The 70,232-nt window shown below is 40.3% G+C and overlaps 6 protein-coding genes and 1 pseudogene across 9 annotated transcripts in view; 3 read left to right on the forward strand and 4 right to left on the reverse strand.

Annotated features, from left to right (window-relative positions):
- Positions 1-1,551: 1,551 nt before the first annotated feature.
- nr2c2 (nuclear receptor subfamily 2, group C, member 2) lies at positions 1,552-13,194 on the reverse strand. Of its 3 annotated transcripts, none has more exons than XM_061056974.1 (15): positions 13,057-13,194; positions 11,240-11,324; positions 10,878-10,973; positions 10,461-10,661; positions 10,228-10,333; positions 9,888-10,067; positions 9,235-9,391; positions 9,056-9,146; positions 8,480-8,625; positions 7,759-7,936; positions 7,229-7,350; positions 6,866-7,005; positions 5,662-5,799; positions 5,430-5,535; positions 1,552-4,563 (listed from the first exon to the last, which is right to left on the reverse strand). In XM_061056974.1, exons 2-15 carry the CDS (start codon positions 11,291-11,293, stop codon positions 4,389-4,391), a joined length of 1,890 nt encoding a protein of 629 aa, XP_060912957.1. In that variant the 5' UTR covers positions 11,294-11,324; positions 13,057-13,194; the 3' UTR covers positions 1,552-4,388. The 3 variants fall into 3 exon arrangements, 2 of the variants coding, with proteins under 2 accessions (XP_060912957.1, XP_060912958.1); XM_061056975.1 differs by having other exon boundaries at positions 4,442-4,563; positions 5,413-5,535; XR_009675908.1 differs by lacking the exon at positions 1,552-4,563 and having other exon boundaries at positions 6,834-7,005.
- A 2,217-nt stretch (positions 13,195-15,411) lies between these two features.
- Positions 15,412-18,321, forward strand: b3galt4 (UDP-Gal:betaGlcNAc beta 1,3-galactosyltransferase, polypeptide 4). Its single transcript, XM_061056978.1, has one exon. It carries the CDS (start codon positions 15,925-15,927, stop codon positions 17,038-17,040), a length of 1,116 nt encoding a protein of 371 aa, XP_060912961.1. The 5' UTR covers positions 15,412-15,924; the 3' UTR covers positions 17,041-18,321.
- Positions 18,322-18,730: 409 nt separating this feature from the next.
- wdr46 (WD repeat domain 46) lies at positions 18,731-32,411 on the reverse strand. Its single transcript, XM_061056977.1, has 14 exons — positions 32,298-32,411; positions 31,837-32,052; positions 31,102-31,182; positions 30,894-31,006; positions 30,664-30,751; positions 29,204-29,265; positions 28,310-28,414; positions 27,935-28,085; positions 27,567-27,802; positions 25,946-26,099; positions 22,493-22,640; positions 20,964-21,154; positions 19,744-19,857; positions 18,731-19,650 (listed from the first exon to the last, which is right to left on the reverse strand). The coding sequence occupies exons 1-14, from the start codon at positions 32,349-32,351 to the stop codon at positions 19,531-19,533; spliced, it is 1,833 nt and encodes a 610-aa protein (XP_060912960.1). The 5' UTR covers positions 32,352-32,411; the 3' UTR covers positions 18,731-19,530.
- Positions 32,412-39,126: 6,715 nt separating this feature from the next.
- Positions 39,127-42,366, forward strand: LOC132989381 (cytosolic sulfotransferase 3-like). Its single transcript, XM_061056981.1, has 8 exons — positions 39,127-39,286; positions 39,544-39,679; positions 39,799-39,927; positions 40,166-40,266; positions 40,728-40,854; positions 40,937-41,034; positions 41,133-41,307; positions 41,824-42,366. The coding sequence occupies exons 2-8, from the start codon at positions 39,544-39,546 to the stop codon at positions 41,934-41,936; spliced, it is 879 nt and encodes a 292-aa protein (XP_060912964.1). The 5' UTR covers positions 39,127-39,286; the 3' UTR covers positions 41,937-42,366.
- Positions 42,367-44,104: 1,738 nt separating this feature from the next.
- Positions 44,105-44,732, forward strand: LOC132989559 (cytosolic sulfotransferase 1-like; annotated as a pseudogene).
- A 4,125-nt stretch (positions 44,733-48,857) lies between these two features.
- Positions 48,858-54,760, reverse strand: LOC132989380 (cytosolic sulfotransferase 1-like). Of its 2 annotated transcripts, none has more exons than XM_061056980.1 (8): positions 54,557-54,760; positions 52,698-52,836; positions 52,430-52,558; positions 51,965-52,065; positions 51,729-51,855; positions 50,755-50,852; positions 49,577-49,751; positions 48,858-49,475 (listed from the first exon to the last, which is right to left on the reverse strand). In XM_061056980.1, exons 2-8 carry the CDS (start codon positions 52,834-52,836, stop codon positions 49,363-49,365), a joined length of 882 nt encoding a protein of 293 aa, XP_060912963.1. In that variant the 5' UTR covers positions 54,557-54,760; the 3' UTR covers positions 48,858-49,362. The 2 variants fall into 2 exon arrangements, with proteins under 2 accessions (XP_060912963.1, XP_060912962.1); XM_061056979.1 differs by having other exon boundaries at positions 52,698-52,839.
- A 1,860-nt stretch (positions 54,761-56,620) lies between these two features.
- The window catches only part of LOC132989386 (proline-rich transmembrane protein 3), a 15,448-nt gene continuing 1,836 nt past the window's right edge, over positions 56,621-70,232 (reverse strand). Inside the window, exons 2-4 of the mRNA XM_061056987.1 lie at positions 64,335-65,238; positions 63,949-64,245; positions 56,621-60,929 (exon numbers count right to left, since the gene is read on the reverse strand). Of these exons, the coding sequence (XP_060912970.1) occupies positions 58,918-60,929; positions 63,949-64,245; positions 64,335-65,154 (3,129 nt within the window). The 5' untranslated portion in view covers positions 65,155-65,238 and the 3' untranslated portion in view covers positions 56,621-58,917. The remainder of the gene's footprint in view (positions 60,930-63,948; positions 64,246-64,334; positions 65,239-70,232) is intronic.

Consider the following 70,232-nt stretch of genomic DNA (forward strand, 5'->3'; position numbering starts at 1 on the left):
GGATGGCTCGTACCAACGGCCCCGGGGCCCCATATTCCCGCAGTACCCCCCACGATCCCCCGAGGGACACGGTCAAAAGCCTTCTCCAAATCCACAGAACACACGTAGACTGGATGAGCAAATTCCCATGCTCCCCCAAGAAGCCCTGCGAGGGTAAAGAGCTGGTCCACTGTCCCACGGCCGGGACGGAATCCACATTCTTCCTCCTGTATCCGAGGTTCGACAATCGGCCGGAGCCTCCTTTCCAGCACCCCTAGAGTAAGATTTCCCCGGAAGGCTGAGAAGTGTGATACTTTGTCTTACTTTTTAATAGAATATATAGAGTATATATCTGTGGTAGGAGAAATAAGACTTATATGACGCTTTCTTGCCAATGCCTTGTACATTTTGCACAGCCTTTTGTTTATATGTAAATACCAGAATCTAAAAAAAAAACGTTTTTAATTGCTATTTTACAATCGATTGAGAAAATGATCCTCATTAAAAACAAAAGACAAACAAACATGTGGCTTGTCTTCATTGGTTGTTGCAGGTCTGGACTTTCAGGACTTCTCGTTTACATTGAAGCTCAGGATTTTTTAGAAAGCACACAAGAACTGGAACTCTTTTCTTCTGAACCCTTATGATCTCTCTGACGTGTCAGGGTTATTTCTGAAGATAAACAGTCTACTTATAGAAAGTAGTGGATGGACTGTTTAAAAAAGCTAAACTGAGATACATGTGACAATGATCATTTAGATTGGATGCAAAATGATTTCATCCAACATCAGCCAACCACAGTTATAATATTTAAGTGGATGAATGACGTATATGTAATTATCTTGCACGCACGATATATTTGATTTCACTTTTTAGGACTTCAGGGGCTCCGTAGGTATCTCTCATCTATGTCGATGTCTAAACCTTTGTCTTGGTTGTTCTTGGCACAGGCACACTTCTAAGTCTTCTCCAATATGTTTTCAAGCTTGAACATTCTAGCTTTTTCCCACCAAAGTATGGGCCAAGCTTTTCAAATACGACGTCGTACAGGAAAGTAAATTAACCTAGACAAGGAAGTATGTCAGCACAGTTCATGTGGTGGTTAGCACTCTACCTTTACAGCCTGCTGGTCCAGGACTCTAACCCTGGCCAGAACCTTCCTGTGCAGGGTGCTTTTGTGGTCTGGATTCCTCCCACTGCAGCACAAGCCATGCTTTTAAATGAACAAAATGTACTGGAAAGAAGATCATCTTCAAAGAAGTTGAGTTGCTAATTCAAGTCTGGTTGATGATAGTGATGTCATCCACTTTTTAACGCTTATTATAATGATCCTGTGTTTTTTTACCCTTTGTATAAATACAAGCTGTCACATTGGTTTTATATTTATAGTGGAGACTTTGAACCAGTAAACTTTACTGCAGTTTATTACTCAATGTTTGAACTCTCACATAAACTTATTTAATATACACTGTACCTGTCAGTCCCTGCTAGACTCGCTGAGGCATGAATCCACATTACGCAGGGACACTCTTCTTACCTTGTCTTCCTAGCATTGAGAGACACAGCCGTAGAATATTTCACTATGAATTGTTTATTTCTGTCAGAATGTGTGGCTTCAGAGAAGCCCGCCTCAGAGACTAGAATGCTGATACAGAAGCTCAGTCTTTCATACATTTGTTTCATATCTTTATCACTTTGAGGTAGAAATGTAGGGTTGTGACAAACTTGAGCGGAACATGAATGTTGTTTGAATGTTGTTCAATGTTTGAAGGGTCATACTTTACATGTGCAAAAAAAAAAATGACAAGGTATATTAACATAGTATAAAATGTTAAACATAAGATACTAAATCCACAAAGCTGGAAAAATCTCATCTGATCTGCAGTTTAGGAGCTGCTCAGGGTAAATACTTAAAGCCACAACAGTTAAATTAAAATAAAATTTTTCATACATCATTTAAAATGCACTTAAGAAACGTCATGCACTGAAATGCACTACAAAAAGATAACAATGCTCCTTATAAGGGCAGACAGCAACAAGTATATAAAATGCTTAAAAACAACATGCACTCATTTTGATGAAATTACATGTACGAAGGCCATTTCATGACAGCGCCTTAAACAGTCTGTTTGGGCTGCAAACCCAAATAACACACACACCATTATTTCACAAGACACACTCCTTGCTTACTTCTTTACATCCCCCATCATTCATGTTGGTGTGGATGCTCATTTTAAACCATTCCACTAGTGGGTAGGCCGATACACATCAGTGTATGACTTCAGTCTTCAAGACATCAGTGCACCTGAGACCAGCTCCCATCATTTGTCTTTTTTTTTTTATATCAGGGAAACCTGCCCGAAAGTACTTTAAGTACACTTTGTATGTAACAAACACATTTGTTCACAACAAAATATAAATGATGAACACACAAACAGAAAGGTTTTAGTCAGCATGAACATAAAGGAATGTCAGATAAGCTGATCGATGTGCACTTAGCAAATAGCAAATACAAACACAAGTACAAAAACAGTAGCAGAGCTACACTCTAGTAACATTTTGAAAGAAAAACTTTTGAGATTACCTTATTCCTTAAAGGAAATAACTGATATTGATAACACATACAAAACAAAGGTTAAGCAGACAGTTATGACAACAATGGGACAAAAGGAAGTAACATATAATGATTGTCATACGGGGGAAAGTGATGAGGTGATTGCACTGGTGATTAGCAACTTAATGGCTATAATATCGATATATAAGAGTACCTTCACATCATAACACTCCAAGACTTAAAGATGTTTTGATGTTTCAAAAAAGGAAAAGGGTTAGCGTATTTTTTGGGTTACTTTGGCAGATATGACGTTGTGAATGTGAGTTAGAAGTTCAACTTAAAGACAGAATGACATCAGAGGCCTGTACTACGCAGAAAGTGCTTTTGTTATTCGGCTATACCAACCATAACAAAAGGAGGTCATGCTTAGAGGTAACACAAAGCTGGTTATTAATATGACAAGTCAACCCAGAGTTTCTATGAGCGAGTTCACATGTAAGGGGCAGGGTTACCAGCATGAACCAATCACAAACATGGTCAAGTCTACCGTCAACCGATAGCAATATGTTACATACTTATGAACGACGACAGAAATATGAACGACTTAGAGAGACTTAAAGGCTTATAATATCTCTCCATCATAAGTGTGTCACTATATTTTATAACCTGTTATAAGTCTCTGTTGTTATCAGTGAAGCACAATGTAAATCTTTCATGGATATCTTCAAATTAAATTGTCCAGGAAACAACAAATGGATCTCTTATCCCCAATATGACCTACAGCCTCGGTGTTTAGCACAAGTTACCGTGGCCATCTCCTCCCCAGTCAGAAGTGAGCGACCTTCGTAGTGCCCAGATTTGACCCTGAAGTGACCCCGCTGACCTCGAAGTACAGGCCTCTGAAGTTTGTCATGTTCTCATGAGCTAAGAACGGGCTTGGTGGTAGCTCAAAGCTTTGCCAATGTGACTCCATATTCAAATGGAAAGGGTTCGATAATTCAGGTTTAAATTAAGTTGTTGTATAAAATGACAGTTGTCATTCAAACCATGATTGTATTTTTATTCAAACTGAAGAACTGTAGCTCATTCGCTTTTATCTTCTAGGAAGTTCAGTCATCAGTCCTGTTCAGTTTGACAACATAAAAACAAGAAAATAATGCCAAGCAGTCTTCAATTCTTTGTAGTATGACGTTCAGAAGAGCATCAAGTGGTCTCTGTAACAGCCTCAATTGTCAACACCAAATCACTATCATTGTAATACCACTTTATACTGATGCACTCAAAATGTTCCCAAATACCAATACTAGAACATCCTTAACAGTTTAAAACACTTAAGAGTTAGTACTTTACTTTATCAGATTCTGCTTTTTAAAAAGATGCAGTTATACTTTCACTTTTTAAGATTTCTATTAGGTTTTTATTATCATTAAAATGTATCTGATATCTGAAATAAACTTAAGATCATTTATGAATGTGGTCGACATGAGAGCATGATAAGGCTTTGTAAGTGCTTTAAAAACATCAAGGGGATGAGTACAGATGCAGCTGCAGAGGATTCCTGTTTTGAATTCAGCTCAGAGTTACCCAGTTTAGGCCCAAAACACAAGATGACTGAACTGCCTGAGCATCAGAAAACATTCCAAGTGTCATACTGGATTTCAAATACCAGAATATTTTTTTCATGTAGGGATTCCTGAATGACTATGCACCATGTATTGTAGGAAAACAAGGGGTCCCCTGCAGGTATTTGGACCTGGGTTCAACAGTTAACCCTATGAGAGACATACAGCGTACCTGAAGTGGAGACTCACTCATTTGAAAGTTCTGGGTGCTGGAGTGTCGAAGTGATTGGCTGTCATTCTGAAGGGTCAGAGTCCTGGCTGTTATACTCAGCCGTCTCCATCTTGAGGATGTAGGGAATGATGCTGTCAATAGACACGTTACCGATCAAGCCAGTGAAGAAGAGCTCCTCTGTGATGCTCGAGTTCATGAGGCGAAGTGCTGGGAGACGAGTCAGAATACGAGTCAATCTGGGAAAATAAACAAATAACTATTAATGCAAAGAAATCTTGAGCTTGAAAGGCTCCAATGCTTGGAAATTATATAACTCACAAGAATGTTTATCGAGAAAGAAAGTCTGTGAAAGAGGTTAAAACTTCTGGCCACTAAGTTTTGGTGTCAGAGAGATGCTGTTCATTCAATTCAGTGATACACCTGAGGGTTGTTACCTACAGATGAACATCAGGCTTTAGGTTTAACATTTTTTTTTTTATGTCACATCAGCTCCTTGGTCCACATATGATTGCGACCCCCCTCCCCTCCCCCTCATTGGCCCGGTGGAGAGTGTGATAGCCTGTTTAGCCCTGACATGTTTGGTCTCAGTAAAATGACAATCTCCCTTTAACACATCAGAGTTTTTTGTGACTAAGAAAAGCTCTGACGTATCATGTGATGCATCCCAGTGCGCATTGTAGACTATCAATAGCATAATTAAATAAAGAAGAATGAAACAAGGTACAACAATAAGAGTTTGAATGCTGTTTCAAAGGTTATTTAAACTGTCTGGGGATTGTATTGAAAATGGCATAAATTTCTAGTGTTCAAACTTTTAAATGACAAATGTTTCTTTGAAACAAAACATAAATGTAATCCTGTTATTGGGGTGAAATTTCAAGTGATATATATTTCATGTTTGGCAGTATGGTGTTCAGGTGTTGAAGCAGTAAAGAGAATTATTTAATTTGATTTGTTTATGTCATGTCTTTATTTTAGAGTAGTATTGATAAGAGTATCTATAAGAGTATCTTTAAGTATCGGTATCGATACCATTCTTTACTGGTACATGTACTGGATTGAAGCTGGCTTTGAATCATCCACACTGGAGGTGTGAGTGCACCTGTAGGTGTCTTCTGGATAGGTTTTCTGCACATAGTCCTGCAGCTCCATCAAAGCTTTCTCCTGGAACTTCTCAATCTGCCCGCTGCCGTCCACACCTGGATGATCTGACAAGACAGACACAATCCCAAACCCCAAACCAGGTCATGTATTGCCCCCTTCAGGTGGGCTGATTTAATATTTACTGACTGATACAAGTAATTATGTCTGTTATGAACTTGAGTAGGACTCACCAGGGCTGAACAATACAATAGCTTTCAGGTAGGCATATTCGTAGCTGTCCGTGTCCAACCTCGACATGCTGTTACAGAACTCCTGGAACTTCCAAATATGCTCCATCACCTGCTTCACCCTTTCCCCCGAAAGCTTGTCTGCGAGGGATGACAAAGCCTAGTTTGATATATCGAGGATGGACCAAGTCCGGAAATTGGTCTGGTAGCTGGAGAGGTGCTTCCTGAGCACTGCCGAGGTGCCCTTGAGCAAGGCACTAGCTCAAGGGCACCCCCCCCCCCCCCCCCCCCCCACACAAGCGTGGGCAGCCCCCTCACTCTGAGACCTCTCCATTAGTGCATGTCCATAGGATCCTGTTTGTGCATGTGTGTGTATTTCAGTTCATGTTTGTGTAGCATGTTTACTAGACAGAGTGTAAAAACGAATTACAATAAAGTATAAATTCTTCTTAAATCCAATCTGTGGCATCTGTCTTCATTTATGACACAGACTTATGAACAATGGTGTGGCCACTTTGCAGCTCAACAGTCTCATACTGGGCTGCGTGACAATAATGGTAAAACACAGTGTTTCTCTTTTTTATGTCAATTTAATACATAAGAGTTAATCAAAATCTAATTTAAAAAAGTTAAAAAAAACATGTATCTATTGCTTGACACATGAATGAAGAAAGAGCCCCTTGCACACATGCACCAAACTCCAGGAAATGTCTCCACATTTTTGGGGTGAGCTGCTTTTGTGAACCCAAACAGCCATTTTTCTCACCCGAGCTTTTTCCAAAATGTTCCTACCAGCCCTCGAGTAAAATTTCCACGTGAAGTTGGAGTGAGTCGATGTGTTAAGCAGCAGGAAATTATTATGATGACATGTATACCCTGTGACCAGCAAACGACCTGTGCAATCTTTGTGCACTAAGAGACGCTGCGTTATGTTTTTTGCTGGCCCGTATGTTCTTCTTTTCTCTTTCAGTTATACTGTGAACACGTCCAATTACACCATGCAATGATATAAAGGTAGACACTGTCATGACATCGTCAGACTCAGTGGTTCATACACTGATTTCTAGAATTTTTCAGGAGGTCATTAGTGAAAACACTGAGGGTAAACGATCTTCAGTCCTGCTTAGGTGTACTCTGTTATGGAAACAACTGAAGTTTGTATGTGTGTGCCCTACTGAGGAGTGATGACGAGCTCTGTTGTCCATACCGTCCTGGATGCTGCTCTGAAGGTGGTTGATGATGGCAGTGAGGATAGTTGACAGGTTCATCACATGAGCGCACTGAGCCAGACCCAGAGTGAACAGCTCATTCCAGCAGGCTCGCACCAAACAAGTGTGTGCCTCCAGACTGACAAAGAGAAAATACAAAGAGAAGTGTGAGCACATGGATATGCGTGTTTACTGTGTGAAAGTAGGAGCTTTCATTGTTTCCTAAAGCCCTCCATGATGTTGACTATCTGAAGTTGTGGTCTGATCAGTTTTGGTTTCATCAGTCATTTGCTGATGTTTTGTCTCTTTGCGTGTGTCTTTTTTCAAGTTGACATGACTTCTTGTATCAAATGCATCCTCACCCAAGAGCTGAGAAGGCAGGGATCGATCGTGCCCAGTGCATGGAGAGAAAGAGAAGTCTGGACGCCGACTCACAGATGTAATGTACATTCAAATACTCGGGCAAAGGGCTTGGCATGGTCAGCTAGAAAAGAGAGGACAGGGCAAATTATCAATAAATAAATACATAAAAAATTTGCTAAATGACAACCACGGAATGAAGGTTAAAAAAGCACCAACAGGTCAAATCAACAGTTTCAGTATGTTTGACATTTTTTTAGCATTTAATGAGCAACCAAAACTTCGAGGGTGTAAGGTAAATATACATAAGTGTTATATGTACAGCTCGTAATACAATGTAGCCACATGAATAAAGGCTTTAAAGAGTTTCAGTCATTTGAAATCAGTGTGGTCTTTGAATTCTTTTACAAATCTCACATGTTTGTTGACCACCAAGTCAAAGCTTATTACTGAAACATGTATCTATTATTTTGGATATATGGATTATGGACATTAGCTGTTTGACTAAAATTAAATGAAAACCTTAAACTACCTTAAAACCAACATGGCTATCTGTGAGCAGTGGTCCTTCAACCTCAATGATGGGGGTCTCCTGGTCTCGGCCAATCAGCTGAATGGTTGTTCCACCCACACAATGTGACTTATCTGCCAGTCTCTGTCCGGAACCCATTTCAGTTGGGCTGAAAACTTTGGCCAGGGTGTCGAAGGCACTGTGGAAACAAAAACAAAATGTATTTCTTATTTACAACTCCTTTAAAAAAAATGTTTTTTTAATCCTCCATGACTAAAAACTGACGTGGGCTCTGTGCTTTTTTCTGACCCTGATAGGGCCTCTGTCTAAATTCTATTCCCAGTACAGTGTTTACTTCTTGTTGCGATTATGAAAAAGTTATAATTTATTACTTGGCCAAACGCCTGTTTCACTGGTTTTGCTAGGATGTTTGTGACAAATTTCGAGAGATTTTATTCCATGGCCAGAAACAACGATCTTTAGAGGCTGAAAAATAGGCTTATCTAGAGTGCTGAAAGGGAGAGGTGCTATATATATATATATATATATATATATATATATACATATATATATATATATATATATACATACATATATATATATATATATATATATATATATAATATGGTGCCAAAACTAACAAAGAAACGATGGGATCTCATCGCTGTTAGAGTGAGTAATGTGATGTTGCTGAAACCTCTCACAAACACACTTCCCTCCACTCTGAGCTCTGCAGACTGACCGTGTTATCTCGCTGGCAGACTGCTCCTCCTGTTGGCTGTCCGAGGTATCACTGTTGTTTAGATTCTCTTTCAGTGAGTCACTCAGGTTTGCCAATGATGTCACCACATTGGCCAGTGTCCCCAAGTCCCCTTGACCAGACTCCATCTGAAAACAAGTGAAACAATGCACAATGACTTCCCATTAAATGTGCCACTGTTGAAACTAAATCATCAGTATTAAACTGAGGAAAAGCACAATATTGTGTCGCCAGTAGCAGAAAGAATCGCCGAAATCTCAAAATACATTCAATGAATGGATACAGATTAAAAGACTTTATAAAGGTTTTTTGGGTACTCAGTTGGTGGCCCCAAAGTTATTTATAATAATTACAAATTCATTGCCTGATTGTTGTCAGGATTGGGGATATGAGTGTCCAGTTCATAGAGAATTATAGGAATAGTCATGAACAAAATTGACCCGGGGTTATGTGAGTGTGAGAGTCGAAAGATCATACTACTACTCCTCCTACAGGTCGTATAAGGAAACCTAACAGGCAGATGTAATATATGCACTGTAACCGCATGAACAGCTGTACCTTTGAGTCAGCTGCCAGCAGCAGAGTTCCATCACTCTGGATGATCGGCTGCTGGATATTAACCAGCATCCCCTGGTCCAGCAGGCTGGATCTGCACATGACACAAAGCATAATAAAAAAAACAGTCGTATTACAGCAACCACGCCTTAGGTTTGTCTGCAGATCTGATTCCCACTGACCTGGAGCCGTCTGTCTCTGTATCTGAGATAAAGGTTGGCGTGGCAATAAGTGGACTGTTTAGATCTTTGCGAATGTAGATCTTTTGGGTGGAGGCAGCACAGTTGGCATGCTTCTCTCTGGGCAATACATCGATGGGCTTTCTCTCACTCTGGACAGCTGAAAGTTAACAGCAATCACATAAAGTGTGTTTATTTAAAAAAAAAATGCTGAGGATGAATTGTTATTATGATAAAAGAGATACAAAACAGCTTGCTAGGAGAAATGTAGACACATCAGTGATGACATGACGCTTTGTCCTTTTGTTTTGAGCGATTACAATTATTGGAATTATTAAGGAAATGCATCCAAGGAGCTGAAGTACTCCATCAAAGGGCTTGTGCAGTGTTCAATGTGTTCATTTTCACATTATGAAACCTTTCTTTCACCACTGTTTCACAGATTCAGAGCTCAAACGACATCTCAAACCCATAAGTGATAAGAGGGGCCTGACATCTCCCTACATCCCTCAACTATGTGCAAAAGAATTATTACTTTATATGGAAGGAAATCATTTAAAACATATTAGAAATAAATATTTTATATACTTTCAAGACTACCAGCAGATACACTGACATGATACTTGATCTGAGTGGCACTGTTGATGCAAACTCACACTCAGTCTTCATCCCCATATTAAGGCATTTCCTCAACCGGCAGAACTGGCAGCGATTGCGGTGGTGTTTGTTGATGACACAGTCTTGTTTACTGCGGCAGCTGTACGTCAGGTTCTTCCTCACGCTCCGCTTGAAGAAGCCTTTACATCCCTCACAACTGACCGCTCCGTAGTGACGACCTAAACACCAAGTGAACATGTAATACAGACATCAGTGGACACCAGTCCTGTCAGATAGATATAGCCCTCTGTATCAGGCTCTACTCAAGTGTAAAAAAGAGCGTTCAGTAAGGGGAAAACATTGGTATCAGTACATCTCTGATAAATTAAGTGTTGGTACCTGAGGCCTTGTCCCCACACACCAGACAGTACTCCACTGGCTGTGCTCGCCCCAAGTCCCCTGTCTGCCCAAACAACCTCTCCATTGACACTGGGTCTGTTACAATCTGAAAATCAAAGTCAAACACAGGCCATATATCTTGTATTTCACATGAACACAACGTCAATATCATATAATTTCACCAAGACATTGCCAATGCCGTCCCAGAGGGTGACATGATGGGGGGATTGTACCTGTATCCTTCCAGGCAGCAGGCTGTCTGCAGCAGTGAAGATGAGCTGCTTAGCATTTTGGCTGTCTGATGAGGTCAGGATAACCTTGCTTGCCCCTGAACTGTCAGCCGTAGTCAGAATGAATTGTTGTTTCTGAGCACTAGGGGGCTTGATTGATGTCACTATCTGGATCTTCTGACCTGTCTGCTGGTCGGTTACAATCTGTGAAGAGATGGAGGATGGATACAGGACAAAGAAGGAGGTGTATACGCATCAATGGGGTCAAGTAAAAAAATGTTTTTAAAAAAGTAAGCGACGCTGATCTTAGGAGATCCAAGTCACATATTGTGACATCAATTTATTCAAGAAAACTTTCATAAGACAGGAAGAAGTGTCCCATTCTCTAAAGAAAGCTAAAGTTGAGAGTACAGCAATTACCTGTATTCGCTGTGGTGTTGTGGTAGGTTCAGTGGAGATGACCTGAAAGCGCTGTGGCGACTCACTCATCATCGAGTCTGAAGGAGAGCATGACCCCTAGAACCAGAAACACATTTTGACGGGATGAAACACATACATAAAAATAAACAAGTCCTTGAAAAGCGAGACTATCACAACACAACACGTGTAAGTCTGTCCCTTTGTCTACAAGAGGTCTGTAGCTGTGGTGACAATATAAAACTATCATCTGCTAACCACACGGCCAAAGATAGAAGCACTACAGTATTTTTTTTATGTAAAATCTATTTAGGCTAAAGTAGTAGAACTTAGTACATCATGGAAGTCATTCTCTGCACACTCACCTCTCCCTCGTGCTCAGAGCCCAATTTCTGCTGCGAGAGCAGATTCAGGTTCATGGTCCTGATGATGTAAGGACATTAGTGAGGTCTGTTTGGAAAGATGCCACATTCATTAATTAACCACCAACATGAAAGATGTCAGAGAACAACATGATGCATATGCAGCCTGGGATGGTTTTATCATCATAATGTAGTACTGAGTCATCATTGGAGATGTACTATGACAAAAATGGAAGTATAGGTTTTGATAAAAGTTATGAAGGTTTATCTTTTTAATGAGTTTTTTGTTTATTTCAGTAAACTTGCAGTGAAGTCATTGTCCACAGCATTATAGGTTTTTTCTCCTCTTGTTTTGATGCACTGTTAATAATAATATGTCTCAGGCTTTGACACAAAAAAAATCTCACTCAGGAGGAAAAAAAATGTAAAAAAGCATATACAATTATTTAATGCTTACTAACATTAATATTAATTATTTATAACCTAATGTGTCAAAATATAACCTGTTTGGTGCTCCGTATCTTGCCTGGCATTAACACCAGTAGTGGATTTGCTTCTAGGTCACACCTGGTGTGATATTCTTCCTGTTCAGCAATCATGAGAAAATGTGTTGTGTGACAACTCAAGCCTCAGCATGACTACGGTGATGCCACCACTAACCATGACCTCAGGGTGTGACCTCGATTTTCAATTTCTAACACTAGAGACTGCACCTCACTCCCACATGAAACTATGTCACCACCTTTTTACCTTTATTTCAACTGTCTTTCTTTACACGCAAGAAAATGATCCCACAATGCAGAAATTATTTTCTTCAGTAAAAACATGACAGGTTGTGATCCATGCACAGTTTGTTAAAAAAACAAAAAAACACACACATACACACACACACATTAAAACATCTGAGAAACACTATCATATTTCTATCCATGGATCACTGATAAGTACTTTTTAAATATAATATATAAATATTCTACTACCGATATGTAATGATACTGGTACATAGAAAACTCCCTTAAAGAGCCTATGGGCTTTTGGAAACCTGTAATGCTGTATATCGATTCCTTGTCGACTACAATGCATTTGGGCATCTTCCTTTGCAGAATAAAGTGACAGCATCCCCTTAAATCAAAACACATGTAAACATGTTATGAACACTGCACACAGACCAAAGGGAGAAGCCTCTGATTAACCATTGGTCTAACACAGTGTCCATCATTACATCCTTCCTTAAACGCATCACAACACAGAACAAAATGGAGAACCTGGCAGTCAGCCAATAAATCTACAGACAAATCCTTATGATAAATATATTTTAAAAAATCATAGTTCACATAGTACAGTGCGCGTTATGTTCAGGTAGTGTGTTAAATATAAAAAAAACACAGCTTTAAACTGTCATGTTAATTTCAACCCCATGGCTGTCACCGGGATGGCAAAGGTAAAAGGGTCGAGTTCATCTGCAGCCACTTAAAGTTAGCTTTCCTTTATTAGCTATTTAAGATATCTTAGTACAAGTTAAGTCTGCTGCAAGAGACGACTGCACCCGCGTCACTCATCTGGATGGTTATAATAGGATGCAGGGATTGGTTAAAGTTGACAGCAGTGTCATAAATTAACAATTGGTTCAAGTGTCTGTGAGGCATATCAGCGCAGCATTTCACGTTTTCTTCCCCGATCCCGGGTTGCCAGAGTCGGGCAGGCAGGAAGCTCCGCATCGGCTGGCTAACGAGCTAGCTGTGGGATTAGCTGCGCTGTTTTATCATCCGGTATCTCTTGCACAGCTTTCTGCGGTTTTCATCCCGGGCTATGAGACTTACCTCCAATCAACACTGCTCACAGATTTGGCGCTCTCGTCCTTTTTTATAAAAATGTTTGTTTTGGTTTTCTTCTGTTAAAGGTCATAGTTCGTGACCCCCACCACCAGCGCGTCGGTGATGGTTGCAGTTTTTTTTTTTCTTCTTCCCCCTCCTTCCTCTCGCGCGCACACACACACACCAACCCGCGCGCCTCCGGTAACCCTCCACCGCGAGCCAGACAGTACTGACGTCATCATGTCTGACTGTCTATAGATGCTACTGTCAAGCTATTTCTATTTGTAATAAAATTATTAAAAGAACAAAAGACAAGCTCAATGAACAGATACATATTGTGTCACTTCTAAGTGAAACAATGGAATATAAGATGCTAACTTATTCTGTGAATTGTACAGGCCTACCCAAGTCACTTTAATCACTTGTCACTTTATCTTGTCATTCTCTGCAAATACTGTCTCAATTCTCAATTCCCCCCAGTTAACTTCATCATTCATTTTGTACTGTATATACCCCCTGTTTTTATTTTTATTTTTTATTTTTATTTTTATTTGTATTTGTATTTATTTTTATTTGTATTTTTATTTGTATTTTTATTTATCTTATCTATTCTGTTCAATGTGTATTTTTGAACTTTCTTGTCTGTGCTGTTGCAACGCCCGAATTTCCCCTCTGGGGATCAATAAAGTATTATCCTATCCTATCCTAAACATTTAAAATGTTTTGTTTTTTTTAGTTAAGGAAATATATAAAAGTCTTGACACTAAGAGTAGACACTGAAGCTTTTAATTTCTGCTTCTTTTTTTTTTTTTACATTCAACACATAGTCTATATCTACCTTTGTTATTTTGCTAAGTCTTTAAAATCATCCTCATTTACATTAAAAATACATTATATTTAAGGAATGGAACTTCTTTTGACTCCATACTGCATATTGTGAGTTTGTAGCCTGCTAAAAAAATAAACTAAAAAAAACATCAATAGCCTTGCCTACAAATTTCACCTCATTGTATATCATCAAACAAGTAGTAAACATGTTACATCATGGCTCCTCGTTCTGTTATCTTAGTGTGGTTACACCGGAAGATAAATGTTGAAAATTATGCTGTTCACTTTGACTACAGCCTGCTCAGAGCATCAGGGAAACCTCACCATCAAATTTAAATAAATGCCTCAGTCAAGCCATAATAACTCCCTTACTGATCAGAAATAACTCCCTTATAATAATCAGCTTTGAAATACAATATAATCATCAACTAGTTTGAATCTATGACTCTTTTCAGTTGATTTAATTAAAGACATTGATCCGTGAAAAAGTAATATTTCTTTGTCAACAACAGGAAGTGTTACTGCCATGACAGCAGTGTATTTGCATTGATACCCGCAACGTGGTTTTACAAAACGTCTGTGTGGAAGCATTATTTGCAAATTCATAACAAATGAATGTATCTGCCTTTATCAAGAAATCAATTAGGAAAATGCCAATTAAAAATCATTTGTTGAACTCAGGTTGACAGTTCATTTAAGAGTTGAGGCTTCCCTGCAGTCAGTCATCATGTGGAAAATATCTTAACCAAAAAAGCTGGGTGAGAATAACAAGGGAATGTTGGCCACTGTGGTTTATAACACATTCAGAAAGATATCATTTGTTGGCGTCGTCTGTGCTTTACCCTGCAGTAGAATAGTGAAGAATCAGCTCATATTTGCATGAACCATTTGACTACATTTACATGAGTTCTTCTCCCACGACAAGGCTTTCATTTCAAACACAAGCTAAAGTTCAGTAACTCAGTACCTTTGAGTGAACTCTAGGTGTCGCCCTGCACCAGCAGCACACGACTGGGCTTGCAGGAGAACACTACACGCACGGCTAAGCTTCAAATCCCTTCAAATCATCCTGATTTGAAAAGAAAATCTGATATGATCTCGCTTTTCCTTATCGCTTTCTCAATCTGATATCGGATACTACGATTGTCGGCTACAATAGGCCATATAAGTTGATTATACATCTGCTTTAGATATCCTATCCATTTCGCCATTCTATGGCTATGTTACAGCTATTTTGGAATCTTATAGTCTATTAATAAACATAAACATATCAAACAGGCCTCTTTTTTTTCTTCAGTCAAAGGTTATTTAGCCTGAATCAAAATTTGGTTTATCATTTTTGAAGTCTTGATAGGTAGGCCTAATGATAAAACACAGCGATGTGTTACGTTTTGATAAATAGCCCATTCAAATAATAAACTATAGGCCTAAAAGAGAAAAAAAAACACTCTTTAAAAGGACAACATTTGTCGATTTATAGCTACCTATTAGGCCTAGGCTACATTGAAGAAAAAAAATGTAGATTTTGTTTTAGCCTGTGTAGCAGCTGGTATGTCCACAGGACAGTCGTACGCAGCCTGGTGACCGGAAAACAAAGCGGTTCTTCCGAGGCAGCCTGCATCACATCAGCAGAGCAGAGCGCATTGTGCCACACGAAAGTGAAAATCATTGAAGAGCAGCTCTTTATTACAGTAACGAGCGGCTCCGGGCTGCAGCCAGATCGATCGTCTTATTTGCGCAGCTGCATATCCTACTTTTGTTAAAGAGGACAGGGCTGCAGCATCAACACAAGAGCAGGAGAGACGCACTTTTACCGCATCCTCACCGAAACTGGCACTCTCCTCCGTCTGCAGCAGAGTGTTATTTAACATCGGAGCGGAGGAGCAACGAGGAGATCAAGAGAGGAGGAAGCGCAATGACGGTACAGTGATTTTTTTTTTTTTTTTTTTTGTCGTGAGGACTTGGGGAAAAGAACCGGGGAGAAACGTGAGAGTTGAAGAAGCTGCATCGGTGTCCGGAGCTGCGCAGTGGTAGCGGGGCTTGGTCATGGTCGGTCGGGGACTTTGGGTATGTAAGCCCCGGTTAGGAAAGCGAGGGAGCAGGCTTGGCGTTCTGCCAATTTTTTGTGCTGCGACAGCGATCCTATCCCTTCTGGCTCTGCTCTTTTTGGACTTCATCGAGTCATGGGTCACCTCCATGAGCATGAACAGGGTGTTGGAGCCGCACGCCGGCATCATTCCGCCGCAGAGTGTCCCCCCTGCAAGACCCGAGGAGTTCCTGCTCATGCCAAGTCCGCTGGTGTGCCAGAGAGCCAAGCCTTACCTCATCACCATGGTTACCTCGGCTCCTGCCAATCAGAGGGCTCGCCAAGCCATCCGGGACACCTGGGGAGGGGAGGTGGAGGTAAGGGGCCTGCGGGTCATGACCCTGTTCATGGTGGGTGTGGCGGCAGACCCTGGACTTTCCAAGCTTCTGATAGAGGAAGCCAGAGAGAAAGGAGACCTGATTCAGGGTCGTTTTGTGGACACTTACTCTAATCTTACCCTGAAGACCTTGTCCATGTTGGGATGGGCCCGCCGGTTCTGCCCTCAGGCTCACTTCATGGCCAAAGTGGACGATGACGTACTGTTTAATCCCAGTGCCCTTTTGCACTACCTCAACAAGAGCCGTAACCCCTATGAGCAAGGAGACTTGTACCTGGGCAGGGTTCATCTTCATGTGGCTCCGGACCGGGATCCAGACAGCAAGCACTACCTCCCTGCAGGGGCCTACCCCCCCTCTGTCTTTCCTGATTATTGCAGTGGTACAGCCTATGTCCTGTCCCGTGCTGCATTGCTCAAAATCTCCCTAGCAGCATCAGCATCACCTTTATCCACCCCTCTGCCCCCTGAGGATGTGTTTGTGGGTCTGTGTGCCCGGGCAGCTGGGGTCCTGCCCTCGCACTGTCCCCTCTTCTCCGGAGGCCCTGCTGTGCCATACGGGCGCTGCTGCTATAAGGCCATGGTCTCCATCCACCACATCGCACCCAGGGAGATGCTGCACTACTGGGCTGATGTCCATTTATCACAGCCCTGCTCCTGGCTGACTCTGCGCGCTTCTCTGGGAATGTGCAAAGTCCGGGCGATGATTGGGACAGTTCTGGGGCTGGAGGGGGGGTCATGAAGGTTAATTTTCGAAGAAAAGCAGGACTGATTGGGGCTGTGCCTCGCTTTAATACTGTGAACAGCACAAGTGCTCTGCTTTGAACCTATGTGTACTAGAAAAATGTCACCTTATTTTTATAGCTTTCATTTTTTTTTACACTTTAATGTATTCAAATGGCTTGGGTTTTTTTTTGCATAAAAGGGTATGATCATCTGGCAGTTATGAAGACCTCTCACAGTAGTCCTGGACTGTTAGAGCATCTGTCATCTCTACATTTACATATGGTGTAGTAGAACAAACCACCGTGGCATGCCGATAGTAGAAATGTTCTGACACCATTACTTCCTTCCCAATGCTGACTATATATTACAGAGTATTATTTAAAAGCTGCCTGTATATGTAATGCTCTGAAGCAACACTATGCTTCCCCTCCAAACGGAAATATTGCATACTGCATAGCTGCAGGCTATAACTAGAGGGATTTCTTTTTTCAGAATTAGATACTACACAATTGCAGATATTTGGCTAACTCCGACTCGTGTCACACACCACATCGTTGTCGTCTTCTGGTGTCACATAATAAATTCTCTCATCAGCTAATAATAATAATAATAATAATAATTACACCAAGTATTTCTATTAACATACTAAGTACTAAATGTTAATGCTGCTATCTTGATATATGCTACATCTGTTCTGTCACTTAGCAGGTACCGAAAATGTAGATGTTAAGACGCTTCAATGCATGATGTTCCAAACACAAGATATCAAACCACAGGATTGTCATACCTTGCAGTGAGAAAAGTAATATGTATAAGTTTAAAAGTTTGTAATGTTCCAAACAGAAAAAAAACAATTCCCTCAGTACAGGATATATCCAATTTAGGAATCATAACATACACTCAAGGAAAAATGACATGATAATTTGTGTAGCGTGCCATTTATTTGATGGTTGATATTTGAGACGTATTCCAGTTCTGAAAACCGTTTCCGGAGACAGTTTGGTTCCTTTGTCTTTGCAGGTTCAGTTATTCTACAGTGTGGATATTTCCCACCTGTTCTAGTGAGACGAAACATTAAGCAGAGAAGGCTGGCACCGGTGTGCAGGTGTGTCTTAACTAGGATTGGTCTGAAAGTATTTTCTAATAGGGAATAGGGGAAAAAAAATTAAAAAAGTGTTCAGCCTCGGTGTGTGTGTTGCCCCACCCTAATCGTAATAGAAAACATAGTGTCATAGTATTAACACTCAGGAAGTATGTGAATAGATAACAAATAAAACACTCTCTATCTTACAGCAAAGTGCCTTTTTTTCTTCTCCTGTTTCAGCACTCAACATCCGTCACATTAGGTTCCCCTTTTCCTGTAATAAAGGAAGCTACCGGCTAACTGTAAAATGTTTCACCAACACAGGCGAACAAATGTGAGCTATACACCACATCGTACAGTAAGTCAATAGATTAGTATGTCAAGAGCCTTAAGTCATCCAATCATTCTTAAATCATTAACTAAGTATGGCTTAGTGTGTGCTCAACCCTCAAGGCCATCTGATAGAGAGGTGGAGCACTTACAGCCTTAGTCATCCTGAACAAAAGACAAGCTTGATTACTTCCTTCACTAACCTCTATTTAACTCCAGCCTAATTTGTGTGGGACAAGGCTGAAAGTAAATGACCTGAACATGAACACAGCCCTAAATAAAAATACTTCACTTATTCAAACTTTACATTTTATTAAGAGAAAGGAGTATTTGTGAATTCAACACAGATCATTAGAGTAACACTCTCTTGGGTTACAGGGGCCACTTTTCAGTGCAGAGTTTAAATCACAAACACTCACATTGAAGTCAACTGAGGACGTGACAATGTAAAAACGTTTGAGACAGTGAAAAAGTTGGCGGCGCAATACTACCAGCAATCCTTGAGTGGTTGTTTAAATTCAACAGAATTTCACTTGAATAGATCATTCTAGTAGCTCTTTTACATCCCTCTGTCCAGATGTTGTCGTTTTTCCTAATCAATGGGCAACTAAATCTTTCAAAATGAATGCACTGGGTGGGATTCCAGGCTGTTACGGTAAGTATAGTTCAATTCTGACTCAACATTGTTTCTGCATATTTAGAGTAGTCTGAACATGCTTTTGGGAGCATGAATAACACTATGAATACAGTGGCTTGGCAACAATTTTTACTTCAGCATATTGATATAAATTTGACAACCACTGCGCCCACACCAGCTCAAATTGTCCACCCATGCAGACAGAAAGTGCTTCGGGCCAGAGGCATTGAACAGAACTGTCCTAGCACAGCACTCAACTCTGATTACAAATGAATGGCCGCCCCTCACAGTTAGTCCCTTTTAGCGGACTTCATCCTGGATTTGTGCAGTTGATGTTTTTTTTGTTTCCGGCAGCGGGGGAAATGTGTCTGAAAGAATGTTTGCTTTATATGAAGTTCAAAAGTCATTCTGGCAGAATGTCACTGGCTTTTAGCTGCACAAAGGATTCTCCTTTTCTACTTTTTGAATCGGTCCAAAGCAGATTTCTGGCCTGATAACACAGCCGCCTTCTTCTCCCTCTGCCTTCTCTCTTCTTCGATCTTCATTTTGTCCTCCACAGTTTCCCTAATTACATCCTGAAGGGGGGGAAAAAAGTGAAGAGAGATGAGCAAAGCACTGAAAATATCCTTAAGGGACTCTTCTTACTCTTTTTATTCTCGGGTACTTACCCTCTGGTCTTCATGAGCCACTTGTTTCTTGCGTCTTTCCACACTGCCAGCAGAACTCCTGCCTTTTTTCTTGTACTTGGGAATGAATTTCGCTTTGGCCAGTGGATCAAAGCCCTGGAATGGCAAAAAAAAAAGCGCTTAAAAAGGACTATAAAATAAAAAACAAACTAGTTAACATTTTCAAATGAGCATGCCTAAGTCTTCGTAAAACCTCTTGGTGGTCCCTTTTTAGGCCTTCTACTCTAATACCAGTCGCTTCTCTTGTCTCTCTTCTCTCTTTGAAAAACAGCATCAGTAAACGTTTGCCACTTAAAGCTGTTGTCATAAATCATAAATCAAATACTACATCCTCTTCCTTATATTGAGCTGGTTTGTGATATGACGGGGCTCGTCCAGGATGATCTTATTTCCACATTTATAAAGATGAAGTCTAGGATTTTATCTTGCTACCTTTCTTGAAAGTTTTATTCAAGTGTGAAAACACCAATTTAGATCTTTTTGTTCATTTTAAAAGCTTTTTGACTGGGGGGGGGGGTGTGGGGCGGTTTTGATAAGATATCTTTATTGTCAGTGTACAAAGTACAACAAAATACTGTTGGAGCCAGCCTGTAGATGCCTAATATCAGAAAATATACAAATACTAAAACCAAATATACAAATAAGAAATACATTTAAATAATACATTATAATATACAATGAGGTTGAAGGTTGAGGTTTTTTCCATGTTATTTATGTAAAATTAGAGAGAGTTTTGCATCTCGGTGACTTTGTTTTGTTTTCAGAGTGGCAGTACTACTCTGATCACAATCGCATCTGTGGCTGTCTCAGTAAATTACCCAGCATACCCAATATTTACAAGAAATCTGCAATTGACCTTGTTTGGTTAGTGTAATGCTTGTAAATCTACACTGGTGAGTCAAGGTTGTAATTCTAGTTATTCCTTTGCAACGATTTCCTTAGCATTAAGGCGAGGTTCCCACTTTGCTGCTATCTAACCTGTTTAGTTGTTGTGTTGTGGTTTTCTTACGTATTCCCTTTTTGGTTATGCAAGAAAAGCATTTTGGTTACACCTCAGGCTCTCTCTCCCTCGTTTGCTGAGCCTTAAGAAGGGTTGTGACAGTCCTTTTTCTATCTTAAATGAGTTGTTTTTGCCTTTGAGGGCCCCTCCTTTTGACAATCCTAAAATAAACTTTGCTCTGTGCTAACAGGATGACACTGACCAGAGCTTGGACCCTGTCTTGATGCCGCTGCTCAAAGGTGGCACTGTCGACCTGTCCCAGCTCGTGGGGGTCGAGGCTGATGAGCTCTGGTTGGATCTTCTCCAGTAGGGCTTTGACCTCCCACTCCTGCCTCTGCTTTGCACTACGGTATGGATTTGCATCCAGACCATCAAAGTTAGGCTCTCCTGCACCTGGGATTTGAAATTGAAGACGACAGAGTTAAAGAGGGAAAGAAAGAGGTGGCTAAAATGGACAGACTTTGTTGCAAAGGAGAACGGAGGACACCATCTTCTTCTGACCCTTTGGACAATGATGCACTGTTAACTGGCTATATAGGTATTCATCTTACTGTTGGTCATCCATTTTGTTTGTTTGTATAAAACAAACAAAATAAAGAATAATAAAAAAAATGAAGAAAAAGCAGATGTGCAAAAAACTGCAGTCCCTCGAGTGTCCACTTGAGGCTTGCTACAAATGCCAAGAACACTCGTAACGCCCACTTCTACAGCAGAAATAAAGCATTTTTACAGCAAGAATGTTTCCTATAGATCATGTCTTTAACTTAAAACTCTACAAAGGATATTCTGTATTGATTATATATTAATGATCTGAGTTACTCATAATAAGGCCTGAAACGGGGCGTGGCTGATTTAACTGATAAGCAAACATTTTTCACACTTCAATGTAGCAGAAATCAAATATATCCTCTGAAAAAAACTCTGTGAGTCATGACTGTCTACAATGAGTGTGACACCCGAGTCCTGCTGTCTGTGATGTTTTCCGAGCTGTAGCTACACTTTGTTTACATTGTTGGGACGGCCGGCCAGCTCATCACCTCGCGTATAAAAGTTGTTTAATTGAGGGACTCACTAGAGAAAAGACGAACAGCATATTGTACTCACTGATTATTTGAATGTGTCAACTTACATGCAGTGTGAAGATACGAGCAAACTCAATATCGCTAGCATTAGCATGCTAACACAACAATGCGGCGCAAGTTTTTTTGGTTTCATGCTGGTGCTCAAGGGCGACATCTGCTGGATCAAAAAAATCGCATATTCTTCCTTTAACCTTAAACTGTCGCCTATATACGACTTCCTCTCATTTTTTGAATTTGCAATCAGGCGAGGAGGTGGACTAGCTAGTGTGCCAGCTAGCTAGGCTCACTAGCTAGCAAGTATTCATTCAGCCTGCATCAATGTAACCTCTTTGCCTGACTCTAGATTTGTATAATTAGTCGGAGTCAGAATTTCCAATATGGCAACCGACATCGTTAGGCTTCATAGCGGCTTTTCAGGGATCAATAGGTGATGTCACTCAGCCTACATCCATGTTTTATACAGTCAACGGTGTTCTTTTGTCTTAAGCAATCAAGAACACTGCCACATGAAGGCCTGTGGAAGCACTTCTTAAATAAACCTTTTTCGCTTTTTGTTTTACCCACGAGGAAAACAACATGACTACATCAAGCTGAATCTCCCATCCAACTTTGTAAAAATGGATGTGTATAATGTGGAACTCAGTGTTACCTGGCACAAGCATGCTGGTGAAACCGTCTCCATGCCCCACCCCGAGGACATCCTCAAAGGGGCAGAAGTGTAGCCCCCAAACGGTTCCACGAACTCTGTGAGCCATGTAGGGTTTGGTCACTGTAGTGCTCCATACGTCCCTGTAAACCTGTAGACGACAGTTTACCAAGACACAGATCAGACAATATGAGGACAAACTGTTTCCAATAGAAAGGGTTTCTTATTTTCAGCTGGATTGAAAGAAAGAACACAGAACTGACAGTGACCTTTTTTTTTTTCTCTGTGTACTTTAAAGCAAACACGTTTTCTCCCAGAAGTCAAGACATTAGTTTCACAAAGGTAATATTTGATAAACTATCTTTGTAACGATTAGAAAATATAGATTAGACACACAAAAAAAAAAGTCAAATGCGCAGCGGTAAGTGGGTGAATCATTACAATCTAGGGATGTAAAGTAATATCAAGTATAGTATAGTAATATAAAAATGGATTCAAAGGTGTCAAGATTCACATCGGTACTCTGAAAGATGAATTGCAATAATATCGTGAGCGCCAGCAGCTGAAGAGCAAGAAAAAAAGCCAAACCACACTTACAAGTTTGTGGGTTTGCAGCCCCTAAAGCAGTCATCACTTGTCTACAGTCTCATTTTGTAAAATAAATCGTTACAGTATTGTGAATCCAGTATCCTGAATCGTACCGTGAGTTGAGTGAATCTTTACATCCCTACTACAATCCCAGCAATACATCATTATCAATGTACTTATAGTAGGCTATTGTCACAAGGATGAAATGTTGCTACGTATTCAGTACTGCAATAACTGGTGGTGCAAAGGATCTCAGTTGATCCATAATCCGTTTGAATCACGGCCCACGGTTCTCAACAAACGTGATCTGCAGATGGATGAAAATGTATCATCATATTTGTAAGGTAGATCTAGTGTGAATAAATATCTGTGCAGACACTCAGGGAAAAGAAAGACACGTTTACTTTATTTACTTTAGGTAGTATGGCTATGGAGATCCCACAAAAAGGAGGACAGTTTAGTCTTTTTCTAAATATTCTACACAGGTTGTGTGCAGACTGTCCCACAGAAAAGGGTCTTAAGGTGTTGATATTTCAGTGTCTAGGGTAACTTTTCATCTAATCCATGTACACACGGATAAAGGATTTTCAGAATGGCAAGTGGTCTGGTTTCTTCGTTGGAATACATTTGTAGTCCAAGCAGTTTTGACAAAAGATGTTTCAGAGTGCAGGATAACCTGTCTGTGTGGGGCAGCATAAAACAGGTGGAATGTTATCTGCACTAACGACATACTGTTCACTGTTCGTATTTATCTTCACTGCAACTCTTTTTTTGGATTTAGAGTGAGCGTTTGACGCCCAAGTTGACAACAGGAAGTTCCCGCCACACTCAAGTTCCTCTTTTCTAAGAAACCTGCACTCATCGGTACTAACTTTGCATGGCGCGGCTTCCTTACAGCATGAAGCAAATGCTGAAGCTAGGCTGAACTCTGTGTCAGCTTCAGACTACTCTGGACGAAAGCGTCGGCTAAAATTAATTGTAAATGAATGTCATTGTAGAATACTCTGTATTCTGTACAGTGCTGATAGCTTAGCAAAGCCAGGCTTGAAGAAAAACACACAAAGACAAGTCCATTGCATCATCTCTTCACACATTTTCACACAACATATGACAAACCAGATCCTATCCGCCGTTAACTGATGGCTATTTATTCATCTCTAGAAACATATCTGCATTTAAGTGCAGCCAAAAACATTTGAGAAGTTGTTTTCTTCTCCTCTTCAGAAGAAACCTGACAAAGATTATAAATCTGCAACATCATGATGTTATCCCTGCAAACTTAATTCCGGTGAATCGTGAATTAAAAAAAAGAGAAGAAAGTGGGTTTCTGTTTCGGGCTCAAACACTGAAGTGAGCCTGTGTGAAGTAAAATGTTGGCTTATTTTCAGGATATGAAGTCAACCTACTTAACGATTTTCTATGTAATAAATAACCATGCAGTACAACGACAGCAGACCAACATTCATTTTTAAAATGTATTCACTGGGCTTCGATATCTAGTGATAAACATAGAGCTAAGTATGAAGGCTCAAGGAGTAAGAACTAGGCATAACAAAGGCACAAGTAGCAGAGAGAACTTCCATGATTCTCCGCTCGCCTCGACCTAATCTTCTGTTTTGATTGAGAACCCCTGACGGCAGATTTTACATGCTGTGTGTTTAAGCATTTGAGCATTTACATCCTTATTAGCATGATAACGACTTCTTCTTCAAGTCCCCTCTATGTCTCAGTGTCTTCATCAGGTAATGTTTCTCCTTCAACTGGAAAAGATGAGGGAGGAGCTGGAAGGCAACTCAAGAGAGGTTTTTAGAAAAATGACGACCCCTCCTAATGTATTCCAACTCCTTACAGACCTTACCTACAGACTGAATATATAACATGACTTTCTTTCTTCTATCCTTTTTGTTGTATAATTGAGCACTTACTATTTAAATTCAAATTGTTTTTTTTGTCCAAAATTATTTGTATTAATATAATAATTATGGTTATTATAATGATGATGATTTTTTTTTATTTCTTAGTTTCTCTCTTGAAGTTATGTTTAATTGTTGCTCCCCCATAGTTCTGGGTATTGTTGGTATTTCTTTGTTCCTGTACTATATTGAGGCAATTGTCTTTATCAACATGACAAAATGTAAACAGAGTGAATATGGGGCGGCAGTAGCTCATTGTGTAGGAGGGGAACAGGCGGGTCCCCGGTTAAAGTCCTGGTGCGGACCAAATCTGGAAATTGGTCTGGTAGCTGGAGAGGTGCCAGTACACTTCCCAAGGTGCCCACTGCCCAGAAGTACCTTAAACCTTCTTTTTTTTATTGCAGCTATATTGGATTGTGGAGCAAATAGTCTGACTTTCACTGCCATAAAAAAACATGACAATATGAGGCCTCCATGTGACGGACTGAGACCGTATTTTATGGGTCTAAAGTCCAACTTCACTGATTATAAATGGGCGTGGACTACTGTTCTTTCAGTTATTATCAAGAATGCATCTCGACAAAACATAGTGACACACCCTCAGCAGCTGCAGGATTTTGAAAGTGAATCAACGCCTCATGACAGTTTAGAAACTTCATCTTCATAATAAACAATCCTGCCAATTGAAATGTCACATTTCTGTTTGGCCTGACTACTGATGCTTATTATGTTATATTTCTGAGTTCCTGCCTTTGCTTCGTGAGTTAAAGCACTTTGTAAACATCTGTTTCTAAAGGTGCTCGATAAATAAAGCTATTATTATTATTATTATTAGTATACAAGTTCTACTCATTGTTAAGATCCTACTCATGATAAAGCAATGCTGGAAATGCATCACTTCCTTTACTTGTCTCTTAGCGACATACCATTCATGTAGTGTGTGAGTGTTAAAGACCTGAACAATGTCTCCAGTGGCAGCTGACAGCAGCCCCTTCTGGCTCAGCGACAGACAGGAAGATCCGGCAGGCAGGAAGTAAGAATTGAGTGGCTTGAATGTTCTGATGTCGTACACTTTCAGCTTTTTATCCATTCCAGATGTCACCATGTATCTGCCAGAAGAGGAGAGCAGAATGAAAGAGTGCTCTCTGGTGGACAAAGACAAAAGTGCAGCTTATTGCTCAACAGAAAATCCACCTGATTTTACGCCTTTCTAATTAAGGATTTGTTGTACAAGTTGTTAACAAACAACCAACGCGGGGAAAGCACAATGACAAATAAATACACTCTATTATTAGAAGCGGAATTCATAGAACACACTTAACACAAAGATGGGAAATGAAGGGTAGCTCACAAAACGATACCGTACGTGATACATGGCCCAAAACAACAATATCACAATAAAATAATTCTCTATAATCAATATATTACAAGACAATTATGTAAATGATATGTGATCATCTGTGTTAAACAGAGGAATAAAAAAATGCCCCTAAAAAGGTAACGTGCAGGATTTAGCTAGATGAAATAATATTAAGGTTTTGAGTCGGTAAATTACATTTATGGAATTAGAAAATGTAACAAAAAAAAAAGAGACACAAGATAATTAGACGTTCGTTTTTTGACAGACATAACCCGCTTGTGTATGTAAACCTGTACACACGTACTGCTAAAATATCTTAAAGAATAAAAAAGGTTTCTTTGTAAACCTGAATGTATGATTGTACAGGTGACACTACTGTAAAGTGCTGTAAAGCAAATACTCTGCATGTATCTAAACATGCTTACAACAGTATATTATTGAATATTGACAGCCTGTTCTATCGTTATACGGCAGCTATTTTCAACAAGCAGCACAACCCGGCACAACTCCGGGTCTTTGTCCGTCAGCTTTCATTCCGCCTTAAAGCGTCTGCTACATGAACAGCAGTGTGAGTCTCGTGCATCACCCTAGTTTCTAACACGTAAGAATGCATTTCCCTCTCTCGTTAGAAATCACATGAGCAGTGATTGTCACGTAGAACTCAGCCACCAGTGACGTCCACCCATTACAAGTAAGTGCAACTCTCTCAGCGGACTGCAGTGCGTCCTCTAACCGAAGCTGGGAGCAGCTTTTTCCTTCTAACTTTCTTTTTTGGATCGAAAAGCAGTGAGGGCATCTCCTCACCGTTGTTTAACCTAAGCCTGCTGACTTCTTCGCCCGATTAACTTCAGCACATTCATGTTGTAAGCAACACCACAAGAAGTCGTGAAGTATTGACACAGGCTTAATTGGCATAGAAATCTGTGAAAGGCGCTGTATTTTCTATTATTAAAACATCGATGATTAGATTACAAAAGTCAGGACAGGTCAGGACTCCCTACTTGACACTCTGCAGTTTGTACTGTTATGTTCATGTCAAGGTTTGTACATAATGACGGCAAGGCTAAAGACTGAAGTAAAATATGGATAACAATTTGTAAGAAATACCGGTTACACACACAGACTATAAGTGCAGCTTTCTGCTACTTGACTAAAAGTCCAATATGTTTGTTTCACTGCATAATTAGCTGGAAGTTTTTAAAAAGGTGTGACTCACGTGCCGGTCTTGTCTACAGCGATTGATCGCACGCCACCCTGATGACAGAGCATCTTGACGAGCGCTTCCTTCTGGTTGGGTGACCAGAGAGTGACCGTGCCGTTGTGGTGGCCGAGGTGGACGACGGCGTTGTGGGGATTCTGGCACATCACGTCAAGCCGACCGGTCTTTGTGCAGATGGCTGCGACCTCCTTCCCCACGGACACGTCCAGGTACTGCAGGAAGCTCGTAGCGCTCTGACGACAAGAGGAGCATCAGGAGAGTTTGTCAGAGCTAAGCACAGGTGGTTCGTCAAAGTCAGTGTTGATAGAGTTTGGGAAGTTAAAACTGCGAAGCACTAAGGGAGAGATCCGCGCACAAGAACTCACTGCTGTGGCGAGCAAAAAATGGTACGGGAGGAACTGCATACGGAGGACGTCGTTGAATTTGCGTATGCAGTGAAGCTCTATTCCATTGGTGTCATACATATAGAGCCACTTCTTCTGAGCCACTGCATACATGGCCTCACTATGAAGCCACCTGGATCAACACAAAGAAGAGTTTTTATTGTCAGAGAGAGTTCTACATGTGTTGTTACTTTGTTGTTTTTATCTCTGCTCTGTAAGGTGACCTTGAGAGTTTTGAAAGGCGCCTTTAAATAAAATGTATTATTATTATTATTATTATTACATGGTTCAGGTAGGTCAAGCTTGATTGCACTAAACAGGAGTTTTCAATGCATGATCCCAGGCGGGACGACTTACTTCACATCATTGACGGACTCCATCACATTTATTTCACACATCAGCTGTTTGGACTGCCAGTCGACACAAGCAACGTGGCCTCTCCTCCCACCGAGCAGCAGGTGACTAAAAGTGAAGAGGAAATATCGTAAACAAGACACACATTAGACATTTTAAATCATTTTTCCGAGCAGATTCTCTTCGCTGAGGATCAGTATTATGAGCAGCATTACCTTTTTTTGTTTAAACAATAATAATGCTATGTTGGCTGTTTGCTTTGAACAACTCGGAGGAATACACTCTATACCACTCAGACTAATGTTACACAAATGCAACATCCCTCAGATGAAAACAGTGTGTAGCAGCTAGAAGAATGAATATGCATCAGGCGCGTTAATACCAGCTCTGAATGAATGATCATGTTGATGAATGGGAACGCAAAGAGCCACATTTCTCGCTCCGACGTCACCCCGAGTTTCTCCGGACAGACCCCCAGTATTTTTTTCACAGCAAGTAAGAGTGAGCTGATGTGAGAACGCCGCAAGGATATTCTCCGGAGAGTTCACCTCGAGCCAATAGGAGGGGGAATGGCGTTTCTATACTGTGACAGCTGCACGGTGCATAGAGTGTCTGCACGCGAGCATTACCATCTCTGCACGTAATTAAACGGCTGCATTATGTTTTCTGTTCGTCAGTATGTTGTTCTCTGCTCATTTGTTGATATTGTCATTCTGTTTAATTATACGCAGTATTGATATAAAGGCAAATATTGTCATTATAGCGTTGTATAGTGGACTCTGTTGCTTCGTCCGCGATTTTTGTGTATGTGTATGTGTATGTATTTTCATATATATATTTAAAAAAAAACAAAAAAAACAAGAAAGATTGTCTTTTATCAGAGAGGAGAATACTGACCGCCCGGTCTTGCTGTAATCTACTCGATATGGTCCAAACTGAGACAGCTTCAGGTTGAAATACTGAGGAGGTAGAGGAGAGGGAAAAAAGACATTATTAAAAAAACAGAAGAGTAACATACCGTAAGTCTTGTGAAGTAAGACCTGTTTGACTCAGAATCAGAGGCCAACAGCACACATGAAGTAAACAAATGTTTACTTGGGACCACACATTTGTTATTTATGATAAGGGTAAGTCAAAAACAACATGTGTTTTTTGATGCTTATGATGTTCCCAAGGTCTTTCATATTGGAACAAAAGAGCCTTGAACCAATGAACCTTGTTTTGTTCTTTCGTGGAAGTCCGCAAACCTAGGTAGAAATGTTCTGACGCTGCACATAAAACAAGTGCATACGCAAACTCACCGTCAGATTCACATGTGCACCAGCTCAGTTCTTATCACCTTGCATCAACAACCTGTAAACAGCATACTACTACACCCCCCATCTCTTAATATAAGGACGTCCGAATGTTGTATCAAGGCGAGAGTGGTGAGGCGGAGACAAGTAGAAGTTGCAATCATTTATGTACCCTGCATGTCCTGTAGTGGAAAAATACTATCTGTCTGTTGCCTTCGTTTGATCTTAAAAGATTAAGATGTTCGTGCGTCATTTAGCAATTAGAAACTGTTTCTCTGTATGGCCTTGGTCTGTATCTCCAACAGGAATACTCCTTTGTGGCCTCGGTCTGTATCTCCAACAGGGACACTCCTCAGGATCTGGGTACAGCATGACCTTAGATCAGTGCCCTCCTGACAAAGGAGTTTCTGTTGGTGTTCCTCCGAACCAGGTGCCTTATAGAAGCTTGCATAGATAAATCACCAGGCAAACTAGCAGAAGGCGTAGTCACTAGGGCAAGCTGAAACCAATGACGATATATCACTCATGTATATGCAAAATACCTACACCCTGTGAAAGTATAAATATGCTCTGCAACCTGGACTGCCCCGGGAATCTTTGATGCACTTGTGACTGATGTTACTTTTGCAGCTGATTGCCCCTTTTGCAAAATAACTTTTTACTTTATGCAATAAAATACACAAAGACAAAAGACTTTGACTTGAGATCTTTCATTACCAGCAGAAAAATCCACAACAGTCCTTTAATAGGATCCCAATTAGTCATTTAGTTTTGGCATTAGATGCTCGATTTCATGGCCCTTTTGGTGGGAGTGGATAATGATTTAATGAAAGTCTAAACTGTTACATTTTTATGTGTACATTGTCATACTCTTGATTGTGAAGTCTTTGATTTTTAAGATGAAAGATTTTCACTAAAATGAGGATGAGAAGGTGTCAGTTTCATGGTGATTTAATACATTCAGTCAATGCAAGTTTCACCACAAAAAGCTGAAAAGGGAGACTTTGTTACAACAAAGACTATAGCTTAGACATCAGGTGTGAAACGGTTCAGCAGTCTCACCTTTGCTCCAGATGTTATATCCACAGCATCTGCAATATCTTCCTGAGAGATTGTACACGTGTCCTCATCTTCATCACCTTCTAGAAACCTGACGTAGGAGAAAAGACAGTTTAACACCCAGGCTTTTAAACGACGACTTAAAGCTGCTTTCTAGATCCCCACTGTGCACTTGATGATTCAATGCGGCCGCACTGCAATCCGTAATTTTTTTTTTTTTTACAGGAAATTACCCAGCATCCTCAGGGAGTAGGAGATCAAACCGGGCAGATTGTTTCTGGGCCATCTCTGAGGTTTCTTCAGAGCGGGATATCATGTCTCTCAGCTTGTTACCTACGCTCCCAGACTACACCCAGAAACAGGAAAGACGCGTTAGCTAGTGGCAGCATCTACTGTACTAGAATTTGTATACCAAAAAAAAGGAGACTTTTGGTTGCTTACTCTTTTAGTTTTAGTTTTCCTCTTGAATTTCCGCACCCGGTCCTGTGAAATCGGAGCAGGCCCAGGGAAGGGGTCCGATTTCTGAGGGTTTCCGTAAACAAGACACACACAAAAAAAGTCAATGAATTGCCTTTACCAAACACTAAATTCATGAAGACCTGGGAGATATGTTGGCATTTTGTCATAGATGATAATCCAGGTTAGTGATTCAATACACGCCTGCAAGAAGCATTCATGTAAATTAAGTGAAGCTTTTTATTATGCAATCATTTCATTTCTCCACCAACACAACGAGTACTGGGACTTGCATGGTACTTTTGAGTATGTCTGGATTTTACCACCAACTTTATATTGTTTACATTTATCAGTTTGTTTCCATTTCACACACACACAACCAGTGAATCAAGAGACCGGTGTCCTATTGAGGAGGTCTGAGCAGTCGATTGAACCAGAAGAAGACTGTCTCCTGTAATGTGTATCTGATGGTTTCAGATTGCCTACCTGAAGCAGAGTGATATACAAAGTTTAAAAAAAAAAAAAAAAAAGTACGAGTGACATTTCTATCAGCACAAGTTGCACTGGAACACCTCTCATCCAATCAAACTGCTTGGTCTGAATTCACTGTCCTAAAAGTATCCACGGATTTGTTGATATTGCATCCAAATATGTGACACTCAGATATAAATCCACGCTGTGTTAATGACTGAATCTGAGTCAGTAACACATCAATCTCACCCCTGATATCGATTTCTCCACAAGCGTGTCTCTTTGTTTCATTTTCTTTGCTTTCTCCTTCATTTTCTCCCTCATTTTCTCCTTCTTTTTCTCCTTAATTTTCTCCTTCTTTTTCTCCTTCCGTAGCAGACGCTTCTTAATCGATTCTGCGTCTTTTCCAACTTCACCTTCATCTTTTCCCTCCTTCTGCGGCTCCAGCCAGTAACGAGCTGGGACCTGGGACGCAAAGCAGAAACGACTTTAATCAAAAGGACAGGTGAAGAAGTAGATTTGTTTTTTTGTTTCAGACATCAGTTCAACTCAAGTTTATCCAGGCGCTACTTGCGTTAGCTACAAGATGTTAAGTGAAGTAGCAAATGCTGTTTTGTGTCAGTCACAAGCGGTGAGAGTCCTTACAAACGAATTAAACCAAATGATGACAATGATACAGTGACGCTTAGTAATGATTTATTCGTATTTACCTTCTTTTTACCCACGTGTGAGGTATCCAGCGTTGCGTCGCCGGGGGACGCCATTTTCCTTGTATACGTTTTTAACTTCCGGTGACGTCACTTCTGGAACGTTACGTAGGCGTTCCATAGCACACACAAACAAAAAAAAATGTTTATAAGATTTTGTGTCCAGGTTGAAAATATGAATTCTCTGCAATAGAATGTGGTTAGAAGTTTCATCATATTTTGAAATAAAATGTAAGAACAGCTTGTCCGGCGTCATGTTTAATTTATAAGCCTTTTAAAGTTTATTTTTATTTATCTCACAACACAATAGAAGGTGCACTGTAAGAGGTTAACGTTACAATGTTACAATTCACTTAGCAGACGCTTTTATCCAAAGCGGCGTACATCAGAGAGTAATCCATTCATACACCTTACATTCCATTTCCTACTCAAATTGCTCCTTTTAATTAATGTTACAAATGTTACAAGTGTATGAATTATCATGAAACCTTATTCACTCAATAGACTGGAACAGCTACCTCCAAAGGTTCACGGAGGGAAATAGTATGTGCTCCTCATATATTCAAGTTGTTTTCAGTGGTACAAAGATTCACTGAAGTCCATGTTTCCTGAAGCAGCGGGAGCAATGCAGGGTTAAGTGTCTTGCCCAAGGACACATCGACATGTTGCCCAGCTGGGGATCGAACCCTCGACCTTCCAGTTGAGAGGTGACGACTTTACCAACTGAGCCACAGGTTAAATCAGTTGAATTCTACTGGGTTAAACTCGAAAAAAGAACTGAATTAAATCTTTGCGCCACTAGATTTACAACTTGAATCATATTGAAAATGACTGTTTTAAAGTTTCCAATTCATGTTGGAGAAGCATAAAGTATAAATTCAAGTACTGCAGCTTCAGTCCCTTTATAGGTGCAAGGTGAATGATTCAAACATGGAATAACTTATTCAACCAGCAGTTCCTCGCTAGTTCTGTCATTTGATCATTGACAAATTAAAAGTATTACAACCTCTCTCTCTCTCTCTCCTTGTCAAACATTTGCGTCAGACAATCATTCAGAAACCATGTGAGGTTTTATGACTCAGCCCTTGGGGAAATTCATCGACTCCTAAAGCCATGTCACAAGGAGTCACAAGTTACCAAAAAAACCTCAGCGTTTTTCTATGCCGTTTTTTTTATATAAACTCACAAGATTATAAATGTTTTCTTTTATGTTTAACCTTAATCTCACAATTAGCTATTGACTGTTCGGTAAATGTGACGATGAAGAAAAAAAGTGCAGTATTTCCATTTGACAAGTTCTGCAGAAGTTGAAGTGCATAAAATGGATACGCTCAATTAAAGCAACAATTAAAGCAAAACCTCTCATTTCTACTTGTTGTTCACGGGTCAATGCGGTTGTTTTTTTCACACTGGATACTTGATGTTGGCTGGACAGAAATAGTGCTCTTTGTAGATTCTCAAGTCCACCGCTGTATCCTTGTTGATATGCACTACAGTAATCTGAAGCGACATGATATCCAATGTGACCGTGTCATGATTTGGTCTTATTTAGTTTTGTATCTCAGTATTTAGGTTTCCATGTTTCTCCTGTTTATCCTTGTTGCTTGTTTCCCTTGTGTGTTTTTGTCCTAATGTTTCATAGTTTAGAGTTTTGTGTGTTATTTTGTAACTTCGTACCCTAGTGTTTCTTTATGTTCCAGTGTGTTTTTGTTACTTTCTTGAGTTCTCTGTGTATCTTAGTGTTTCTTGATTTTATGTTGTAGTTCTAGTCCTCAGTGTTTCTTGTCTTGTGTTTATTCCTGCCTCTGTGTTTTCCCTCCAGTGTGATTGCCCTCATTGTCTTCACCTGTGTCATTAGTCTCACCTGTGTCTGATTACCCCATGTCTATTTAGTCTCTGTGTTTCTGACCCTCTGTGTCAGTTCATTATTGTTTGTTGGTATATGTCAGTTTGTGCTTGTGCGCCTGTGTGGCTCCCTGTTTTTGATCCCTGTGTTTTTTTTGTTGACCCTTCGGACGCAAGTTTTTGTTTGCCTTTGGCCTTTTTGTTTATTAAATATATTTAGTTAATTCTGCACGTGGGTCCAGTTCCTTGTTTTTCCCCTGAACGTGACAGACTGAGCTTACTCAGGAGAGTATAGGTCCTTTATTAAGAATCCAAAACCCATTCAATCCTTCATTATCATCCTTGTGCTCTAGACTGGCAGTCATCTGCGGCTCTGAAGAACAAATAGAGTATTTGACTGGGGTCACCCTTAGTTAGGTGTCTTCATCTAGCTTTGAGATGTCTGCGTAGGTTTGGATGATTAAGAAACTGTTGTTTTGAATTAAACCACAGCGTTCAATTCTGCATCAAATGAACATTTATGTCTTTCTTCATCTAGATATTTGTAATTGTCACATTGGATGCATTATAATCTTTTTAAACTCAAAATCTGATCTTCAGAACAGGAATAAGAGTTATATTATGTTTAATAGGAATTTGACGTGGAGCGCTATTGCCATCTAGTGTTAGAATATCCATGAATACGTAACCTTCATAATTATACATTTAGACGTGTTATAAAGCATACTCTTTGATATTAGCTATAGAAGGTGTTATTTAAAGACACCAATTTATTTTCCTACTTTATTAATATGTCTTAATGTTGACTATATAACATGTTTTTGTTCACATACAGGCTGGGATTAACTGAGGATGTTCCCAGATGGTGCGATTTTCATCTCAACATGAATCTGATAGAAATGTTTGTCTAAATATATGACGTGAACCTACATCAACGTGGATCTGATAGAAATAATATCAAAATGAATGTATGGTGACGTATATATGTGTAGATTCTTATTCTTAATCTTATTGCGTAAACTCGGTTTAGTGTAAACAATTGTCCTCCGGTCAGAATGGGAGTAACCCTCTTCTCCTGCAGACTGAGCTCAGATCTCCAGTTTTAGTTTTTGGTTTGTTGAAGTTTAGAGCTTCAGCTCTTGCTCGCTTCTCTTCGGACTTCGGTCCGAATCACTTCTTTTAAGTTTGTGCCGTAGAGACGAGTCTCTGCCGAACTTTTATCTCCAAGGCACAATTTTTGGAAACATCAATTCTTTCTGGCTCAAGCAAGGCTTTTGAACTTTCTTCTCCAAAGTCTTTGCTCTTCAATTTTGAACGCCAATTCCTTAGTTTGGATTCATCGAGATGGCCATCCGGTTAATCTGAATTGAAAATCGACGTATCAAAAGACTTTCATATTTTTCCCTGTTGGATCCTCTTGGAGCTTCTGAGACGACGGCTCATGGACGTACAATCTCCATCCCAGCTGCACACTCCGACCAAGTTGTTAAGGCATCTAATGTGGCCCGTGGACCTCTCTGGGCCTGAAAAGAACCGCTTGCCAGAGACTGAAACACGGGACCAGCCGGCAGAATTCAACTGAACAAAACTCAGTAAGACTGCTGGTTGCTGGTGTTGGAAGATTAAGTCTTGAGTCGTGTCTATTCAGAGCCCTCCTTTAAATCCAAATAGAATCCCAAAATTTGTTTATCAACTTTTTCCCTTTGTTGATAATTAGCTGATCAAGTCATTCAAACAATACCGCGTCTTATCTCATTACTAAATATATAATGTCACCATACATTATAATCGCATTATCCTGATCATAATAATCATAGTCTTTATCTGTTTCATCTATACATTATTGTTTACCCCTTTTTGAATTAAATTTTACACATAAAATTCAGGACTTTGTGTGTTTTCTTGTTTAACATTTCCAGAACTTACTTATATCAAGATATGAAACTGACTGATTAATTAATTAACTTATACCGTTAAAGTTATTTTTCTTCCTTTAACAGGAAGTGGTGCCCCTTTCTAAATCCGAGGTTAAATAAAGCTATAACATCTTAATAAATTAATTAAGCTACACTAGCCATGACCCAAACTGTGCATTTTGACAGCACGTGCAAGTGCATCTCCACCTATGCATTTTAATAATGTATCACATCCTGACAGAACCTTGTACTACACTGGGACATTATTTGGACCAATATATTTATTTCATCAAAAAATCCAGCACATCAACTCATTCACTTTAAATTTGTACAGAAATATTATGCAACACCATATAGGGGCTTCAAAATGAGGCGTATAGACCATCCAAAGTGCACTAAATGTAATCTTGATGTTGTTGGTACATACCTCCGTGTTTTCTGGGATTGTCCTTCAGTTTCCACCCTTTGGTAACTAAATGTCTTGAAAATATCCTGAAATTCCCAGCTCCCAAACAGCCCTCCCTACTGTTATTTAATGATGACTTTGCTCTCAGGGATAACACCAGACTGGGCTTTAGGATTATAATTATCTTTGCAAGCTCAACTGCAGCAAAGAAGACGATAATACATTCTTGGTTTTCTGTTGAATCTCCATCGATAAAGGAATGGTTTAACTATTTTAGAGACATCTCTCTTATTGAAAGATTATTAGCTGTAATTCATAAGGCATGGCCATCCACTTTCCTTATTTCAACTCTTTCAGATCCACTTTTTCTTGAACAAATATAACCGGTATTATTGTCATGATTTGGTATTATTTAGTTTTGTATTTCAGTGTTTAGTGTTTCTTTATGTTCTAGTGTGTTTTGTTCATTCTTGAGTTCTGTGTGTCTTTAGTGTTTCATGATTTAGTTTTGTAGTTGTCCTCAGTGTTTCTTGTATTGTATTCCTGCCTCTGTGTGTTTTCCCTCCATGTTGTTTGCCCTGATTGTCCTCACCTGTGTCATTAGTCTCACCTGTGTCTGATGTCTATTTAGTCTCTGTGTTTCTTCCTCTCTGTGTCAATTCATTGTTGTTTGTTGGTGCGTATGTTATATGTCAGTTAACCCGTGGCTCCTTCTCTTATTGGATTTTTTGAAGTAAGTTTTTGTTTGCCTTTTTTTGTTTAAAGAATAAATAGTTTTTGTTAATTCTGCATCTGGGTCCTCCTCTAAGTTTTCTCGATCCGTAACAATTATAAACAAAATGTAAACTTACACTTTTTGTGAAATTGTTTACTTGAATTATTTTTTATTTATTTCTTATCTGTTTATTTTTTTTGTTTTATTTATTGAGCTGTGTTTATAGGATTTATTTTGTGTGTATGGGTGTGTGTGTACATGCATATCATCATTTCATTCAATATTTAGTCTTTGTTTCAAATTTTATGTATAATTTTTCCTCATCAAGGCAACGGCGATATGTAAATAGTTTGTATGTTTAATAATGCTGTCTTGGGTTTCTGTCATTGAAGCTCATGTGTATAAGCATCTTAGGTAAAATTTCAATAAAAAGTTGATCACAAAAAAAAGATATATCACATCCTTAATGTTATTCACTCTGCTTGTATAATAATGGAACATTTCCAGTGTCCTTTACATTAGGCACACCGTAACAGAATGTAGCCATGTAATGGGGCAGCACACAAAGTATAGCCTAAATCAATATATGCTACTAGCTATTTATCTGATATTTAGCATAGGAACGATATTGCACATAACATCCTGTGTGGTAAAAGTTTGTTTTATCATTAATTCTAGAGAGTATATATTGTATGGCAAGCCGTTAAGGAAATAAATATATTGAATTAAACTTGGACTATATTGAATTAAACTTTGAATATATTGAACAAAGTCTGAATATATGGAATTGAACCTGATTTCAATTATCCAAATCCACCAGTTTCATTGTTGTCATCCAAAAGACACCCTGCAGAATATGCTGGTTTTGCAAAATGACATCAGCTGAAATATACCAATACTTTCTTGAACATCAAAACTTTTTTGAGAAGTTGCTGGTCGCACTCAAAATCATACGAATAATTTGGAATGTAGGAAGCGTCACCTTGAAGATCATAGTTCAATTATTGGAACATTTTTACTGCTTATGAGTAGTAATGCTCAACAAAACATTGCTGAGCACACTTTGTGCATCCATCTTTAGGGATTTTTTTAGTCTCTTACTGAGATGGAAGCTGAAATAACACTACGGACTTCCATTCAATATATTTAAAGTTCCATTCCATATATTCAAAATTCCATTCCATATATTGAAAGTTCCATTCCATATATTCAAAGTTTCATTCCATATATTCAGACGTTGTTCAATATATTCAAAGTTTCAATATATTAATTTCCTGAACGGCTTGCCATACATTTGAATTGAATTGAATTGAGAGAGAGAGTGAGCTCCTATGGACGAGTGAGAGTAAACAAACGTGCCATTATACGCTTGTCGAGGGACAAAAAAACAAAAATGAATTTGCTAACCTGTCCTAATATAACTCAGTTTACCAGTGAAGTGTGTGTACACCAGTTCAGACTGCAGTCTCAGTTAATAGACGATGATCTCTAGAAAACAGTTTCAACGAGCGTTCAGCTCCCTGCCGTCCGTTCTTCCGCTCCTCGTCTGTAGCCTATAAAATCTGTTACTCCGTTAACTACAAACTGGTCAAATGCACGTCTGTGAGTATTCTGATAAGGTTGTTGTCTGCTGTCAAGTGCTAAATTACCGGTATGAGATCGGTATGAGTTGCAGCAGAAAGATTGACGTCATCAAAAAATAACTTGGTCCCCGATTTTCGCTCTTAACTAGTTAAATATAGAAGTTGCAGGAACTTTTAATAATGGTTATATGAGGATGACACCGAGAGTTATCTAAACAGGTTTGCTGTTAACATTCTTTGAGCAAGCCCAAGCTCGTCAGTGTATGTATTCGCTCTCAGCCTTTCACACCCTCACTTGGGGGTAATTGTATTTATTAGGACCATCTCGAGGAGCGGGGAGGAGCTGGACTTTCATATCACATGTCGAGTCAACTGTTATAATACAGGCTACACCGAGTTATGTAATCAGTAGCAGGAGAAAGGACCACAGCTTTTCCAGGAAATGTGCAGGAAAGAAGAGAAAAGAATCAGCGTCAAAACGGTGTAGGAATAAGAAGTGACCAGTCTGTTGTGTTGATCCAGATAAGGTATGTCTATAAATGATCCCTTTTGAAACGAGCTGCATGCATACTGTTTCTTATTTTCAAGTTGGGTTCATTACTCGAACTGCTAAGATAGAATGCTAAAAAGTGGAAATAAGCACAAACTCCTAAAATGACACAAGGAAGTTTGATTTAAAAAAAAAATTGAAATCACTGAGACTGAAAACGAACACTGCTGCAACTTAAAGTGTGATTGCTCTCACTTACTGATCCCATGCTCTGAATGTGACTTTTTTGAAAAGATGGATTCACTTCGACCAGAACTGATTGAATTCCATGGAGTCTTCATGTCCCACTATTTCACGGACAACTGGGACAACGTTCAAAACTTTGAGGCAAGGCCGGATGACATAGTTATTGCAACATACCCCAAAGCAGGCGAGTATACTGAACAAAAAAAAAAAAGAATCAGTTTGGGTGTTTTATAAATCAGATGATATGTATGACGTTGGGAAGGTTTAAAGTTTTATTGTCCTCTCTGTGTGTCTTTCTTCCAGGAACCACATGGGTCTCCTACATTCTTGACCTGCTGTATTTCGGTCAAACAAACCCAGAGCGTCAGTCATCCATCCCAATATATGATCGAGTGCCTTTCTTGGAGATATTCGTCCCATCGATTGATACAGGTAGAATACTTATTCCTACATACATTCATTGTCACGCTTCAGTCTTCATTGTTAGTTGTCTACCATTTATGTAAACGTCAGTGAACTTCATCATATGCAGCAGATACATATTCCTTTTATTGGTGTCATGTTTCTAACAGTACCCAGTTTTTTTTATCACACTGTAGGTCAAGAGACTTCTTAAGCACCTTAAAGGATCAGGGTTTTGCTCACTCCATTTGTGTCCTTTTTGTTACAGGAAAAGACCTAGCAGACCGGCTCCCAACCTCTCCTCGGCTCATTAAGACTCATTTCCCAGTTCAGTTTGTGCCAAAGTCCTTTTGGGAGCAGAATTGCAGGGTCGGTAAAAATCATCTTCGGCCACAAGTCATGAATTTTAAAATCACGCACAAAGTCGTTAGTCAAATATTGGAAGTATCTAACCCAGGAAATGTGTAAAAACAAGCCCACATAATCTGGCTTCAATTACAGTGCAGGATGAATTCACAGTCTTTTACACATTGCGAGTTCTATGGCGGGATGTTAACGCTCCTGCAAGGCGATGCAGTGTTTACATACAGAGGTGTAACAACTCGGCACGTTTGTGGACTTGTAATGTGTAAAGGGCTTGTGAGAGACTATTGGGCAGAGAAGCCCATTTTTGTCATCAATATGTACTAACCTGGCCTTACGAGGTTAAGCTTGTGGCTGGCTGGTACTATCAGTTACTAAAAGAAAACGCTTGCTTAAAAAAAAAAAAAAAAAAGTGTCCTGCTCAGTGTTAAGCCCTCAGATAATTGAAGTGTTTTCTCTTGCTACAGATAGTCTACGTGGCACGCAATGCCAAAGACAACATGGTCTCCTACTTTCACTTTGACCGCATGAATAATGTTCAGCCAGAGCCCGGAGACTGGAGCAGCTACTTCCACAGATTCATGGAGGGAAAGAGTATGACACATAAAACGTTTTCATAGAACAGAGATGACTTTGGATTACTTTGGTGCCTTAATGTACTGTTCTGTGGTCTTAGCTGTGTTTGGATCCTGGTATGACCATGTGAGCGGCTGGTGGGAGAAGAAGCAGTCTTATTCAAACCTCCATTACATGTTCTACGAGGATCTGATTGAGGTTATTCATTTTTTTTTTTTTCTTCAGGCTGTTTTTTTCTAAAGCTCCCCATGAGTGTGTAAAATACTGTGACCATATCTGATCATTTCCTCCCGCAGGATACTGGACGGGAAATAGACAAACTCTGCAACTTTCTGGGTATGTCTCCCTCAGCTGAGGAGATGGAAAGAGTCACAGGAAGTGTTCAGTTTGATAACATGAAAAAGAACAGCATGGCCAACTACTCTACGCTCCCTGTAATGGATTTTAAAATCTCTCCTTTCATGAGAAAAGGTAACTTCATAAATATGTAACCACATGTGGGTTACATGACACAAAAAAGGGCCCGTATTCACAAACCCCTCAGAGAGCTCCTCGCTTAAAAAATCCTAGCAAGGACTTATAGCCTAGGAGTGATTTAGGAACATTCTCAGAGCAACTCTGAGCAAGGGAGAGTCAGAAACTTTTATCTTAGTGAGGAGGCTTGGTTGACCCCGTTGCTAGGTATGACACATTTTTTTCAGAAGCTGTGATTGGTTGCTTTAGAAACTGCCTGTTAAAAGTGCTCCTAACTACTCCTACTCCTAACGTTTTTACACCTTAGGAGCTCTCTTAAGACACTTTGTGAATAACTTTTATCTTTACAAGGATCTAGTCTTAAATTTGAGGGATAATTCATAGAAAATGTCATGATTCTAACAATTTTGTCACCAGGAATAACTAGTACTCAGGAGGCTTTGTGAATACGGTCCTAGATCTTCAAAAAAAAAAAAAAAAAAAAACCCTGACAGATTCTCTGTTGTCCTGCAGGAAAAGTTGGTGACTGGAAGAACCACTTCACTGTGGCCCAGAACGAAGAGTTTGATGAAGACTACAAGAGAAAGATGAAGGACCCCTCACTGCAGTTCCGCACAGAAATTTGAAACAGGGCTGAACAGGCTGCGAGCATTGCTCTTGACTGATGGACGGATGGCATTTCTGTAAAAAAAAAAGAAAAAAGAAAAGAAGTGATAGTTACCACATGTGAAAGCAGAGGGGTGGAGTTTTTCTTTTTAATAAAAGTCTAATGTTAACCATGTTAGCCAAATATCTGATAGTCTGACTGTTTGTGTGTCATTAGAGGCAGGCTGTATGATTGTTCCATTTCTACTGAAACTCTCAAATAATGAATCAAATGGATACATAGGAGGGTATCCTATCCTGCTGTCAGCCTCATTAGCCCTCAAGAGTATATGAAGTCGTCATGATGGAGTCTGAAAAGTCCAAAGACTTTAAATTCAGGAAAGACTGCACATGTATTTCCTAAATTGTTAAATAATTGTTCATTTTTAATAAAGTCTCTGCTAATTGAAATGCCTTCATCTGGCCCCACTGCTTTGTTGCTATGAGTTGAGCTGGTCTGGGAGGGAGGTTTCCCAGACCAGACTTAATCACTAATTAAGGCTCTTTACATGCTGATATAGAAGGTGTTCTTTAAAAGTACATCTTATATCACTCAGATGTTAATTTCATAATCTTTATAATTACACAATGTCTGGCTACATTCTATGAATCACTTTTTTTTTCTGATTTTTTTTTTTAGATTAACCAATCACAGCTTCTGAAAAAAATGTTTCATAGTGTTTTCCCATCTGCTTGAGAAACTCTGAAACATGTTAAAACTCACCACTCCCTAACAGTTTCTCGCCTTAGGAGCTCTCTTAAGGGTTAAGAAGCTTTGTGAATAACTTTTATCTTTACCATGACCAAGTATTAACTTTAAGGGCAAACGCTTAGAAAATGATTCTGAGAATGTTCTTAGAATTTTGTCACAAGCAGCCACTCTTAGTGTTTCGGGGACTTTATGAGGTTCATGAGTTTCCTTTTGTTGGTTTAAAACCAAGCCAACAACTCTGGAAGATCTGTGTTTACTTAACTGTACATACATAGTCACACATATTGTATCTCTGGAAGTGTTGGTTTAATGTTTGACCAATCACACTCAAACATGATGAACTCACATCTTTTTCCTTTCACCATTTGAAGAAGTTGTGCAGGATGTCACAGTGAGTGTTTCACATCAAAACTGACTTCTTTACTGTGGACAAATACTACAGACAAATAGCTGTTTTGCAAAAATAACTACGCATAAAGGTGAGTATGGAGAAGGCTCAGTTAAAGGTAAATATTTGCAGAAGGAACATGGTTAGATTTTTTTAAATTATTGTTTTTTTAGAAGAATCTGCTATCCTTGAAACTTATGAGGTAATGATGATTAGTTGACCAAACAAAAATGTTTTTGGCTTCCTGTTTCTGAAGTTACCGGTAGTCACTTTGACTGATTTTTAGACATTTTCTGTTCCTGCTGGTATTGATGGAGTCTTTTACCTCATTCACAAGCTGGACAAAATGTCAACCTCAAAGACATTATAATACTGATTTAATGAGCCATTTTTTAAATTTCCACCAGCTACATGTACTTCAACTTGCAATGTCTAATAATTAAAACAGGCAAATATACAAATAATGCATAATTCACTCTCTAGCTTCTAATCAGTTATTTTCTCAATATTGTGAACACAACATCATGACCCCATGATTTACATGTTTTTCTCTGTAGATGGATTCATTTTCTTGACCTGAATTGTTTGATTTCCACGGAGTCTCAATGACTCGCAATTTCACTGAAAACTGGGAGAACATTCAAAATTTTCAGGCCAGGCCAGATGATGTACTTATAGCATCATATCCCAAAGCTGAAAACCATGAACTGGATATGTCGTACCTCTTATTGAGATGTGTGTTTAAAGGTTGGAGGCTGAATTGATGATTTTTTATTGTTCATCTTTCTTTTAGGGAACACTTGGCTCTGCCACATCGCTGACCTTCTGTATTTCGGTCAGACGTCTTCAGAGCGTGAAAAATCACTTCAAATCTATAGGAAAGTTCCCCACTTGGAGGCCAAATTCAGTTTTGTGATGCCAGGTTAAACAATCATCACTCAATATGCGTCTTTATACTATCTTTTTTGTCACAGTCATATACGCCATGATCAATCATTTTTGCTACCTGATGAAATACACTAACTACTTTACATGTGTTACGCCCCGCCATGAGGCGGCCCTATGGAGCTAACAACAATCCACACATTGACCCATTGAAATACTGGTATGACCATGTCACCGGCTGGTGGAAGAAGAAGCAGACTCATTCACAAATCCGTTACATGTTTCTTACATGAGGATCTGATTGAGGTAATCTTGATGTTTTTTTTTTTATTGTATAAATTGGTTGAAATTGTGTGAAAGTGTTGATTTTACCAAATGCTCACAGGATACTGGACTGGAAATCGACAAACTCTGCCACTCTCTTGGTTTGTCTCATTCGGTTGAAGAAAAGGAAAGAATAAGAGACCAAGTGCATTTTGAAGAAATGAAAACCAACAAAGCGGTCAACTATTCATCGATTCGCACAATGCACTTCAAAATTTCACAGTTCATGAGAAAAGGTACAGTCAGTCATAATATGAAAAACATGTGACATGAAGCAGAGTCACATTTTGAGCTATAAAGTATTAGACAATTCCTCTGTTGATCTGCAGGAAAGGTTGGTGACTGGAAGAACCACTTCACTGTGGCCCAGAATGAAGAGTTTGATGAAGACTACAAGAAAAAGATGAAGGACCCCTCAGTGCAGTTTTGCACTGACATTTGAAACAGGACTGTTTCAAATTTCACAGTTGACCTAGGTCAGCTCATATCAATCGAGTGTTCCAGAGTTTGGCTTTCATCAATCATATGGAAAATGTTTCTTTTACTGAGTTTAAAGAACAATAAGGACATTTATTAACTACAACCTTTAGATCATTTCTCACACTGATACAACCAGAAAGAAGAATTTAATCGTTTTAATTTTCACTCAATTACTGGTGCTGTTGCCTGCAGGGGCGTTGGACTTTGGATGTCAGGGAGATTAATCTCGCCAGCCCCTGGTTCTCGGGAGAGGGTTCTCTGTGATTGTTTGATGCCAGGGAGTGAAATTGTAAACAAGAGATTTACAAAGAGTTCAACCTGGACTCTGACAGCAGGGATGGTTAAAGCACAGTGGGCCAGGCTGTGAAAGCTCTCTCGTCCAGGTGGGACTGGCTCCAAACCTCACAGCAATTGGCTACTGAAACTTAAACATTACTCTCTGGACATAAAACATAATCACTTTCCCGTTTGAACAATACATACACTGCCTTGTCTCTCTCTGCCTCTCTCTTCATTAAATTAATGAGTAAAATTACTGAAAGCTACATAAACTGTTGCACTGAGCCCAACAGTGAGCTTCGTGTTACCAAAGCTGTCAATCAAAATTTAATGAGTCTGTTCATGTGGGTTTGATCATAAGAGGGGCAGAGCCATCCTTGGTCTCCACCCTCAAATTGTCAAAACTCTTTGCTCCGTGTGAGCAGAACTTGCTCTAAAGTGAGCAGAGCCTCATCTCAAATAAGAAGTAAGAGAGAGAGAGAGGGAGAGAGCACCTGCAATCCTGCACTCACAAAGAAGACAGTGACATTCCATTGCCCTTCCATTTTTTGGTATATTTATGTGGTCTCTCAAGATTCAAAATAAATAAATAATAATTCACAGGAACGACTGCACCTCAGGGGACCCTTCATTGGAACTCCTGATGTTTACAGACGACACCACTGTCATCGCTTTCATCCTGGACGTTGATGAGTCTGCTTACAGACAGGAGGTGGAACAGCTGGCACTCTGGTGCGGTCAGAACCCGTTCAAGGCTGTGGAGATGACACTGGACTTCAGGAGAAGACCCCCTACACTTCCCCCCTCACCATACTGAGCAGCACAGCTTCAGGTTCCTATGGATCCACAATCTCCCTGGACCTGAAGTGCACTTCCCAAATAGACAGTATCAGGAAAAAGGCAGAGCAGAGGACATACTTTCTGTGCTACCTCAGGAAGTTCAAGGGAGCTGACAATCATGTTTTACACCGTCAGCAGTCTGTTCACTACACCTCCATCACTGTCTGGTTTGGACCTGCCATCACACAGGACAGAAACAGACTACAATGGACAATCAGGACTGCAGAGAAAAACATCCAGGGTCAGGAAATGGGCAGGGAACATCACTACAGACCCCTATCCTCCACCTGGTAGATGATACAGTGCACTGCACACCAAAACAACCAGTAGTAAGAGGGTAGAAGTCAAACACACATAACTTGTCTGTGTGTAATATCCTGATCATGTTAAAAGACCATAGTCCTGTTAGTGGTGAAACTTTGAGAAATTGCAAACAACTGTTTGAATCTAAAATAAATGCTCTTTTTTTACTATCCAGCCTATTTATTTATTATGAAAATATTTATTTTTATTTTCTCAATATTATTTACACAGTATCACAATCCTGTTAATTGGCTTGTTTTTTTTCCCGTAGATAGATTCAGTTTGTCGACCTGAATTGTTTGATTTCCAAGGAGTCTCAATGACCCGCAATTTCACCGAAAACGGGGAGAACATTCAAAACTTTCAGGCCAGATGATGCACCTATTGTAGCAAATCCCAAAGACGGTCAGTAGAAAACCAAGAACTGGATATGTCGTACCGATGTGTGTGTTATGGTTTGGGCTGAATTTTTTTTTTTTTATTGTCGATCTTTCTTTTGAGCCACACTTGGCTCTGCCACATCTTTGACCTGCTGTATTTTGGTCAGACATCTCCAGAGCGTGCCCCACTTCAGTTTTGTGATCCCCATGTTGATGGTTTAAATAGTTGACTTTAAATTATTGTAAAAGGGTGGGCCAAGAAATTAAATTACTTTAAAGGAAAGGTTGGTAATTTACCCCAGATTCACATTTTAAGATTTGGGTTGAAATTGTCTTTAGGTCATGACAGAAATGAATAATTCATGTGCTCTGAAACAAAGGAACAAAGAAAATCTGTCATCTGTAGCAGTTGTAAGCATGTAAACACTTTGAGCAATGTCTGCCACAAGATACCAATTTGATGAACAAATCATGCCTCCCTGCTCATTCTCTACCTCTTGCGTGCACTAGCCCACACTCAATGAATGTCACTTATGACAGAGACTTTACTGTGAGTTTGTCGTTGGCCGTTGTGAGTAGTAAAATAGTCCCGTTTTTTAAAAACATGTATTATGATAAAGTTTAGTGTTTACTTATCGCTGAATGAGACACGATACGACATAGTTTTTACACAAAGCAAGCGATGAACTGAGGGCCGCTTCTGGAGCAACGGCGCTTGTGCATGTTAGAGCCAAAGACAGTGAGATATACTCGTATAGTAGTTCCCAACCATATTTCCTTGGAGCCCCACCTACTTGTCAGACAGGACTCAATGTGTTAAAATTGATGGCTGCTCCTCTGATACGTTGGCTGTCCACAAGGGGGTGCCACAAGGCTCTATATTAGGTCCCTTGTTGTTTACTCTTTATATTAATGATTTGGGGAAATATGTCCAAAATGCAAATGCCCATTTTTATGCTGACGATACTATTATTTATTGTTTTGGAGAGACTATGTTAAAGGCTGTTGATCGCTTGCAAGCTGCTTTTAAAGAAATAGAAGCCCAACTCTTGTCTTTAAGACTGGTACTTAATCCAGATAAAACTAAAATGATGATCTTCACTAAATCCAGGGACAAAATTAACTGTCGGCCCACTCTATTTACATTTCAAGGTACTCTTATTGAGACCGTTTCCACTTTTAAATACCTTGGTATCATCCTTGATGACAATTTGTCTTTTAAACCCCATATCGAGAACCTGACAAAGAAACTAAAGGTGAGATTGGGCTTTTATTTCAGACATAAATCTTGTTTTTCTTTTGTTTCTAAAAAGAGGCTTATTGCTGCTACTTTTATTCCATTATTAGATTATGGTGACGTACTGTACATGACTGCCTGCTCTACCTCACTGCACATGCTGGATGCTACTTATCATTGTGCGTTAAGATTCATTACCGGCTGTAAATCACTCACCCATCATTGCACCCTGTACTCTAAAGTAGGCTGGCTGTCCCTGTCAGCTTGTAGGCCTCTTCACTGGTACACCTTCATTTATAAAGCTATTACTGGACTACTCCCTTCATACCTCTGCACCTACCTCACTTTTAAATCAAATCCATCATACAGTTTGCGCTCTCTGGACTTTCTATCTACGTCAGTCCCCAGAACTCGTACTGAGTTTGGGAAGAGGGCCTTCGTGTACTCTGCTCCCTCCGCATGGAACAGTCTTAAAAAAACACTCAAATTGCAGGAACTCATCACTATTAATGATTTTAAAACTCGGCTCACAAGTTTTTTAAAAGCTAATTTTGGAGTGTGTTAATGTTTCACTGCATAGTATTTTATCATCATCACATAATTTTTCTTTTAGTGTGTATTGTGGTGTTGTGCTTTGTTTTTGTTTAACATGATCTTGTCCTCCTTCTCCTCCTCCTCCTTCTCCTTCACCTTCTGGACTGTATTTGTCTCTTTTTCTCATGTCTGTGCTTTCTTTTTGGGTTTGTCTTATATTTATTTTTTGCTGCTGCCATTTTGGCCAGGCCTTGCTCGAAAAAGAGGTCATTTGATCTCAAGCAATTCTGCCTGGTAAAATAAAGGTTAAATAAAAAAAAATAAAAAAAATTGTCCCTAAGAAAAGCTGATGACTGGATGTACTATATTTTAGGGCACACTTACTCTAAGCATGGTTGCCTTGTACCGTGCTGAAGCACGATTGTCTCCATTCCAAAGTCCACAGGGGCAATTCTAGGATCTCTAGGGGATCTCAGTTCAAAGAAATCGCGACATCTAGAGTTGAATCCTGCTGCGAAAGCACTCACTTCATAAACAAGAAATATTCTCCTACATGTGAGACTTTTCTTAACAACAATAGAAAAAATCAAGTTACGTAAGTTTTACACCACAAAATAGTTTGTAAGGAGATGGAAGATGGAATATGCTGTTTTTGAAAAAGAATTCAATTTGTACAGGTATTGAAATCATTATTAAATTATTTATACCATATTTTGTAAGACATTCAGAACAATATGTAATTCTACTCATTGTTGAACCATATTGTTTAATGACAAGACCATTCCTTCTATTAAAGTGTTAAAATGCAGATTTGATGTAACAATGCATCCCAACACAATTGCACTTTTAAGTAATTTGCTTTTGTTTATTGTTTAAAATCGGTTGATGATCAGTTAAAAAAATGTCCCTTTAAAGAACATTACATGTCTTACACTGATTTCCTTGTAAATCAATTAGGACATCTGACTCCATAACATTCACACCGTATTTCAACAAGTCACAGTTCAGGAATGTTCCTCTTGCAGACTTGGAAAAAGCCAGGTCGCTACACTTCAGTGCGAAACTGCGGTGCAGGATTCCTCATTTTCTGCTTGTATACCTCATTAAACTGCTCATCCTGGGCCACAGTGAAATGGTTCTTCCAGTCACCAACTTGACCTGGAGAAGCAGACATAATCATTCAGGTACTTTTACTAAATAAAAGAAATTTCACTTGAGCAGAAAACACATTTCCAGGTAATAAGCAGTTTTAACTGTACCTTTTCTCATGAAAGGAGACACCTTCTGATTCATAATTGTGGTAGTGGAGTAGTTGGTCATTTTGTTTTGTTTCATACTGTCAAACTTGACCTCAGTTACAACACTCTGCTTCTCCTCAGCGGAGAAAGACAAACCAAGGAAGGAACAGAGTTGATCTATCTCTCGTCCAGCGTCCTAAAGAAAATGGAAATATCTCAGAGTTAGCCACGTAACACATACAGTACAGTAAATCAAAGATATGGTGATCATATTTTTCAACAACAGTTTAAAAATATATATTTTTTCATACTACACTGATTTCTGTCCCAACTTCGATTCACTTTTTGCTGGAGTTTTAGTGTCTTTATTTATTAAGAAATTTGACAGTTTACAAGTCCAAAAAACTCATGTTGCAGCGGTATATACCATTCTGGTCCACTCATGTGCCGCAACATGTGTGGTTCTGTTCCACTCGTGCCGCGGCATATGCCACTTGTGTTTGGCATATGCCGCGGCACGAGTGGCATATGCCGGTCTGGTCCACCCATGTACCGCTGAATATGCCGCATGAGTTGCATATGCCGTTCTGGTCCACTCATGCCGCGGCATATTGCCTTCTGGTCCACTCGTGCCAAATATTATTGGCATATGCCGCAGTACATGAGTGGCATATGAGTGGTATATAAGTGGCATATGCCGTTTTGGTCCACTCATGTGCTGTGTCAAGCCGGCAGATGCCTCGGCACATGAGTGGCATATGAGTTGCACGAGTGGCATATGAGTTGCATATGAGTGGTACATAAGTGGCATATGCCGTTGTAGTCCACCCATGTACCGAGGCATATGCTGCATATGAGTTGCATATGCCGTGGCATGAGTGGCATATGCCTTTCTGGTTCACTCATGTGCCGTGGCATATGAGTGGCATTTGCCATTCAGGTCCACTCAAGTGCTGCAGCATATGCCGCACTCATAAGCACTTCATTGTGGCGAGGGAGACTAATAACTCCTTCAGTTTAAATAGGGTCCTCGCTCCGAGGTCGGTGCTTGGGCCCTCATAATAATTCCTTGCATTCCAATAGGGTTCTTGCACCTTGTGAGTGCTCGGGCCTTAATATCCGAGTTTTGATTATCTTCAAAGATCAGTATGAGGATAAGATTGATAACACATACTTGTTTGGAGGTCACCTGAGCTCACCTCAATCAGATCTTCATAGAACAGGTAGAGAAGTTTTGAGTGAGTCTGTTTCTTCTCCCACCAGCCGTTCACATGGTCAAACCACGATCCAAACACCACTGAGAGCACAGAATATGTATTGGAGGATGTTTAGGTCACGAGAGGATTGTGAACCTCTTTTACACAAAAGGCATATAGATGGATTTTTTTCAAGTGGTGTTGTACGAGTTTATTTGTCAATAGAACCTCAGCCTACATGCCAGCTCTCTGACCGGTTTCTCAATAAAGGGGCCATCCATGCTGACCGATATCTCCTGTGGCTTACTATTGATTAGTGATGCACTGATCCAACTTTCTGAATTCTGATAAGCAGAACCAATCTTAAACCAGTGTTAAATGAATAACCTTCACCCCCCACAGTGAGGATAAGACTGGGAATAATTAATTTGCAATGTAGCATAGAGTTTTACCAACTTTGTCAACTAAAATTAATAAAATCACACGCTAACAAATGGACTTACACTGTAGGCACAATGTGGCCAACAATCTGGTTACCACTTTCAATGGCATCACTCCCCTTCTGCCGTCAGTGAGGCCTCCTTGACTACGACCTGAATTCTACTATGTGTGCAAAGCAGCCAAAGCTGTGCACTCCTTTGTTATCCATTGTTTTTACATGTAGCATTGTCTTTGCAAAGAGCCAACAAAGGTAACTTCTTCCTTTCATCTGCTTCTTGGTTTGTTTGAACTCTATCTTCCAACCCTTCAAATCAAGCAGATATTGCAAGTTGCTGTAGAAGTTGTTTGCCTGAACAAGTGTGAAAAACCTACAAATCCTGCCTTTGTTTTTCGCTCCCTTCATGATAACAATAAAGGCATAGATGTATTACATGCACTTGCTTTCCGGCAGATTGGTGCAGCCCTACTATTGACAAGTACTTCATACAAACCCACTTTAAAAAATCTTAACTATCCCTTTTACCAACTGAACTCACCCTTTCCATCTATAAAATCCTGCAGAAAGCTGCTCCAGTCCCCTGGTTCTGGCTGGAGGCTGTTCATACGGCCAAAGTGGAAATAGGACACTGCACTGTCCTTTGCATTGCGAGCCACATAGACGATCTACATAAAGAAAAAGTCAAAAAATTATAGTCTATTTGAACATAATTTGGTGAGGTCCAAAATTCCCACATTTCACATCTTTTAATACAGCGTGCAATATTTGCTTTACCCTGCTGTTTTGTTCCCAGAAAGACTTTGGTATGAACTGGACAGGAAGATGAGTTTTAATGAGACGAGGAGTGGTAGGAAGCTGGTCTGCCATGTCTTTACCTTTGTAAACAGAAACAGTAGTCATCAACTGTCTGCACACATAATTTCACCTGTTTGCGTACTAGAATAATCTGCATTTGTTTTGAACAGAGAAGGTAGGTTTACATTATCCCCACACTGCCATTTTGGACACCCCTTGGTTTGCCAGATATGAGACCAGCTATCACGTTAAACCCACAGACATACAGCGATAGAAGTTCAATGTGGCACAACTAGGATAAATATATAATATTTTTTTTTTTTTTTAGAAATAGAGAGAGGTGAGAACTCAGAATGCTTTCAAGACCGATGCATAGCTGGCAACCATATAAGCCCCTTTCTCTTATAGTAGGTGTTTAATATATTATTCAATTGATAGATCAACCTGTGAAAACCGATGGTATAATGATCTCCAGAAAGGGCACTCTCTCTTGAATAGGAACGGTCTCCTGACGCTCTGGACATGTCTTCCCAAAATAAAGAAGATCCAGGATGTAAGAGACCCACGTGGTTCCTGAGAATAAATGAATGTAGCTGTTCAGCGGCCTGAATATGGGAAACACTTGATCAATTGAAGGTAATCATCAGCATAAAATGATTTAAAGTAAACTAGGATGCAACAAGTTACATTCTCTGTCACACAAAACCCGCACCTGCTTTAGGATACGTAGCTATAAGGATATCATCTGGTCTTGCTTGGAAGTTCTGTATGTTGTCCCAGTTGTCAGTGAAGTATTTGGTCATGGAAACTCCATGAAAGTCAAACACTGTTGGCCTAGGTATCTGCTCCATCTGCTGGAATTATTATGCAAATATCAGTTACCCATAATACAATTTAAACATGAACAAATCTACCAAGAAAGACAATCACATAGTAAATCAGAAATGAAAAGGCTTAAAAAATGAATTCCAATGCTTCTTTTAGCTAAACCAAGGTACACAGAATACATTCTGTCACAAACATGGTAACAATCACATACCACGAAACTTCAATTAAAAGCCCAGCCTTTTATTGACTTCAGCCTGTGAAATTACCCCGGCTTTTTTTAGAACAGGCGTCAATACAAGACAGGCCTTTCATTATATCCAATCAGAAGTCATGCACAGCAAAGGTGGGAAAGACATAAAATTGTTAATTTGCGAATAATAGTTAACTTAAACAAATATTTTGTCTATTTAGGACAGATGTTGAGGTTCATCTTTATCTTGTTTTGTCTTGCTGCTTTTATATTCGCAAACTAAACAACACTAAATGCATCAGGGCCTCTAATCGAGACATGCCTTTATTTGTCAAAATGTGCAACAACACCACTAGTGAAAGGGACTGGGCCTTACATTTGGGATGGGCTTTTATTAGAAGTTTTACGGTAACTCCAATAAGAAATGTAAAATACATCAATCTTTAGTCTTGTTTTTAAGTAAACATAATGCAGATTTAATGTTGACATTGGCAATGCATGATTAACTGGATTCTCCTCTTACATATGACACTAACAAGTTAACAGACACGGCTTTGTTGTGTCTCTAGGACAACTTAAATATTCCTGAGATTCTAAATGAGATGTGTGCCTCTGCAGTTTAAGTTTTATGTTAAATGTTTGATGACCACCCCCAGATAGACTGCACTATGCGAAACCTGGACGTCCAGTGCTGGATACTATCCAGTCACTGTTTCATGGACTAAGTACAGCGTTTTCGTATGCTTTGAGAGACCCTGAACGTTCCCCCACTGTCACACCGCACCCACCAGTTAGTACCCAACCACTTGCATGTAACGGGACGTACATGAGATCAGAGGGGGGAAGTGTAACCCAGGTTAATTGAATTTGATTTAGCCCTCTATTTTTTTTTCTTTGAGAGGGGAGTGACCTCTGTGAACCTCCATAATTTATGATTAATCGTTTTTCATTTTATTTTGTATTTATTTATTTCCCTATTTTTTACCCAACGGGTACATGAATTTACACAGCGGTCAGGTTTTTTGAATGCAACTACTCTGTGAAGATGGCGAGCTAACCACTGAGATCTACTTACCCCCTGCTACAAGTTGGTAGGATTTAGCAAAAAAAAAGACATTCTGGAATACGGGAAAATATATTGACTTTTTTTTTTAATGGACCCAAGGAGAGCCTTTCCGATTAGGAAAGAGGACATTTATCTTGTTTGTCTTTGAACTTCTTGTTTTGTTATATTGAAAGTATTTTTGTGAAATACAATAATTATTATTTAAACTTACCTGGGTTTGGATTTTGTTGATATACACACACCTGAGCTCCCAGAGACCTGCCTTATTTCTTCTTTAGTTGAATTTGGCTTAAATGCAAAGGCCTATAACTTTAAGCACAAAGCAGGAAAAAAAATCACAGCTCTTGTTCTCCAGTAGGCTAATCTGCTAACTAAAAAACTCTTTGGGGTAGTATATTTCAAAACCAAACGTATGTTGTTGAACTTTAAATACTTCTATTTTTCCTTTTTTGAACATTCAAGAGAGAAAAAGTCTTTCTACACTCACCCTGCTGCGTACTGATTTCCCTCGACAGTGGTGGCTGGATCGTCCACACGCAAGAAGTCAGTTTGTTGTGAAATACTCAAGGTCACATCCTACACAACTTCCTGAAATGACTGTGTTTATGCTTTAAGTGATTTTTGTCAACGTTAAGCTTAGAGAAACTTTTGCTCGAGAGCTTCACTACAGAACAAGTTCGACATACCCAGACTTTCTCAGCTCAGTGTTTTCACACAATTAATCTAAACACAGTGATATTTTATTTTAGGGAACTTTCTTTTATGTTAGTTATGCACATACCACACAAATAATTACAGAACCACCTTCATTCCCACTACAAGCACAGTGTTTGTATTTGCCCTATGACCTGTATTTATTGTTCATTTAAAAGAAAGTTTATACATCATACTTTTATATTGCGATTTAATATTTAAACATTTCTTTGTAATTGTTTGTGCAGTATAGGGTGCTTTTAACTGCATGTAATTGTACAATCCTGTTCTGTATAATGAGGTTAAAGCTCAACCATTTTTCTGAATATTTAAGCATATTGGTCTCTCCAGTTCCATTGGATCATTTTAAGATATACACTACCCTTTTTTATGAATTCAAAATGTAAGTGAGGGGTCCCATATCATTTTCTTATAGTCTTCATTCTTAGCCTATAAGTGAAATGAATCTTTTGGTCACCAACCTCTCCTGCTGAACCACTGAAAATATGTCAGTTATAAGCAAGACATCTGGATTTTAATATATTATTTTTTCAAGTAATAGTTTGTCGCCCTATATACGCACCTACCTTATGAGATAGTTGGATACCTCCTTAAAAAAATAAATAATTTTTGCCAGTTATCATACCTTTTCTCAAAAGAGATGCCATTCTGAAGTTCATTGAGTATAGTGCTGAATGGTTGACCATTCATTTTAACAAGCTGAGCCCTGCCTGCAATTTTTTCATTTTCCCCAGCTGAAGGAGGCAAACCAAGGAAGCTGCAGACATCTATGTCTATTCCCCGTCCAGTATCCAGGAAACATAAGTACATGTTACATAAATGCAAACAAGAAATGCAATTACAGCGCTCTTATGAATTCTTTGAATTCTATGAGTTCTTTGGTGGTGCTAAAGATGGCAGAATCAGTGTTCACATAAAACTTAGATTGTCCTTTTAAACATCTATAAACCAACTAGTATTAAATGGTGCTCTTGTTATATATTTATGCATGAGTTTGGTCTTCAATTCTGAGATCATGACTTACTCACTTTAGTTCAGATATTATAATACTTTTCTTCAAAAGCCTGTTTGGCACTTAAATTGTCACTGCTTGCACTTAGATATTCCCTGCTCATGCTCAAACTGTATGCTTACACTCAAATATTGAAGATGGATGTCTATGAAAATCTGGATACAGATTTTCATAGACATCCCTTATGCTGCCTCAACAAACTGTGAAACATTTGCTCAAAGAATTTAGTTCTGCTCTCAATTTTTACAGCTCTTTCAAAACCCCCCAACCCCTCGAATACAGTGGAAGATCTCTGCCGCATTAAGGGAACTCTTATTTTGCTTTTCGACTGTCCTGTTACTCCATGCAGTAATTCTTATTAGTGCCTGTCTTCTCTCACACTATAAAACTTGTATTTATACTTCCTTGGCTTTTTTTCAAAGACGTTTGAAATAAAAAGGTATGCTTTATGAAAAGCCTGATACTCAGATAAAGAAAGCTCTTTCCTTAATTTTGACCAAATATGTATCTCTTCTGATATATGTAGTAACTCAGGGCTCTGTTCTTGACCCACTTTTAATTTCCCCTTTTTGCTAAATTTTACACTTATGGAGATCATTTCGATTTATGTTTAACCTCTGTTGTGTGCTTTTCAAGGCAGATGCTTATCTTTAAATTATGAATTAGGGCCTGCCAGTCTAAATGGAAAAAAAATCTTATGAAACTAATATGCTGGTTAATACTTTAGTGTTCAGTCTTATGCTCATGCTTGAGGAAGATTACAGTCTAATGAAGTTATATGTATATATTTTTTCTTTTAAGAGAAACATAAACAAATACAGCTGAGGGGTTTCAAGTGTTGTTGTTTTTATTGGAATCCAGACATGAAAATCAGCAAGAAATACATAGCAAAAGTTGGATGAGAATAATAAACATTAATATAACACTTTACTGTTGCACTGTGATTACAGACTGGAGAGGGCACAATATTGTATTTTTCTATGGCACATTCTGCATTGCAGAGGGGGTGACAATTGTATTTGGGGTAACATATTGGCTAAAAAGGAAATGGGGTAATGGTAAATACCGATATAATGAAATCTTATGGATTCATTGGAATGCAGACAATAACATAAGGCCATTGTACTTGAAATACTAAACAAGTCAAGCATTCCACATCACTGGGGGGTACTGCAAGTCACGCCAAGGTAACTAGAAAATAACTCATGGACCTGCAGGGAAAGAGGCTCAAATTCAGTTTTATTCCAAAATGATATTAATGCATTTTAGAAAAATTACACTTCTTGGAATGTATCATTTAGTGTTTACAACAGTCACTCAGGATAACATTGCAGTAGAAAAAAAAACCTTGACAGTCCATTTAAAAAAAAAAAAAAATCGAATGTGGGAACAACACAATGCAAATGTAACAGAAATAAGAAAGCCACTGTGCTTTTGTTAAGGATCTCCAAAAAGATTCAAAGTTAATCAATAGACTTTATATTGATTTAGATGAAATGCTGTCTGTATTTCCAATACATTTGTCATTATTTAATGAAAAATAAAGTGATCAAATATCCTTTTGAACTACTACATTGTTTTTAGTTTTGCACAACCTGCATCATAAAATACTTTGAATAGCCAAACCAAAGTCCTCGAAATAACCTCTTGAGTCAAGTATTAACGTTCACAGCTCTGCCTGTGCTGAACAGGCCACAATCTGATGTCAAAACAGCAAAGTTTCTGCACAGTTCAGACCTAAAAGCAAGACCTCTTTAGATTGTCTTTCACAGTAGGAACTACTACTATGATTCAAATACACCTTTATTCATAAACATCAAAAATAAACATATTTACATTGTTGCTTATACATCATATCATTGAAATATATTTTCCTCTTAAGTAGTAAAATACTTCGGTCTAGTGCTCAGGCTTAACTGTTAAGTGCTCTGTTATTGAGTAACGTCTAGTACTGTATATCTGAGGTTCATGCCAAGCCTGTCCTGTGAGGTGCAGCCCTGCAAAGCTGTGCAGCATTTCAATAGTTAACATATTCAAAAGTTAAAATTGAGTCAATGCAACTGATAGGATCATGATTATGTTTCATATTCTTAGTCACATTCTATGCAGTGCAGTCAGAGGCTTTTATGGTGCATTATTGTTGTTTGCAAAAGCTTTGTCGTACATCCAAAAACACGTTGGGATGCAATAATCTCATAGGTGAAGCTCATTTCTAAGACAATTTCAGCAACGGCTTAAAGCCTCAGAAACACTTTCATATATTACCATATTTCTGCCTCTTCCAGTTGTTTACTGCGTCTCTATTTCTGTAACCAGTTTGACATTAGCATACAATGCAGACTGGACACAAACAACAGAACAGCATGTTAGGAGCTTAGGAGTAATCTTATGCTGAGTCACTATGATACTGGTAAGACGCTATAGAGGGTTCATCCCAGTAAAAGGGTTTATAGAATCATACAAATAGCACAGAACCAACCAAGTACATGTATTGCACATCTCTACATCACCAACCAAATTGAAATGTGGGAGACAGCAAATGAACACTAAAAATAACCCATGATATTCACACATGCAAACATTTTTTTCACAGAAACAAAAGAAATACTGACACTTAAGACTAATGTTTGTCTTTAAGCCATCATACACGTTGAAACTATGAGTAATGTTGATACCAGACAGGGAGTTTTGGAGCTAATATGTAAAGACAGCATGATACTAGTATACATGAAGTCCGACGGGTCTAAAGGATTTGTATGCATTTGAGAGAAAATCAGGAGAAAAAAAATTGAAGGATATAATGTGTGCATGAGAGAGAGATGGGGGCAGTTCTGAGAATTCTGTTTTGTTACATCACCTAGCCTTACTCTCAGAGTAAAAGTATACAAAATCTGTTCCACAACCATAGTTTTTTAACCCTTTAACAAAGTAAAAGGCACCTAAGTGATATCCTTTAGGGTCATCACCCAGAGACACTTTAAAGTATATTCCTCTTCTAAAAATAACACATTTTTAGACAATTGACTGGAAGAATAATCACAATATTTGTCGAAGGAAGTCTTTGTGAGGAACAGTATTTGTTAAATGGGTGCAGTCCTTGGTCCTCTTGTCCAAGGTTTGGTTCATAGATCAATAATTTCACTGCTGACACTGGCAGAGTCGTCCTGCCTGCTGACCTCCAGGTAACTCCGTGACCCAGCAGGCCTCCCGGCCCTCCCTCGCACCCTCTCTGAGTCTGGGGTGATGAAAGGCCGCGTGTCATCCACTCCATCCTCCCCCAGATTACCTGTTGATGTTCTGGAGGGATGAAGTGACACGGGGCAGGATACTGATGAAGGGACACTTCCTACAGCGTTCCCTGCCCACCTGTGACCCTGGTGAGAGGGTGTTGGGGGAGCAGTCACCTGTCTGCTGGGCACACTGCTAAGAATGCTGCCACCCAGTGGCATGGAAGACTCTGTTGGTGCATCACTGCTCTCTGACAGCATCTGAGGATCACTGTTCCTGCGGAGCCAGGGTCCCTGGCTGACCCCTGAGCCTGGGGAGGGGCACTGTGAGGTGTGGTTCAAAGGATGGAACAAGCTCCCTCCTTCCAGCAGGTGCTCCCGGTGCAGTGCTTCGTCAATGCTGCGGGTCAGGTCAATAGGAGATGGGGGCCTCAGATCAAACTCATAAAAGGACAGTGAAGTGTCCCGGTCCTGATCCAGACTGCCACTGACTGAGCGCTGTGGGGGCGGTCCAATGGGCTGCAGTCTCAGCAGGGAGCCTGAGGAGCCATCAGATACGCCTCGTTCTGCAGAGTGGCCCCGATGGTTGCGTCCCCTGTTGCTGTCTTTGATGCAGCGTGCCTGGACAGAGGGCTGCTCGGGGTTCTGATTCCTGATCAGACTCTTGCTGATGTCAGCTCCAGGACGCTCTTGGCCAGCCCAGTTGTTAGGAACCTCCCCAGTTCCGCCTCCTCCCACCCCATTACTGTCAGACTTTCTACAGGGCTTCCCCCTCAGGCTCTGGACGATCTTGGACCAGCAAGTATGTCTTTGATTGGAGCCAACAGATTGACCGGGGGATGGCAGGTCTCCTGTGGCTCTTCCATCTTGTCCAGCCTCCTCTCTTCTGCCACATCCTTCAGGCCTCCAGAATACCCATGAACCCAAGACAAGGAGGGAGAAACCCCAGGCAAGCTCAAGGAGACGAGCCCAGAAGTGTACCAGCCACCATCCCCAGTTGAAGCTTGTCCAGTTACCTAACAGTCCATAGAGCCACAGGGTGGCATGAACATGCAGCCCACAGCACAGTGCACCCAGAACTGCACACACGGCAAGCACTCTCCCCAGGCTTGCCCCCATCCTCCTTCTCCCTGTCCAAGCCTTCCTCTGAGCCTCTTCAGGGGCTCCGGGGTAGGGATTCGGAGGGCAGCGTAAACGTGGAAAAACATAGCAGAAGAAGCCCAGGCAGATAATCAAACCCCAGCATAGTGACAGCACCTGAAGTGTGACAGGCACCAAAGGGGAGAGGGCTGGGGAAAGTAGATCCGCTGCCAGGAGCAGGGTACACTGCAACACGGCTAACACAGCCACAAGAGGAGGACGCTCCAAAGTGGAAGGTAACACACTGACTCCTTTCACCCGCATGGCAAGCAGCGCCAGGGCAGCCTGTGCCCACACAAGCAGGTGTAAAGGCAAGTTGTAGAGGGCTGTAACTGCAGGACGAGGAAGGAAATTTCTTGTGCCATAGGGGTCAATCAGAAACAAAGTTGCCCGAAGGCCTCCGACCAGAAACAACAGAGCGTTGGCCAGTCCAAGAGCCCCCCGATGTGGACAGTTTGCACCAGGAGACAGGGTGAGGCCGAGAGCAGCTCCAGCAAACAGGAGGAGGAAGAGGCTCGCTGAGCCATAAACATGCAGCTCCCAGGCAAAAGCCAGTGTTCGACTCAGGTCACCCCAGTATAGAAGTGTTGCATTGGGTGAGGGACTGGTACCTGGTGTGGGCGCTGGATTTAAAGTGGAGTGGGGAGCTTGGTGAGGATGTCCTAAATGTATGGAGCGGTTCCTCTGAACAATACCAGTCTGGTATGTGGGACTTAACCTTGTTCGGACAACAGGTACAACACCAGTGGCAAGGAATGAAGAGGTCCCTGGAACAAGAGAAAAAGAGTTTAATTCATTTTTTCTTCATATTAAACTCCAATGTTAGTAGTAAACTTGCAGGATAATTGAATATACGTTATTGTAATTGTATGCAATACAACAAAATGTCTTTAGTTTATTTCCTAATGCCATTATTTTAAATAGCTGAGTTCAGATAAAGGGTACATGTAATTCTATTTTAGAGCCACTAGAGGGGGGGAGCTCACCATCAGAGGGGCTCAGTTCAACATTTAAAGTTAATCAGTTCCACAGAGACACATTGTCTCAGGTGTTTGTAAACCAAATAAATATGAAGACAGTGTCCAATAAAAAATCTCACTTTTAGAGTGTCATTGACCTGTCCTTTTAAAATTCAAATTACATTTGAATCAGTTCATCTCTCTGGCTTTCCTCTTTTGCCTGGTTAGTTTAGATATGTGCATGAGCGGCAACATTACATCCCAACATATGGCTTGTTATGGAAATAACCTGAAACACAGCCAGTGCCCCTTTGTGCAAAAATAGTTGTACAGAACACACATCATGTATATTTACTCGTAAAGGCACACGACTGCACATGCAACCAAATAAAGGCACAATATCTCAGCTGACAACGTGTGGATAATGTTTTACATATTCACTGAAAGTGTAACAAGGTATCGCTTTCATTTACATTAAATTTACATTTTAAAAAGATCCTTATTTTTTAGGAAAGTGTACTCACTCTCATTATGATTGGAATACCCAGCTACCAAATGTTTCACACTGGATAAAACTCATCATCATTTACTGAGTGGCAATTGTGTAGCCTAATTAGATTATGTCATCAAAAAAGGAACATCTAAATTACATAACACCAAACAGTGTCACAACACAGCCATGAACAAGGAGACGCTCAAACTATTCGGATCTTCATTTTACAATAAAACACAACCTCGTCAAAAAATACAGTTGGTTTAATAAGCTTCCTCATGGCACTAAAGGTCACCTTACATTATAAACAAATCAGTAATTAAACAGACCATAAACAAGATGGATCATGGGACAATAGAACACCTTGACACGCTCTCATCCTCCTTCTCTCCCTTTTCTTTCTTTCTTTCTCTCTCCCTCTCATTCTTTCTCTCTTGGTTTCTTAAGCTCACACATACTTCTGTTTGTTTAAGGCACTCCACCTTATCCGCCTGCAATACCCTGGAAACACCCAACACCATTATAATCATGACGTCATTCATCACCAAGGGCTTTGTTAACTAATAGTATAGAAATGACAAATCTTTAATAAAAAAGATACAATAACTGACTGAGCACAAGGGAATGGTGTAAATTATTATGAACTTTATGTTAAAACAGCAAACACAAAAATATGACTGTGACTGATGGGTCACTCAGAGAAAGTGGTCTTGAAACACATCTTAAGAGTTGTTTTAAACAAACGAGTGTTAACTTGATTGATGGTGGAACAACATAATTTGTGTTCAAATGCCTGAAGGGATAGTTCAGATTTTTTAAAAGGGGGTTGAAGAGGCGATGTATGAAGTCTTCATTCTTCTTCTTCAGTCTTCTAGGCAAAATTCATATTGACTTGTACAGTATAGATCCAGTGAGCAGCAGGCGGAGGAAGACAGATGTGGTGTGTGTTTTTTTTAATAAATTAGGTAAATTATGTGGTACAAATGGCCCCCCATCTGCTACAATGTTTAGCCTCGCTTCCGTGCCAGCATTCAGGCTGGTTTCTAAATAAAGGAGGGGTCGAGCTGACCGGGATCTCCTGTGGCTTATACATTTACTATCGACTAGTCCTTTATACAACCTCACAAATAAAGGAACTATCCCTTTAAACAATCAGCCTTCTAGAGGACTTAAAGCCCATCCTCACAGAGGACATCTATAAAGCCGACACACTGACTAATGACTCACTCCAACATGTGTTCTGCTTCCTGGCACCCCCCCTCTCTCCAACCCTCCTATCACTCAAACACCCACACACAAGTTTAACTTTCAGACTCACATAGGCGAATACTTAGCCTGAAGATCACAGACACACTTCTTTATTTATAAAGGTATGTTTTACTTCCTTTCCCTCAAACTTTTTTTTTCCTCTACAGGAGCAAGGTCCAGACACATTCCAGATGTTCTGATCAAATTTCACAGCTGCATACACTTAAGACTACCCAAACTCTTGAGTTTTTCACTTTAACACACCTACACACTGCTTTCACTGCCTTATATGTCCACGAGTTGCAAAGGATTACAAAAATAAATATCCCGTTCCTTCTCAAAGGACATACATTCATTTATGACCCAGATCCAAATGTGGACACATACATGCATACAGTACAACCTAGTAGCAATAGGCTGTGAATGAAATTGTCCTTTTGGGATAATTAATGTCTGACATCGATGCAGGCTGTTAGTTCTTCCCACGGCTAGCCAAGAAAATGACTTAAAGACTTGTGCTCGTGGAACAAGAGAGCCTGAACAACATTAAGATGTTTTTCTCATGGTATCGTAGTGACTGCCTCATATACTCCATGTGTCATGCTTTTCCTCTTTCCTTTCCTTTTTCCTCAAGTCCCCTCCCTTCATCCCTTTCTCCTTGCATCTGGATTGAATTACCATTCCTCCTCTCTGCATTTCTGTGCTTATACCTTTTCTTCTACCACACTTTCACCCACCCCATCTCGTCTCTCATCTGTATTCCCAGCATTCTCTTTTCAGACCCTACTTTCCTCTTGTCTTTCTCTCTTTGCCTGGCTGTGATTCTACCCGCCCCCCTCTTGAACCCTCCCTCTCACCTCCTGCTCATACTTTCTTCCCTCGCTTAGTCTACCCCACACAGATACCACCCCACTTTCCATGGAATTTTTTTTTTTTTCTGTTTCTTTCCCCCCTTTGAAGCCGATTCCAGATTCTTCCAGTAAAAAAAGTTGCAGCTGCACAAACATTTCCTTTTTTTTCTTAATCGAAGGATAAAGGACAGTCAAATTCTAGACAAATACAAAGCACAGGGCCCTCCTTTCTTACCTGCCCTTGACAGCTGTATAGTTGTGCTGGCTGTATTTCTTCCATGTTGTGCTGTTTTGTTGGGTTGATTTGTTTTTTTGGCTGATGTTATTTCAGCCTCTTGAGTAGTAGTAAGCTTCGTGGTTGTAGATGTGGTCGTTGACTGCTGTGTTGTGGCAGTGACTGGTTGTCCTGCAGTCTGTGTCGGTTTGTCGATAGAGCCAGTGGTGTCATTTGCCGTCTGGGGCGATGTCTCTTCAGAAGATTCCCGCTTCGGAGTATCTCTGGCAGCGGAAGGAGTGCTCGCTGTCAGCGCACCTTAAAAAACATAGGAAAAGACTCATTTGTGTCATGGTGTAAAGAATTTTTTTTACGCTGCATTTATTCTAGTAGGTTAGAATCCTCACCTGTTAACACAACTGTCCGAGGTGTCGCCTGTGTCACCACAGGGGAAAGTGTGGCCCTGGTTTCAGTCTGTGGCGTGGTAGAGATTTTACTGGCTGTTGTAAGCCCAAACAGGCGAGGCTTTGCACTGTGACTGTCCGTTGGTGGTATTTCCACATCAGAAACTTCAGATACGGCAGTCTGTGTGTGAGTCCGATACTGTGCCATTTCATCAGCCATTTCATCAGCAACTGTTGGCGCAGGGACAGGTGACTCCTGACTACTACCTGACCCCAACTCCAGCAACTCATCCTCCTCATTATCTTTAACAGATTCCGTCTGTGGATTTTCTGCTGTCACAGGTTTAACACCTGCAGACTCAAGGACAGCAGAGGAGGGCAGAGTGGGCAAAGGTGGAGGTGAGCCTTTTGTAGGCACATCTCCTTTTGCTAACGAAGTGCTCATTGCTAAACTAGCCATATCAGTCCTGGGCCTGGAGGCAGTTGGCCGAGTTAAAACCGGCCCTCTGCTGAGGTTCTGTGTAGAAAGGGCAGATATAAAAGAAGAAGACGACTGTGCAGGAGGACGGGATGTTCTTTGACCCTGTGTCACTGCAGCCGTAGTTGTCACTCTATCCCGGGCTGTCGCTCTGACGGGCACATCACTACGCCCTCTGGGAGGCAAAGAAGGCCAAAATCTCGGACTCTGCATGGTTGGCTGAGATGACGAGTTAATAGGGGGGTTTGAAAGAGGGAAGGAAGGGGAAGGGCCAACGATGGTCTGGGCATCTGAAGGATAAAGGAGGGAGAGAAGGAAGCCGAGGAGAAGGAGAGACGTGGCCATGTTCTGCCTTTGACTGGTCAGCAGCGACTGGTCCCTCAGCTCTCTAGCTGTCCCTCTGTATCACACCATTCTTCCACTGTGGTACTGTTGACAGAAAAACAGGACATTTTTACAATACGGGATTATAAGGAGACTTAAAAAACATGTGTATAAATTGCACAAACAGAGCTAAAATCCTATTTCAGCTCAAACCTCATTGCAGATTTCTAACAATGTTCAGGTAGAGCTAACTACATTCATAAAACTGTGAAAATCTGTCGAACTTATAATGTCTTATATGAGTGTGTGTGGTAGCCCTGTTATACTGATGCAGGAGGCAGGTCAATGAAACTGCCACAGGGTTTTAGCCGCATGACATCAGCAGACACACAGGTTGAGTTAAGGTGTCTGCTTTCAGAATGCACGGCACATACAACGTCGCACACTGACGCTCATAAAGACAGGAGTTCAGCATGTTAGTTATATAACACGCAGAACAAACTAAATCAACAAGACAAAAAAGGGAATCGCAGATGGTTTTCTTCAGCGGCTGTTCACTATTTCTGCCTTTAAATATGTTCTTTGGACTCCTCTCAGGTTTCCTCTCGAGACTTTTGTTCCAATCCTCACTTTTCTGCCACTTTTGTTTTGAGTCATGGATGCCAGTGGCCGACAGCTGGAACACACCGAGTGGTGAAGCGCCAAGAGCCCATAGAACCCCCCCCCCCCCCCCCCCCAGCCCTTGAGGATTATGCAATACCTACGAGTCATCCATCTAAACAGCTGCCAGTCATGTCCCTTCTTTAAAAACATTCACCTCTTATCAAAAAACATCCCCTTTCTTTCACTATTTCAGCCTCTGACTAACATGAGCCTCTCTTGTTCATACCAGTATCTACATATGACTCACAGTGGGAGATAACCTTGAGGAGCGGCAGTCACGATCATGCTGAAACTTCAGCTGAAATAGGAGGAGGGAATGTACGGAAAATAGAAATCTATGGGAGAATTCATTGTGCAGCTTATGACTCATCGAGGGTCCATTCAAAGAGGCAATAGCTCACTGAGACACTGTGGCTGCACACCGCTGTTGGCATGTATATATCGTGCTCTTGGACCCAAGTCGGATGTGAGTATTTCTTGTGAGCGTATGTACAGAACACGTTTAAGTATGTGTGTAAGCACAAGGGGTCAGTCACCAAGCAAGAAGTCACAAGTCATACTATTTGAAGACATTAGTGCACACAAATACGATCTTGTCTCGCTTACTGGCTCGTCTTGTACTCAGCTGTGTTTTGTTTTCCTTTTTGATTGTGTTGATATTGTTACACAAGAGCAACTGGAGAGAAAAAACTGAGTACAGCAATAGAGGCGGGAGTCTATCTCAATCTCCACCTACTCACAGGAGCTTCAGTGTTTTCTTTTTCTGCCTGAGCCACTTCTTCTACTCCAAGTCTGATCGGCCAATCCAGCTTCTGATTAATGGCTTTTCCTTTCTGTTCCTCTTGTTGAGTTATTTCAACACAGCCTAACAGCATGGCCCCTATGTGTAGGTCGAAAGAGAGCTCGGAGATATTGAGATAAGGCGGATAGGGAACGTCGAAATAAGAAAGATAAGCAGGAAAGACGGGGGAGATAAAGATGGACGGTTGGAGAAGATGGAGGAGGCTCGATGATGGTATTGAAGCTGACAACGGAGGGAAGTGCGTAGGGAGGGGAGCAGGAATCAAAGCAATCAGTGACAGAATTAAGACTGAGAGGAGTGTTGGAGGAGGCTGTAAATTTAGAGGATGTGGAGATGGCTCTTGGATAGGAACTGACAGAAAGTAAGAAGCAGAACATTTGAGCAAAATAAGAGTCACAAGAAAGCTGTATTTCAGGATAAGCAGGTTTGTTGTGGTCAAAGCAAAGACATGGTGGTCTGTCGGGGAAGGCATGCGGAGAAACTGAGCCTGCTTCACCTTTCCTCTGAGGTCAAGAGGCAGGTGAGAAGTCTCGAGCAGTCATGGACAAACAACCTAAATAGTGAGAAATTGCTCTTAGTCAACAGACCACTATCTGTATCCAATGGGATCCAGCATGCCTCAGCCTATGTATTAGTATTAAGAAAGAGATTAATGTGTTCAATAAGATTTCCAGAGAGGATAGAAACAAGCTGCTGCTGTTTTGGAAACGCTGTCATCATTAATCTCATCTCCACACACGGGCCATAGGCGCAAACACGCAGCCACACACATGCTGGCCGTTAACCAAAATTTGGACTGGATTTACACAACCTGATTTTCCATTATGCTAATACGAATGGAGTAAATTTAAGCTGATTGGTGACTCCCTAAGCAGTCTGAACAACATGCCGGGAACTGGCAACCATGCATGACAAAGACTAGATCAGTGTAATCAGCTTGTTTAGAGTTTCCCCTGAATAGAAACCGGCATGCTTGTAGTCGACCAACGTGCACCGTTTCATTTCTACATCCATTGCGACAGAAAAATACAGACACACATGCTCATGAGTAAGACGGCATGATTGTCCCAGAGGGAGAAGGCAGATGGGTGCCGGGTCAGTGAGACTATTTTTATCGTGTTCAGCTCCTCGGGGTGGAGAGGCACTCACTCTGTATTATATTTGCAGTGGGGTTTGCATGTTGTGTAGATGTCGTCACTCTCCCTAGCACAATACGTTCTTTATCCAGAGCAGGAAATGCCAACGGATAATAGCTAATATTGCAGCTGCAAGCAACAATCTGAAGATTACTACAAACTCCTTGCCCACAGTATAGACCTGCTGGTTATACAATAACATGACTCAGTACAGCACAGCTAATCTATTTATCAGTGCAGTAGTGATGTCATGTCTACACTAATGCAAATGCAAATGTCTGTATTTTACATAGGAAAGTGTGCTGAGGGAGACAGATGGGTGGTGAAGTTTTTTTGTTTTTTTCAAATGATCTCCCTCTTCTCTGCCAGATTCCGAAAAAAAAAGTCTGGCAGTGAACATTTTCCATCAATTTGTGTGAATGTTTCCAGTGGCAAGCATGAGTCTGTAGTGGACAGAAGGACCTGTGTCTTTCACACAGGTCCTACATGAGGACTGGATATCCAACCTAAAACAGCTAAATGTATCTTAAGCATAGAGAAGGGAACATTTTCAAAGACTGAAAGATAACATTCTGTGTCTGGTCACACTTTAAAGGTAATTGATTTCATGTTTCACCAAAAAGGTATTGGACATTAGATTGTTGAGGGACATGAATGAATGTACCTAATCTTGGAGGAATTAAATCACAAGTTGTTAAGTTATAACAATAAATGCCAACCTAATGGACTGCAAAACAACGCTTGTACCAATTTCCAAGGTATCCATCCAATACTTGTTGAGAAAGTGTGAACCGAAGTGGTTGCTAGTTCGGCTGAAAATGCCACAGTCCTAGTCTTTATCTGTGTATGTGAATATCTGTGGACACAAACTTCTTTCTATGCCAGTGTGTGAGATTTAGACAACGTCTGGAGTGGAGAGTAACCATCATCACCTGAGTTGATTCGTAGCATCCCATTATCCCTCTAATTAGCGGAATTTAACCGTCAAATTCACTCGTGACCAGAGGGGCTCTCATTCGAGAAGAAAAGGCCACAAGGAAGATCAGAAGTGGGTCAGTGGAATGTAAAAGAAGGGCGATGGCGAGAAGTTGACGTCAAAATGCGATTGCAACGCGAGAGAGGTAGTAGCGGTATTTTTGCAGGGTGAGCACATAATGGAAAGACACAGATGGCAAAGACAGAGGACTAGTAAAGATTGACAGAGAAAACGAGGCTGTGTGTCACCGAGGTCTGCTGCACTGCAACGTTTTCCTCAGTCCAAAAACAGGCAGTTAAGTATTACTCGCCATGCAGATGTGTAACTTGTTTGTACTGCACTATGCAAGGGGGAGAGGTGAGACTGAGAAGCCGTCTATGTATGTGAATCTGTGAATACGTGAGACACATAGAGAAACAGAGAAGGGGGGGGGGGGGGGGGGGAAATGGGAGTATGTGTGGTTAACTTGGTATGCGGGTAGTGGGGGAGGTCGCCAGTTTAACCGTTACAAATTCCACACCTTGAAATAACATGCTCTCTCAATATTCTCTTTCTTATTTCAATGACAGCTGCCACATTCAAATCATTCAAGAAAACAGGAACAAAATTATGATGTTTATTTCTATATCGTGAGGTATGTGAGCTTTTCAACTGAATTAAAGGCTCGGCAGGAAGTTTTCAGGCAAGGTCACCCAACTCCTGCACCTCTGCCTTAAGACTAAAGCTGTCCATTTAGCTCTCAAGACAAACCGAACCCTGTTAAAGATGCCTCTCTCACGGCGCTCCACCGCCTGAGGGGGTGCCAAAACTCCCGCGGAGAGCACGCGACCACACAACGAGGTCATGCTATACGAGGAGAGGAGGCTCCAGAACCAGTCGTGGATGCTTTTGATCCCCCAGTTGAAGAGGATGTCCAGCTTAAAATTGCTGAGCTGCAAAACATGTTTGAGTGATATTCTGCCTTCACGCAAGCCACAGATCAAAGGCTGAAGGTCAGGCTTTTAAGGGTGAGGCATTTGAACTGCACCGTGGAGTCTATGGGATGTACCACACACGCACACATTCTTAAGAGACACATCACTCTGAATTCAGGGGTAACACACAAGTTACAATTGTTGACATTTGATAGGTAACAAATGAAAGAAAGTTCACTAATAAAATAACTTTTATTGTCTTCAGTGATTCTTTGGATAACCGTTATTTGACCAATAACACAGTCCCAAAAACACACCCTGAGAGAAAGTGAATCTGGTGACTGATAGAGACAGCTGCTAAACCACTTCAGCCACAAAAACACTTTCAGTAAAACAGATTACAGGCATACCGAGTCATAACTGTTTGCCTGCTCCGGGGACTAAGCCACAGCTCAACTTCAACCCGAGACTTGCACTGTTACAGCTGGTTGCAATAAAATGCCTGCTGTGTTAAATGGGGTGTTGTGTGGCAATCGTTGAACTTGCAAACAGATTGTATGTACATAAAAGCTACAGTATTATTTTGGAGGCCTCTGAGCATTTAACAT

Source organism: Labrus mixtus, chromosome 15, assembly GCF_963584025.1.
Source record: "Labrus mixtus chromosome 15, fLabMix1.1, whole genome shotgun sequence".
Lineage (NCBI taxonomy): Eukaryota > Metazoa > Chordata > Actinopteri > Labriformes > Labridae > Labrus > Labrus mixtus.

Coding starts and splice junctions, on each gene's coding strand:
- LOC132989380 (XM_061056980.1), bottom strand. CDS start 52,836: ATGGAGCAGATACCTAGGCCAACAGTGTTTGACTTTCATGGAGTTTCC. Junction 52,559..52,697: donor AGCTACGTATCCTAAAGCAG/GTGCGGGTTTTG, acceptor ATTTATTCTCAG/GAACCACGTGGGTCTCTTAC. Junction 51,856..51,964: donor TCTGGGAACAAAACAGCAGG/GTAAAGCAAATA, acceptor TTCTTTATGTAG/ATCGTCTATGTGGCTCGCAA.
- b3galt4 (XM_061056978.1), top strand. CDS start 15,925: ATGGTCGGTCGGGGACTTTGGGTATGTAAGCCCCGGTTAGGAAAGCGA.
- LOC132989381 (XM_061056981.1), top strand. CDS start 39,544: ATGGATTCACTTCGACCAGAACTGATTGAATTCCATGGAGTCTTCATG. Junction 39,680..39,798: donor TGCAACATACCCCAAAGCAG/GCGAGTATACTG, acceptor TCTTTCTTCCAG/GAACCACATGGGTCTCCTAC. Junction 40,267..40,727: donor TTTGGGAGCAGAATTGCAGG/GTCGGTAAAAAT, acceptor CTCTTGCTACAG/ATAGTCTACGTGGCACGCAA.
- nr2c2 (XM_061056974.1), bottom strand. CDS start 11,293: ATGAACCTGAATCTGCTCTCGCAGCAGAAATTGGGCTCTGAGCACGAG. Junction 8,626..9,055: donor TGCTGGCAGCTGACTCAAAG/GTACAGCTGTTC, acceptor ACTTGTTTTCAG/ATGGAGTCTGGTCAAGGGGA. Junction 5,536..5,661: donor TATTGTATTGTTCAGCCCTG/GTGAGTCCTACT, acceptor CTGTCTTGTCAG/ATCATCCAGGTGTGGACGGC.
- wdr46 (XM_061056977.1), bottom strand. CDS start 32,351: ATGGCGTCCCCCGGCGACGCAACGCTGGATACCTCACACGTGGGTAAA. Junction 27,803..27,934: donor ATTTTTTGCTCGCCACAGCA/GTGAGTTCTTGT, acceptor TCTTGTCGTCAG/AGCGCTACGAGCTTCCTGCA. Junction 21,155..22,492: donor CACCAGCATGCTTGTGCCAG/GTAACACTGAGT, acceptor TTCAAATCCCAG/GTGCAGGAGAGCCTAACTTT.